Raw genomic sequence first — 72,089 nt, 5'->3', positions numbered from 1 at the left:
TGTGACATTTATATAATTTACAATTATTATTATTATTATTATTTTTTAACTACACTACTCTCGGAAATAGAGAAGTAAAAATATAAATGTTGTGAAATATTACAACTTAAATGGAGCAGCATTTCAACAGAACAGCATTTATTTGAAATATAAATCTTTTGTAGCACTATATATGCCTTTACTTTCACTTTTGTTTGATTTAATGCAACTTTGTGGAGTAAAAGTATTAATAAATAAATATATATGTACACACACACACACACGTCTTGACATTAACGCTTGTCTGGTTTTGTAAAGGGGCAAGTGAAAGAATTTTACTTGCCCGACTGGACAAGTAACCTGATCAAAATTTGAATAACAAACAATAACTAGGGCTGCACCGAAACTTTGGCAAGAATGATTCTGATTTTATTACTTTGTGTAAGCCGTGACTAATAACGGATAACGTATAAACAGTATCAAGGTCACCTCAGTTCAGACTCCGGAGAATTATTAATTTTTGAATGAGTCAATGATTCAGTGAGCCATTTATAAAAACGGTTACTTGCTTCATTTATTGAATGAATCAGCCATTTAAACGATCGGTTGAATCAATGATTCACTCATTAAGACAGTGACTTGCCACCACCTACTGGTAGTTTCATTTCATATTTTAAAGTATCATTGCATTTTTACAACATTTCATATTTGTCTGTCAATAAAGTAAAACATTAATCTAATTACAATATGTGACGAGTGGGGCGGGGCCGAGAGACGTGGGACACCTGCCACACTCACCGGTCTCTCGGCTCCGCCCCACTCGTCACACAATATTTTATGCATTTGGACAGATGGAGTTTGTTGATACTGATTTCATTTGAATAGTAACAACCATACAGTGTCTTCTTATTCTAATATAATATATTGATCACATGTAAGAATTCTATGTAAATAAAGACATGTACATTTAATCAGTTTAGTATTGTCCTTCATAGAGTTAAAAAGTGTAACAGCAATCAATTTAAGGCAAATATCAAAAACTAAAAAAATGATACCTGATAGAGCACTGATGAGACTGCTTCAGAATAAATGATTCTGTTTCTCAATATGTGTAATGTTGTAAAATAAAACGATATAGAATTATATGGCATGTAAATATTGTTTATAATAGTTTGAATTGTTTTAATAGGTTATGATGACATATGTTTGTTATGTTTATGGTTCATTGGCTGCTGCTCATGCTGTGATTATACGTTCAGTTAAGCAAGAATGCAGCACGTCTCAGTACTCATACAGGTGTGTTCGGTGTTCTCACGTCCTTATTGAGTTAGTTTTTCCAAGAAAGCTCCACGAGAACTCAAGTCTGTTCTTTGCATTCTTGGAATTGAAAAACAGTCAATATTTACTATTTAACTTATGTTTAACACACAAGTAGAATTTTGAAGCTTCTGTTTTTCATACATCTGTCATTGTAATCACATCTCTCCGTTTCCTTAAAGGACACCACAAAATCACTATAGATATAGATTATAACAATAAGGCCATTTTATTCTGAGTCATGATTATATTTGTGTAAGGAATAGATCGAAATCTAAGCATTTATTCACATAACTTCATCATAACATCAAAACAGTTGGATGGGGCATGTCAACCCCAGATTGAACCTCACTCAAAGCTGTCATATGGAGTTGAACTGTTGTACATGAGAAATATAATTTTAAATGATTTATCTATTGATGTTTGTCTTTTAGTTATTTGCTGGTTGTTTCAACATAAATGTATCTTTCTTTAACTAGCTCCTCCAGTTCCTGGGCAGCCGTCACGAAATGGTCGGGATGCTCCTCCGCCGCCTCCACCTCCTCACCGGACTCATGGCACTAGCTCGGATGTCCCAAGTCGAGGCAAGCCCCCTCCTCCCCCCTCCCGCACACCAGCCGGACCCCCGCCCCCTCCCCCGCCCATCCGCAATGGACAAACTTCCATTTCCCGTTCCTTTGTAGGTGAGTCCTTCATGCTCACTCTCACCCTGCACCTGTCCTCACATCCTCATTTTATCATCCTCCGTTCATATAGAGAGGAGGATGTTTTCTCCAAATTTAAGCGTTGGCTCTGCATTCATCTCCTAGGGCAAGAGATGGCTTTGTCATGTGAATTACAGAAACACACTCACAGTGGCCCGTCTTTATTCTTGGGCCCTGGTATTGTGCAAAATATATATAAAGTTATAAGTTATAAATCTAGAAATATTCAGATTAATTTTCATATAAAAACAAGTTACTCATAAAATGAGTTGACAGGCATCCGCAGTTGCAGCTGTTACTGAGTCACTGCATATTTAGTGTATGATGATGCTAACAAGATAATTGCTCTAAATAATTTGACTTTTTTAGACAATCTAGTGGCATTATTAGGCATGTGCTCACCCTTTCTAACATCATCAATAATGTAATTATGTGGTGTTGCAAAATGGCATTTTATACATTTTTAAGCATTTAGCAGACATTCTATCCAGAGTATAAACAGTAGTATTGTGAACTTATTTTAATTTAAACCTTGAGTGTCAAATTATCCTTCAGAAATCATTCTAATATGCTGATTTGCTGCTCAAGAAACATTTATTATCAATGTTGAAAACAGTCGTGCTGTTTAATATTTTTTGTGGAAACCCGATAGATTTAGTTCAAAATTCATTTCAAACATCATGATAAATGTCTTTGCTGTCACTTTTGATCAATGTAATGTGTCCTGCTGAATAAAGTATTTTTTTAAAATGCTATACACATAATTTCTTTATTTGTCTCTTCCATCAGATGATTTTGAGTCCAAGTATTCTTTTCATCCTCTGGATGACTTCCCTCCTCCAGAAGAGTATAGACACTTCACTAAGATATACCCAAGCAAAGCTAACAGAGGTAAGTCCCAAGAAATTAACATTTCAATCTAGCAGTTTTGTTCAGAAAAACCACAAGCTTCAACAAATACATGAAATGCATCTGACAGTGAGCACAAAGCCTCCTTTGATCACTTGTATGCTTTCAGGAGCTTGTGTAAAGACAGAACTGCTGCATGCTTTTCATCTTCAGTAGGTTTTAGGGGTGTCAAAATTAATCAGTGCATTGCGATGCATACATGGACGATTCTTCATCAGTGCAGTAATAGACCACAATCAATTATAGCCTATTGACGTAATTCGTATACATGCTTGTCACGCGAGTATTAAATATACACTCCAGTTTTAAATCTGTGCTTGGCATTTTCCCCACATATGGAGACTGTTGCAGTGGCTTCATTGCACAGAATATCCACGGAGTTCCACTCGCTGCATTTTATTTTTTTACTTTAGATACGCTTTCATTTCTGCCTTTTGGAATGCAGTAGGTATTAGATGCTCGACGCTTCGTGTTTGTTTGTCCTGAAGCTTGCGGCTGCATTTAAAAGCACTTGCATCTCTGAATACTTTTATGATTCGAAAATAGTGTGTAAACAGTCAGTTATGTATTCAGAACACGACAAAACAACCGATGTGTGTAAACGGATCTGTGCATTAGTGTGAATGCAGTCTATTAAAACTGCCACTGTTTATGAACATTAATGCTAAGGAAAAAAGAAAAACCCATTACTATGTTTGTCTGTAAATTTTGTATTCTTAAAAGCACTGTTATACTGAAAGTGCTTTTTGTTTATCCCTTGTAATCGTCTTTTCCCACCTTTATTTCTTTATATTTGCTTGTATGTTTCAAAGCTATATTTACTTTGTCTAATTCTTAACAATAATTAATTACTAATATTTAATTTAACGTAATTATTTTTAAAAGTAGCCTGAAAATGCACAAAATAAATTTGATATAACCATGATATTGAATTGAATCATTGACATGATAATTCAATTCAAGTTTATTTGTATAGCGCTTTTTACAATACAAATCGTTACAAAGCAACTTTACACAAAAATATCTTTCTACAATATTTATTAATAGCTTATAAGTGGTGACTGTCAGTCTGTGCACGTATGACAGGATTTGTAGAAAAATGTATACAAGTCGTAGTCAGCCAGATGATGAACATTATTAATCAGTCCCTCTAGAAAAACATGATTATGCGATCGCCTGATTTAATGCATAATCAGCCAAAGGCCCCATATTTATGCGGGGTCGCATTTTTTCAAATACGCCGCTCTTTTGCCGCACAAATTGCCGATTTCAGAAAGCAAAATATGCGGGGCTAGCATGATTTCATAATCCCTGTATTTTTGTCGCAAAAAACTCGCATATATATTAGGAGAAAGTTGAAAAATGTTGCGTTTACTTCACACAAGTAAAGCGCCATTTTCCCCCTATTCCCATTGGGAACCTTATGAAGTGACATAATTACGTGACGTGAACATTATCTGTAAACCCCGCGGTGAAACTTGAAGCGCGCAAATCATTCTTATTTGCCAACAAAAATAAGCACAAAAAAACGCGCAAAGCAGTTTCCCGATTTGTTACATAACAATGGAGCCAAATTATATTGAAACTGTGGTTTGATGAAATAGAGAAAAAAAAGGTGATTTCCCCAACACCACCTTCTCACTAGGCTACTAACACTGTTGTAGTTTCATTCAGAAGTTGATGCAACTTTACACTTGTAAGATTGCACTTTTTTCCTTACAGAACAGTACCAAAAACTTAGTTGTAATTATATTAGTAGTTTGTAAAATAATTTACGTTGCAGTAAGAGATTGCAACTTAAATATTCTGTGATTTAGTATGCTCACTCATCATAGGAAGTAATAAGAAATTACTCTTTACATCAAGGTAGTAGCCTAGTGAGAAAAGGTGTTGGTGGAATCACCTTTCTTTCTCTTTTTCATCAAACCACAGTTTTTGCAAGTTCACGCAATTTCATCTCATAAAATTGCAAAAAATATCCCGCATATTCCAAAATCAAGGATTTTTGCCCGCAACAATCACAAAAAAAAAAATTTGTTAGTTCTGTTGTTGATTCAGGGTTAGCATCATCTGAGGTCCTCTGAGGGTCAGCATCATCTCTTCTCAGGTGTTCTGTAAATCCCGTGGCAAAACATAGAAACAATTAGACACATCATTAGCATAGCTGCTGTTCCAACAAAGTAAAATTAATTAGTTTAACCCAAGCTAAAGAATAAGAATGCACATTTGATCAGATACAAACAATTTAAGATACATTATTCAAATGCTTGACGAAAGAGATGCGTTTTTAATCTAGATTTAAACAGAGAGAGTGTGTCTGAACCCCGAAAATAATCAGGAAGACTATTCCAGAGTTTGGGAGCCAAATGTAAAAAAGCTCTACCTCCTTTAGTCGATTTTGCTATCCTAGGAACTACCAAAAGTCCAGTGTTTTGTGACCTTAGGGTGCGTGATGGGTTGTACAGTATTGTTCAAAATAATAGCAGTACAATGTGACTAACCAGAATAATCAAGGTTTTTCGTATATTTTTTTTATTGCTACGTGGCAAACAAGTTACCAGTAGGTTCAGTAGATTCTCAGAAAACAAATGAGACCCAGCATTCATGATATGCACGCTCTTAAGGCTGTGCAATTGGGCAATTCGTTGAATTAGTTGAAAGGGGTGTGTTCAAAAAAATAGCAGTGTGGCATTCAATCACTGAGGTCATCAATTTTGTGAAGAAACAGGTGTGAATCAGGTGGCCCCTATTTAAGGATGAAGCCAACACTTGTTGAACATGCATTTGAAAGCTGAGGAAAATGGGTCGTTCAAGACATTGTTCAGAAGAACAGCGTACTTTGATTAAAAAGTTGATTAGAGAGGGGAAAACCTATAAAGAGGTGCAAAAAATGATAGGCTGTTCAGCTAAAATGATCTCCAATGCCTTAAAATGGAGAGCAAAACCAGAGAGACGTGGAAGAAAACGGAAGACAACCATCAAAATGGATAGAAGAATAACCAGAATGGCAAAGGCTCAGCCAATGATCACCTCCAGGATGATCAAAGACAGTCTGGAGTTACCTGTAAGTACTGTGACAGTTAGAAGACGTCTGTGTGAAGCTAATCTATTTTCAAGAATCCCCCGCAAAGTCCCTCTGTTAAAAAAAAAGGCATGTGCAGAAGAGGTTACAATTTGCCAAAGAACACATCAACTGGCCTAAAGAGAAATGGAGGAACATTTTGTGGACTGATGAGAGTAAAATTGTTCTTTTTGGGTCCAAGGGCCACAGGCAGTTTGTGAGACGACCCCCAAACTCTGAATTCAAGCCACAGTACACCGTGAAGACAGTGAAGCATGGAGGTGCAAGCATCATGATATGGGCATGTTTCTCCTACTATGGTGTTGGGCCTATTTATCGCATACCAGGAATCATGGATCAGTTTGCATATGTTAAAATACTTGAAGAGGTCATGTTGCCCTATGCTGAAGAGGACATGCCCTTGAAATGGTTGTTTCAACAAGACAATGACCCAAAATACACTAGTAAACGGGCAAAGTCTTGGTTCCAAACCAACAAAATTAATGTTATGGAGTGGCCAGCCCAATCTCCAGACCTTAATCCAATTGAGAATTTGTGGGGTGATATCAAAAATGCTGTTTCTGAAGCAAAACCAAGAAATGTGAATGAATTGTGGAATGTTGTTAAAGAATAATGGAGTGGAATAACAGCTGAGAGGTGCCACAAGTTGGTTGACTCCATGCCACACAGATGTCAAGCAGTTTTAAAAAACTGTGGTCATACAACTAAATATTAGTTTAGTGATTCACAGGATTGCTAAATCCCAGAAAAAAAAATGTTTGTACAAAATAGTTTTGAGTTTGTACAGTCAAAGGTAGACACTGCTATTTTTTTTAACACACCCCTTTCAACTAATTGCCCAATTGCACAGCCTTAAGAGTGTGCATATCATGAATGCTGGGTCTTGTTTGTTTTCTGACAATCTACTGAACCTACTGGTAACTTGTTTGCCACGTAGCAATAAAAAATATACTAAAAACCTTGATTATTCTGGTTAGTCACATTGTACTGCTATTATTTTGAACAATACTGTAGCTTGGTAGAAGGCTAGTTAGGTACGCAGGAGCTAAACCATTTAGGGCCTTATAGTATAGTAATGATAATTTGTAACTGATACAGAACTTAATAGGTAGCCAGTGCAGAGACTGTAAAATTGGGGTCATATTTTCTTGACCTTGTAAGGACTCTATCCGGTGCATTTTGGACTACCTGTACCTTGTTTATTGAAGAAGCAGGACAACCACCTAGAAGTGCATTACAATAGTCCAGTCTAGAGGTCATGAATGCATGAACTAGCTTTTCTGCATCAGAAAAAGGGTAACACATTTCATAGCTTGGTGATGTTTCTAAGATGGAAGAATGCTGTTTGAAGAAGTTGCGGTCTAATATAACACCTAGATTTTTGACTGTAGAGGAAGTAACACTACATCCGTCTAGATGCAGATTGTAATCTACAAGATTTTGTGTAGTGTTTTGGTCCAATAATTAATATCTCTGTCTAATCTGAATTTAATTTGAGAAAATTATTGGTCATCCAATCTTTTACATTTTTAACACACTCTGTTAGCTTAGATAATTTAGAGGTTTCATCTGGTCTCGTTGAGATATATAGTGGAGTATCATCAGCAAAACGGTGGAAGCTAATTCCGTGTTTTCTAATAATATTACCAAGGGGCAACATGTATATTGAAAATAGAAGGAGACCTAGGACGGATCCTTGTGGCACTACATATTTTACTGATGATAAATGAGATGACTCACCATTTAAGTAAACAAAATGGTAGCGATTGGACCGGTAGGATCTAAACCATCTTAGAGCCTGCCCTTGAATACCTGTATAGTTTTGTATTCGATCTATGAGTATGTCATGCCCTATGGTGTCGAACGCTGCACTAAGATCAAGTAAAACTAGAAATGAGATGCAGCCTTGATCTGACGCAAGAAGCAGGTCATTTGTAATTTTAACAAGTGCAGTTTCTGTGCTATGGTGGGGCCTGAAACCTGACTTAAATTCTTCATACAGATCATTTGTGTGCAGGAAGGTGCTCAATTGAGCAGACACAACTTTTTCTAAAATTTTAGACATAAATGGAAGATTTGAAATAGGCCTATAATTTGCCAGCTCACTAGGATCTAGTTTTGGTTTCTTAATAAGAGGCTTAATAACCGCCAGCTTGAATTGTTTTGGGACATTACCTAAAGATAACGACGAGTTAATGATATTGAGAAGCAGTTCTTTGGCTACAGGTAACAACTCTTTCAGAAATTTAGTGGGTACAGGATCTAATAAACATGTTGTTGGTTTAGATACAGTGATAAGTTTATTTAGCTCTTCCTGTCCTATGGTTGTAAAGCACTGCAGTTTATCTTTGGGTGCGATGGATGAAACTGAAGTGTTAGATGCTGTAGAATCTACATTCACTATTGTATTTCTAATGTTATATATTTTATCAGTGAAGAAATTCATAAAGTCATTACTATTTATCGTTGGTGGAATATCTGAATCAGGTGGCGTCTGGTAATTAGTTAATTTAGCCACTCTGCCAAATAAAAACCTTGGATTGTTTTGGTTATTTTCTATGAGTTTGTGGATACGCTCTGCCCTAGCAGTTTTTAAAGCCTGTCCATAGCTGGACATACTGTATTTCCATGCAATTCTAAAAACTTCCAAGTTAGTTTTTCTCCATTTGCTTTCAAGACTACGAGCAACTTTCTTGAGACAGTGAGTATTATCGTTATACCATGGCACAGTACGTTTTTCTCTAACCTTTTTTAAATCTAGTGTATGATTAAAACGATGAGTGGGCCCGGTGACATTTTGCTCGACTCCAAGAGTTTATTAGGTCAGTAAACGCAAGTCCTAATGTATCATTTGTATTATCAACGTGAATATTAAAATCTCCCATGATTAGCGCCTTTTTAACTGTAACCAGAAGGTCTGAGAGGAAATCTCAAATTCTCAAAATCTCAAACCAAATTCTTTTAGGAATTCTGTATACGGCCCTGGTGGTCTATACACAGTAGCCAGAGCAAGAGATACATTAGATTTCTTTTGCATGTCTGACAGTGTAACATTTAGCAAAAGAGTTAAACCTGTATCCTGTTTTCTGGGTAACATTGAGAATATCACTATATATTGTTGCAACACCTCCGCCACGACCAGTCTGACGGGGCTCATGCTTATAACAGTAGTTTGGTGGAGTAGACTCATTTAGACCAAAATAATCCTTTGGTTTTAGCCAGGTTTCAGTCAAGCGGAGTACATCAAAACTATTATCTGTGATCATTTCATTTACAATAACTGCTTTGGGTGTGAGTAGGGCTGGGACAACGCGTCGAGGTCATCAATGACGTTGACGCAAAAAAACAGGTCGACCTGTTTTTATTTCTCTAAAAAACTTTTGTAAAACGTTTACCATATGTGCGCTGAATATACGCGATGGCCGGATCAACATTCTGTCCAACGTTATATAACCAATCCAGGTTTTTTTTGCATTGATCTTTTTTTTGGGCAGCTGTCAAAGCCTTATTTGATCGGTGAGTGATGTAGAATACGATGACTGTCAGGCTCGTACGAGAGACAGCCCCAGCTGCGCGCGCACTAACAGTCTTCAAACAACACGAGCGCTTCTTGCTCTCTCTCTCCCTTGTGCATATTAATCAAAATCATTAAACACTATAGAAAAAGAGCGAAACACCAAAGTTTCACGCGCGCTCGCGCACTCACAGTTTTCAAACTACACGATCGCTGTCTTGCTCTCTCTCCCTCGTGCATATTAACCAAAATCATTAGACACGATAGAAAAAGGGCGGAACGCCAAAGTTTCACGTGGAGCATTCAGATATTTTTTTTTTGTCTCTATGACAGGCTGCTGGCTCCACTGTTAATTTTTTTTTTTTTGGAAAAGCGCTCTCTGTATTAGCTTCAGGCCCTCAAGTTTACATTGGTTACTGTATTCTTTAAATTGCTCTAAACAAGTATTTTGGTTGAGCTTTTTTATTGAATGCTAAACATCAAGTTGTTATTTTCATCTGAAAGAATAACTTTTTTTTAGTAAACTAGGCCCTATGTGTTCAATAAGCTTGTTTCAGTAAGCTGTAATTTCAAGAGAAATAAACATATATTGCAATGTTAAGGAATTCATGTTTTTTTTCATTCAGATATGTAAATCAACATGTATAAATTGTTAGTAGTCAATTAATGGGGAGATAATCGAATTCGAATTGGTCTGGAAAAATTAATCGTTAGATTAATCGATGCATCGAAAAAATAATCGCTAGATTAATCGTTTAAAAAATAATCGTTTATCCCAGCCCTAGGTGTGAGTGATCTAATATTTATGAGCCCAAACTTTAAAAATTGTTTTTGTTCATTTTCTTTACATGTTTCTGGTTTAATCAGGATAAGATTTTTTCTAGATCCTACATTAAATTTATATTTTGACTTCACTATTCGGGGAACAGACACAGTCTTAATAGATTGTACAGCGCAAGTACTTTTATCATTTAAGCGGGTGGAACAAAAATCATCATAATAGTTATCTGAGAATTGTCTTACTAGTCACATGGAGCGAAGTGTCCTGGAGATGTTGTCAGAAAGCAGCTCCGACTCTGCTGGGGTGTAATCCATCAGCACGAAACAGCCTAGGACGCTCCCAGAAAAGATTCCAGTTATTAACAAAAAGCTGTTTCTGTACTATACACCATGACAACAACCATTCATTTCAAGCAACAAGTCTACTGAACTTTTCGTGTCCTCGTCGATAAGTGGACAGTGGTCCTGACACAATAATCGTCGCTGCGGGTGTCGTGCTGCAAACCGTCTCGATCAGGCTGCTGAAGTCCCTCTTCAGCGTCTCCGTCTGCCGCAGCGTGGGGTCGTTAACCCCGGCGTGAAGCATGACCGCTCTGGGGCTCTCGTCGGCCTTCAGGATCGCGGGTATCTGCGCAGAAACATCGAGAACACGAGCACCAGGCAAACAATGAGTGTGCACTTTACCTTCGGCTAATTGTGAAACCAGTGCCGATTCACACCCCTAGTAGCTTGATCACACACCTCTGCTGAATGCTTTTGTCTGATGGCTATGATTTGGTTTTGGTACCATATCAAGAGTGATTTTTGTTCTTGGACTCATACATTTCTTTGTTTGTTTGACAGTAATGAGAGGAGCCCCTCCTTTGCCGCCTGTTGGGAGGTAAACACTGTGACCAGTCGCTTGGATTGCATCGGTTACGAGGGTTCTTCACACAGACCCATACGCTCATAAACAGACAATCTCACATGCACATCTAAAGACACAAAGCCTGCACCTTATTAACAGCCATTCGCCCATCGGATAACATTCCTCTACATTCAAGCAAGCTCCATTGTATCACCTTAGTCTGGTGCAGAAGGTTGTCTTCGCTCAGAAAAGAGTGAGATAAAGGAAAGTATTGCATTCCATCATCAATAACGGTTAACTATATTTAATTATTTTCCCTTGTATCTAGGTAGCACTGCACATTCGGTTGGATGTGCACTGAGAACTAGACATGACTTTCAGAACCTGTATGTAGGTAAAGCTCAGCACTTGAGATGGGAAGCGGAAAGCATGTCCCTGGAAAATGTCTTAACTACTACGTCAGGCAACATGTTCAGTGTTTTGTTGTTTTTCCTCTCATCCGCTACCCCATGTTATGCACTGTGAATAATCACTCAGAGCAGAAAGCATATGAGTGTGAGCCTAACTGTAAAAAAAACTGTTCAATTTAGATGTTTTTGTCTTTTGTCCTGGTTGTGCACCTTTCAGGGAACAGCCATTATCTTTAAGTTCTCTCAGGGGGTTTGTTGGACTTCATTACCCTCCGGTAAGTTTGTGAACGAAAGGTCCAAAAGTGCCAACAGATGCTCTGCCATTAATAAATCAGCTCCTTCAGTCGCAGGGGCGCCCCCAAGGGGTGGCCACGGCTAGGATGATTTGCAGTGGGAACTTAATTTAAATGCAGAATGTAAATTCACAGTGGTTTAATAAGTGAAAAAAATGCAGCACCGGCTGCAGCCACCAAAAAAGATTGTAAATTAGTGCCATCAGAGTAGCTGCCCTTCCCCATCCAAACAAAACACAGTGTGCGCGCTTACATTAGGTGATGGTCTAAACTAGTGACTAGATCGTGTTTTGTTCCTGAATAAATCAACCGTTTAAATGATTCGGTTCAATCGCAATGACTCACTTATTATCAGTGATTTGCTGCCACCTACTGGAGGTTTTAAGTTCTCATTTAAGGTACCTTTTCATTTTTAAAATAATTTCAAACATCAGTTTTCAATGTTTTATGTATAAAATATCAGAACATTATTTATTCATGTGTAACAGCAGGTTAAAGTATTTAATGTCCCACAGAGCTGCATTAAACAGTGTAAAAACATCTAAATGGCACTTAAGATGCAGCCTCTGTTTCCTCTGCATTGCAAAGATCAATTTGGTTGATACTGATTGCATTTGCTTGGTAACAGCCCAAATGCAAGTATCTGACCTAAAAGATGCTGCACACTTTTAGAAAAAAAAATAAGGTAAAACTAAAAAAATTAGGAGTCAGCTGTCAGTAAAATTAGAAATAAGATATCAGCACAATAACACACTCAGCAAAATATTGTCTTAATTATCGTTATCGATAAAATCCCAGAAATCACAGAGAGATATTTTCTTTTTATATATAGCAAACCCTTATTTTTTTCCTTTATTTTGATGTGCCACCCCAAGATTTACTGTGGCCTCCTTTGGCCACCCCTATTAATATTTCCTGGGGGCGCCACTGTTCAGTCTTAACACATCCTCCTTTGGGAAACCAGTAGGTCATTTATTCTATAATAATCACTCGGTCTATAATATAAACGCTGGCTAAATTTGCATGTAAACCACAAAATTGCTTTAATTTTCTTCTGTTTTTAAACAGTGCATCTGCTGTTCAGATGACCAAGGGTTCTGGAACGGTTGTCTTACACTATATAGTATTACTGCATGAATATGGTAACTAGTCATTTCATTATCAGTCATGTTCATCTAGAGATGTTTGCAGTCAGTCTAGCCATATAAGCTGGCACTGATAACAGTTTATCCACATCTTGTTCAGTGTCACATTGTTCAATCTTCCTGTTTCTACATTTGTTTATTTTCCAGAGAATAGACTGCATTTCAGATCTATTCACAAATGGAGTGTATATTAGATGGGCAGGTGTGAATTTTTTTTCTCTCTCTCTTTGTTGTTCTGCCTTACATTTACTGATTAACATGTCGGTACGGGATTTGTAATAAAATAAATAAAATGTTGTATTTACAAGTACATAGATATGGTAGTGATAGTTATTAATCTATTTTTAAGTTGTAAAAAGCTTGTAATATAGTATTTCAGGCAAACATAGGATTCAAATCAAGTCTTTTGACTAATTACTTGATGAAATGTCTTTGCACATGAAAATGGCTGAGGAGGTTTTCTTAGACTAATATTTGTCTTTAATCGCCTTCTGTCTACTACAGCAGGTGTCAGTGAACGTGTCTTTAGAGGAGCATAACTTACTCACATTGAGAGAGAGGACTGTCATTGTCACCATTCCATGCTTAACTAAAGCCTGTCCACACCTGTTGAAATAAAGCTGAGGAAAAAAACAAGGCCTAAGAATGTTTGTGTCATTTTTCAGGAGCAGATTTTGACGTAATAGAAATTTTGCCAATCTAAAAAAAACACTGTTTAACTATGTAAAAGATCCTGGTAATCTCAAACCTGGTTGTGCCTCTGACAGATTCATCATCTGCTGTCAACCTGTATGTTTGGGTGAGAGAAATGAAAAGTTTGGTAAATTATAAAACATTCCTGCTGAAAAAAAAAAAGGTTTTAATGGGAATTGTATTGGATTTAAATTGAAACTGTAATGGTTGTTGCCTTCTATTGGTGACGTTAAAACTAAGTCCTAATGGAATATGGCCCAAAACATTAAAACTGGTAATAATTTTGAATAAGTTAACAGTTGATAGTATGTAATGGTATTTATTTATTTACAGTGGGAACGTGTTCAGTATAGGTGGTATCAGTGAATAAATTAAATTAAAAATTAAATTTATGGATTTAGCAGACGCTTTTATCCAAAGCGACTTACAGTGCATTCAGGCTATCAATTTTTACCTATCATGTGTTCCTGGGGAATCAAACCCCCAACCTTGCGCTTGATAGTCAATGCTCTACCAATTGAGATACAGGAAAACTAGTGAAGAAAAAACCTACAACAATTAATAAATGCGCACCTTATTTTCCTTGAATGTACGTGACTACAGAGTCATCAGCCGCTAAGTAAATAACTAATAATAATAATGCAATAAAAATACAAATAAATGTGGTTGATACATTAAAGCTGCGGTAGGGAACTTTTGACGCTCTAGCGGTTAATAAACAGAACTGCTTGCGTCTTGCGGAAGAACATTGTAGCCGGAACTACTTCTCTCTGTTTATGTCTATGAAGAATCACAAAGGTACTGGGTTACTCCGCCGCGGTACCCCTGAAGCAATGTAAAATAGTCCGAATATAAACACTTATTATAGGTGTACCCTAGTGATTCAGGACAAGCCAAAAACAAGGTTTGGAAAATGGATTCATGGTGTACTCGCTTATTATATACATTTTTCTACATTTTGAACACAAACAAAGTTACGGACCGCAGCTCTGATTGGTTGTTTTTTACCGGGAGCGATGGAGTTTCTGCAAATGGCAATAGGACACTGGGAGGAGCCAGAGGAGCTTGATTTTTTTCACAGATTATCTGTCTCATATTCTACTGTCATGACATAATGACAGGTTTAATAAATATGTAAAAAATATTTTTTTACCAAAGTTCCCTACAGCACCTTTAAAATTTGATATCAAATACAATTTTGCAGTATTAAGCGGCATAACGACATGTTTTGTATATCTAAAATAACTGAAGTGGACGACATCTTACATAGTTGCAATTGGCTGTTCACGCCGTTTGTAACAAATAAGATAGATTTCAACAAATCCAACACATCCCAACACATTAACATAGCACATTCTTGTGGTGTGGATGACATAAAAGAGCATACATGCACAATATATGGTGATATGGAGAGATACAGAGGAGACCGTTTTCTTTTCTTAGAAAAAGTGTTCCCGTCTCTTCATATAACCCAGATGATGGCAGATGGAGTATTGACTTTCATACCTTTTCAGGACCTTGACACTGTTATTTACTTGGCAGTCTATGGGATGGTCTCAAGCCTCCAGGTTTTCATCCAAAATATCTTAAGCTGTGTTCCGAAGATGAACGGAGCTTTTACGGGTTTGGAACAACATGGAGGTAAGTGATTAATTAAAAAATTTTCATTTTGAAAATGGATTATCCCTTTAATGTTTACTGTTCCGATGTAAGCACATTATTGTCAACAACCTTTGTTATTTTCTGCAGACTGCAGGATAAACTGAAATTATTATTATTTTGTTTTAATTTAGATTATACCAAAGATGAAGAATCAAAGTGTAAATTGTTTCATAAATTCACCTATCAATCATCCACTTCAACAGGATTTAAACTTAAATTATTTGATTTGATGATACAGGCATTTACAACATTATTATTATCATCAGGGGTGACATTTGAGTCAGGGGGGCAAGAAAAAAAAAAAGATATAATAATAATAATAAATAAATAAATAAATATAAATATATATATATATATATATATATATATATCCCTTAAAATACGAAATTGTCCCGTATATTTAAAGGTTATTAAAAGAATGCATCCTGTATCAAAGCAATATGTAGCCTATATGTCCCCATATAAAAAAAAAAAAAAGAACAACACATATTTGAATTTTTTTTTTAAAAGTATTTTGCACTGTTTATAATACTCATCGCAATTCTAATGAAATCAGTTTCATAAGAAGTATCAGAGAAGCTAATTTGCGCGTGATTGTATTTTGACGTATTTGTTTCCAATGCGCGGCTGTTAAGGCTCTTTCACGCGAGCGCAGAATGCGGTAAACCTGTGTAGCGCCCCCTACCCTCTTCCTTGATGGGCGGAGCACCGGGTTCTAATAATGCGTCTCACGACTTAACGAATTTACTTCCTTCCAGTTTTCTCCACTGATCACCCTACTTAAATGTAGATGTTAAGTAATTATTTTTCTGCAACACTATTATATGAAATCCAACAAAAAAAGGGTAAGTTCTTGTCAATTAACAAATTATTTTATTTAACAAAGACAGATGAAATAATGAAATATTGTAATAAATTAATAAATGTATTTAAATAGATTTAGTAAATAGAATTAAATAAAAGATAAATAAATAAAAAGAATTAAATGAAATTCTTAAATGCCTGTTGTGTATTTCCTTTCACACAAAATCACCTTTTATCCTCTTAGATCAGAAATTCCAATATAATACTCGAATATCAATATTCAACTTTGTATCTGCAAAAAATCAGTAATATAATCCCCTTTGGATCTATAATACAATCTCAAAATCAAAATGCAAAATACAATCAGAGAAAATCAACGAGCAAATTAAACGAAAAATATGTAATGTGGGCCCACAAATGCACAGAGGATGTTGTTTTATCCACTAACGTTAAATCATTTCCAAACCAGAAACCATGTGTCAACGGTGAGGTGCGGGCCAAATTAAGAGCACGGACTGCTGCCTTCAACTCTGGTGATTTAACTGCCTATAAGAAGTCCAGGTATGACCTTCAAAAATCAATAAAAACAGCCAAAAGGGACTTTAGGGACAGAGTGGAGTCAGAATATCATGGCTCTGACCCCCAACGCATGTGGAGCAGTCTACGCTACATCACAGACTACAAAAGAAGGAAAAGAAGTGGTGTGTCTTTGTCTGCCTCCTTACCAGATGAGCTCAATACATTCTATGCTCGTTTTAAGGCAGACAATACATTTCCTGCTGTGAAAATACCTGCTGACACTAAAACCTGCCTCTTGGTTCTAACCACACACGAAGTGAGTAAGGCCTTCAAGAGAGTCAACGGCCGCAAAGCTCCAGGTCCAGATGGCATACACGGACGTGTCGTGAGGGCCTGTGCTGTCCAGTTAGCAGATGTCTTCACCAACATCTTCAACCTCTCCTTGAGACTTACAGCGATCCCCACATGCTTCAAGCAAACCACCATCATCCCTGTTCCCAAGAAAACAACCGTCTCCTGCCTGAACGACTACCGCCCTGTAGCACTGACATCAGTCATCATGAAGTGCTTTGAACGACTAGTCAAATCCCACATCTGCTCCTCTCTGCCTGACACCTTGGACCCATTACAATTTGCTTACCGCTCAAACAGATCCAGCCATACACTCTGCCCTGGAACACTTGGAGGGAAGAGACACCTATGTGCTACAGCCCGAAGCCATTTGTTTTGAGAATAATGGTTGGCTGATGAAGTTATTGGCTGGCTAGCCGGCTCAGCCAAAAGCTAAATGGCTGCTGCAGCCGCCAAAATTTTCATAGCTGCAAATGGCTGAAGCTGCCACTTCATGTCTACAGATGTCTATGTTATACTGATTAACTAGATCTCAATCTTTCCAAGCAATGCATGGCTTACATTATATTTCTACAAAATGCAATACAATGTAATAAAGAAAACACCAGATTTTACTTTCACAATTTAAGCAACTCGCGTCGCTCGCGTTGCTTGCTCGCGTTCCTCGCGTTGACTATGAAACGGCCCAATGAGAGAAATGACATTTTGAGAAAACGGGCTTTAAAAATTTATCATCAGCCAATAAGATCGCGCATTCAGTCTTTTTACTTTCACGATTGGTTGCTGATAAAAAGGAAATGACCATATTTGGATTGTACAGAAGAGAGAGAGCTTCTTAACGGTGCATGTGATTAGAGGGTGACGGCAGAGATCGCGGAGAAGTATGTTGATTAAGAACGCAAACTTTTGTTGAATTTATGAGAAATCTACAGACTCAAACAGACGAAGTGTAGTAAAATAATGACCTAAATGTGTATTTCGGACTTTTTTCACCACAAGTCTGAAAGAAGACATGTTACTGAAGACAAATATCCAAAAATCTCAAAATTGACCAGAAAAAAAAAAAAAACGATGTTTTTGCCTGCCGTGTCTCGCCTTAATATAAACACACACTGTTATCAGTATTATTTTGGACAAAGTTTTGCACATTTCACTTCAATGTACAGCATGCGTCGTGAATTAGCAATGTGGAAACGGTGGTTTGTTACTGCAGTAATATCACGTTCAGTGCTATAAATCTCTCCGTTCCAAAATATTTGGTCCATAACATCAATCTTTGATTAAGGTGTTTGTGCAATCGTGCCCTGAAGATTTAACAAAAGTCTGGGTAGGCCTAAGTAAAAAAAAAAAAAAGAAAAAAGTAAGTAGGAATTAGGAAAGTATGTGAGAAGTGAGATCAAAATTACCTTGCTTGCTTCTTTCCACCATTTCACCTCAGTGCGAGAAAAAAATGCATCGATTCTTCTGCGAGCAACTTTAATTGGTCGTCAATTCACTGTGAGTCTGTGTATCGTAGCAACGAGCAGAGGCTGTGCTGTTATGAAACCAGTGGGAAAATAGATCTCCTGTATTGTTTATATATTTCGTGTGTTAATGTCTCTATGTGATATAATTATTATTGTTATTGATGCAAATAATTCTAGCCGGATCAGCCAAACTTTATCAGATGGCGGCTCAATTTGGCTTTAGAAATTATTGGCTGGCGGCGGCTGAAATTCTAAACGGCGCAAATGGCGGCGGCTTCGGGGTCTACTATGTGCGGATACTGTTTGTTGATTACAGCTCTGCATTTAACACCATCATCCCTACCAAACTTATAGGCAAACTGAAAAATCTGGGTCTTAACAGTCACTTATGTAACTGGGTCCTGGACTTCCTGACCGGAAGACCCCAGGTGGTCAGAACTGGCAATCACACATCCTCCTCACTTATAATCAGCACTGGTGCCCCACAGCGATGGGTACTCAGTCCTCTCTTGTACTCCCTGTTCACTTATGACTGCTCTGCTAAGCATAGCTCCAACACCATCATCAAATTTGCTGACGATACAACTATCTTAGGACTCATCACTAATAGCGATGAGACATCCTACAGAGATGAGGTTAATGCACTCACAACATGGTGTGCTGATAACAATCTCTCTCTAAACGTCAGCAAGACCAAGGAGATGATTGTGGACTACAGGAAGTCACAGAGAGAGGGTCACGTTCCCATTCACATCAACGGAGAGATAGTAGAGACAGTTAGGAGCTACAAGTTCCTTGGTATTAACACCTCTGAGGATCTTTCCTGGAGCCTTCACTCAGAGACCATAGTGAGAACAGCCCGTCAGCGTCTCTACTTCCTGCGGAGACTGAAGAGGTTTGGCATCTCCTCTAACATCATGTCAAACTTCTACCGCTGCACTATAGAGACCATTCTGACCAACTGCATCACTGTATGGTACGGCAACTGCTCTTCCTTGGACCGCAAAGCTCTTCAGTGAGTGGTGAGAACAGCAGAGCTCATCATTGGACATAAACTCCCAGCCTTACAGGACATCTATCAGACTCGCTGCTTGAGAAATGCTCGCAGCATCATCAAGGACCGCACTCATCCTGCTCATCACCTGTTTGCCACACTGCCATCTGGCAGACGCTTCCGATCCATCCGTTCAAGGACAACCAGACTGAAGAACAGTTTCTATCTTTAAGCCATAAGACTACTTAACAATCAGCTTTCCTCCATCTAAAAACCGGAATACATGCTGCTCTTATGTTTACTTCATTGTACTTGCCTTTTTTTTTTTTTAAATACTCCTTAATGTTTCTCTGTGACACTCTACAATGACTTTTGGACATTGCTCTACTCATGAATACATCTGAATGTGTGCTGCTCTTAAGTTTATTTATTGCATCTGCACTGCCACTTTAATTTTCCTACATCTAGCTCTACGTCACACTACAAAGACATTTTAGACACTGTTCTACTTCAGTAATCATAATACTACCTCAGGACTTCTTATGTACTCTATATATTCTAAACACTGATTACCTTTATTGTACCTGTTACTTCCACTTATTTGTATATACTGCTCTGTCTTTCTGTCTAAGGGCACTGTAGTCACTCAATCTCAGTGCTCTCCATGTACGTCTATGTCTTATTATTGTCACTGTGTGTCTGAGCCTCGTCACAAGCATTTCAATGCCCAGTTTTCCCCAGTGTTAACTATGCAAATGACAAATATATGCCTCTTGACACTCACTCTTAGCTTTAAAAACCCCAACCTGTTGCAGGCCTGTGTCGTTGCTTGAGAACGGTGTGGCCGTGAAAACCAACAAATAGCCTCTTCGCTCCAAAGAGCTGAACAAACAAACAAATGTAACGTTACCTGAGTCTTCGTTTCGACACACGCGCTGTCCACCGATCACGTTAGACACTCCGTGTGCGTCTGCAGTCTCACCAGCTATCCGCTGAATGATTATGAATCCCGCGACGCCAGAGGAATTCTAAACCACGAGGGGATTTAGAACGCTATCTGGTTTCTCGTAATGTACTCGTCTTCCTCAGAACGATTTATAAACTCAGAGGCCGCGAGTAGATTTTACTCGACGTAAAAGAAAAAAAAAAGAATACAGTGCGCACACAGCAGCAGTAATACAAGTCTGTTTAAACTCTTAGTCAAAGTATATCAAACAGATTACAGAAACGTTCTTTAACACTTTCTGTATATTAAATATACTCTTTGACCACTTAGTCAGCAGTTATTTGGGTATATTTTCTCTCAAAATCACCAGAGAAAAAAATGCAACATCTTTTTCCGATCTCCTCTCTCTACCAATCGAAATGATCAATACCCACACATAGGCGGGAGCAAGTAAACTAATGTCCAATCACAAAAAAAAAAATAATACATGCTGATCAAACCCACATGTTGAGACATGTACACCTCACATAAACTTGACCATAATCTATAGTTCAAATTAAATTGTGGCACACATATATAACCACATAACGTTTATGACAGTTTAACCCTTAAAAGTCAGAAACATTTACATATTAGAAATTAAACATTTAGGAGATAATTAAAACCCAAGCTGGGCTACACCTGCATGGATTAAAACAGATCTAGAGCTCACACCTGTCCTTTGCACACAAGACTCTCCAGATGTAGAGCTGAATGGGGAAGTTATCAATGGGTCTGTCCTAATGATGAAGGCACAGACTGTCTGACTTAAAGAGATAGTTCACCCAAAAATGTTATAGTTTACACACTCACAAGTTGTTACAAACATGTAATCAATTATTTCTTCAGTAAACATGGCAGATACTGTGAAGAATGTGGATAACCAAACAGTTTCTGGTCCTTTTTACTGTGGAAGTTGCTAAGGACCAGAAACTGTTTAGTTATCCACATTCTTCAAGATTTCCTCTTTTGTGTTCAGCAGAAGAAAGGGCGGGTTGTGAATGGGTGTCCCTTATTTTGCCTTGTTGAAGGTGTAAATTCTAGTCGTGGGCCCCATGTCTCACCTGGTTGACTGTTTGACACCAACTGAAGCCAAAGTTGCCTGGCAACATTGCCCAAATTAAGCAAAACTGGAAGAACCGCATTGCGAGAGTAGATGCAGGAAAGAAAAGTGACAAGGAGTAATCATTTTAAATCACAATGCCTGTTTCCTCTTAGAACCTTAATTAAATTAAAAGATGTGCAGACATCTCATAGCCTATGTAATGCTGTAAATTTACAGTTACGATATAATGACCTCTATTACTCATACCATGCAGTTTGTTGAGATTGCTTGTTGTGATGTACGTCACTGAATAAATAAAAGGGTCTGCTAAATGCATGAATGCAATTTAGACCAGGGAGCACATCGTCTATAAGACGTGTCCAATCAACACATTTTAATATCCAAAAATATTAAGTAAAATATGCAAAGCGTTATCGGCAGCGCTTCACCTGACAAGTTTATAAAACATACATGCACTATGAGAGGATTGGATTCTCAGGACATGACTCACACAAGACTACTACATTTTGAAGCTCTCGGCTTTTCCGACAGAGGTAAGTCAACATTTTTTTTATTTATTAATTTTTTTTTTTTCAGTTGCAATAGAAAAAACAGAGAGAAAAAAATATAATTTGTTTAATAAACAGATATAGCCTACATGTAACCCTAGTTGTGTTTTTATTCAAAGAGAAAGGAAAAATCTGCTGATATTTGGACATCAGACGAAACATTTGGGTGGGACTAGATATATATCATTTTCAAACTATTCATGTAAATTGACGCCAAATAGGTCTACCCATGCTGTCATTTTAAATTAAAAAAGTATTTTAAATAGCTTGCATCCAGTGTGAAAAAAAAAATCCAATTAAATTTAGGCAAATTGTACTTTACTGATGATACATGGGGCAACTTTTTTTGAACAGTATTGCTTGGGTACTTTCACAAGAGAATGGGTAGGGAGAGCAGGGGCGAAAGTACCATTTTTCAGAAAAACATATTTTGAAAAGAATGTAGACAGAGATATATTTCTGCTGTGGCCAGTAACTTAGAAGTGTGGTCTATCAATACCAGGGTTGTATTTTGTAGAAATGTAGAAAGACTTCATATAAAGTTGCACATTGTTACTTTCGACCCCATCGGTTGGGACAAAATAAGTAACTCAGCAATATAAGCTAGATTTTTTTTCTGTTTCTCTTATTTTTCTTAAGTATACCTGATTGTGACCTTGTTAATATGTAACTGCAAACATATTTTGTCCTTTATCTATGCAAAAAAAAAAATTAAATTACATTTTCATATTTTCATTGTAAATGTAAGTTTCATCAGATGTCTCAAAACCTGACTATTGACTATTGTCAATTTCAATGTATTTTTATAAAACATTTTTCTCAACAGAATGTACAATATACTAATTTAATTACATTAGCATAATAAAAAAACACTTTAAACATAATGTAAGAGTAGGCCTATTTATGTTTCCATCCAGTTGTTTTTATGCATAAAAGGAAAATGTGCATTAAAACATCTGGAAACACTGCAGATTCACAGGTGGAGGTGTAAAGGCTAAGATGGCTAAAACCTAAATATAAATGCGATGTAGCAGCTGCCCAGAGAGTGATGTTCCTCTATGTCCAGAAACACCCTCTCAAAAACATCTGGATAAAACCAGACCTCTGTCTGTCTTTCTGACCCTCACTAAGACATATTCTTTTGGTATAATATGACATAAACATTTGTAAGAAATGGTGCAAGACACAGAAATTCACAATATAGCATGCGATGGAACAATTGTTACTTTCGTCCCGACAGGAACTCCTGACATTTAAACTCAATTTACTTTTATACTGAAAAACTCTGAAAATGCAAACTTTAGGATGTGTTAAAGCACAAAATAACCTCTAGATTGATCATTATTGTGACACATGAAACAAGAAAAACAACACCACTTATTTGAAAAAATTACTGCTTCAATAATTTACATTTTGTACTCGAAAAAAGTTTCACGGACCTAAAGGGGCCGTCACACTAGACTTTAAACGTGCGAAAATATTTCGGACGCCGCAACGAATATGGCCGGGAGCGAGATAAAACGGTCTCTCTTCAATTATCACAACATGGATTAATATGTGCTTGTACTGTGTCTTTTGCGACGGCGTCGAAAGCGTCTTATTATATTGTACTCTCTGTATCTCTCTCTAAGCATTTATTGTATTACACCCTAAGCAATAAAAAATTATACAACGTCCTCATTCACATGTACCATCTGTTCCTGTTTCAACGGACACTGCGAGCCATGCAGTCTTTTTTTTTTTATAATCTTTTAAATATGTATTATATACTACACTACAGCTAAAGTAGACGTCTCATAGCCTATATAATGCCTATATAATGCTGTAAATTTACAGTTACGATATAAAACATATAGGCATGGAAAATAAGATTCAGGCATATAAAGAATATTAATCATATAGGCTACCCTTCATTTAACATAACAATATGCATAGGAAGATCTTGCAAATATTTTGTAAGCTATACAAACATTTATATTTCCTTAGACTTACACTTTAAGGTGACATTTTTCCAGTATATTTATATATTTAAGTACTGCGGGTAATAAGTGCTAATAGGCTTAGGGTTTGGTTTAGGAATAGTTAAGCATAACTTACTGTTATTACAGTAATAACAATATTTAACAAGGACTCTGTAAAAAGAAATGTTATTGAGTATTTTTCAATACAATTCAAGATGAACATTTATATATTTTAAAGCCCATTTTATAATATGTGTGTATCTGTAGCAATAGCCAACAATGCATTGTATGGGTCAAAATTAGAAATGTTTCTTTTATACCAAAAGTCATTAGGATATTAAGTAAATATCAAGTTCCATGAAGATATTCTGTACATTTCCTACCATAAATGTATCAAAACTTAATTTTTGATTAGATTTTCTCAACATTTGGATTTTTTGCACCCTCAACACATTTTCAAATAGTTATATCTCGGCCAAATATTGTCCTATTCTAACAGCACAGAGGAAGAGAAAAAATATGCTATCCCAAAGAAGGGCAAATTTGTTTGTCGGGTAGTAAGTCACTATAGCCGCCCAGACTTTATGCGATCACAATACTATATTAATTATTAATACTAATTATTTATAGTTATATAAATAATTGGTCGTATAGGTTAAGACAGTGTGTTCCAATAGTTTTTACAGACACTTTTTTGTCCAGCTGTTAAGAATTAGGATACATATTTGTGGGTGTTTGTGTGTGTGTGTGTGTGTGTGTTTAATTACTCAAAACATTGGCAAGTAGTCCCTATAAACAACAACAACAAAACACTGTCTTAAAATAGACAATTCTCTTCTTTAAAAAAAATCGCTAGCATCCGTTGTAGATGCCCCGCTAGGTCAAATAATAACGTATAAATTTGATCGCGCGAATCGTCTCATCATGACAAAACATACAGTGTTTGGAAAAGGACGTTATGGTACTCTGCTTTTTTCTGGGGTGCGTTTTATATGGAGCCAAAAGAGTATCAATAAAGATAAATGCACACACTACATTCACATATGCACACATTCATACATACACACACATGATTCATAAATACACACACAGGATACACAAATGCACACAAAATTCACAAATGCACACACAAAATTTAAAAAGCACAGAAGATTCACAAATGCTTACAAAATTCAAAAATGCACACACAATTCAGAAATGCAAACAACATTTACAAATGCACTCAAGATTCACAAATGCACAGGACAAGATTCAGAAATGTATTTCTGATGCACACACACATATATCTTGATTTACAAACTGCTTGCGGTCTGTGAACTTCACTGCATTTCTGTGTGAATTTTGAGACTCTGACTTCGCTTGACACACAAATGCCTTTTTTTTAAACAGGGAATGATCTGCAACCAATCAGATATCTCCCTTGTTTGAGCCAATCACAAGAATGCACCCCACGTGGGGTATTGTTTACTTATAAGCCAATCAGCGAACAACTCACTTTCCTCAGCGAACAACTCACTTTCCTCAATCAGCGAACGACTCCAATTCCTCAGCGAACGATTCACTTTCCTCTCGCAGCGAACGACTCACTTACCTCACGCAGCCGGCGACTCACTTTGCGCAGCCGGACACCCACTTTGCGCAGCAGGAGACTCACTTTCCGCAGCCGGAGAGTCACTTTCCTCTCGCAGCGAACGACTCACTTTCCTCTCGCAGCGAACGACTCACTTTCCTCACGAGTCACGCAGCGAGCGACTCACTTTCCTCAGCAAACGATTCCCTTTCCTCACGCAGCCGGCGACTCAATTTGCTCAGCCGGAGAGTCACTTTCCTCTCTCAGCGGACCACTGATTCTCTCTTCATGTAGGGACCGAATATTATAACTAAAGTGACTTCTATATTGCATCCAAAAGAATATTTTGATATATTTAAAATATTAAAAAAAGTGTACTTTTTTTTTTTTACTTTCATTAAAATATTTCAATAAAATGAAATAATTGCCTATTGCAAATGTATGAATCCATGGTTAACTTTTTTTCTGCAGTCACAGTCTGGGCTTTATGTATTGAGACATTTTTAAATTTATATTTTGTAAAAAAAATAATAAAAGATAAACCTGAATTGTAATCTAAACATCTGTATTTCCATACAATTTCATAAATAAGTAGGCTTTAATATGCCGCACCACAGGCATATCGCGCTGTGTGAAAGCGTTCATGTGATTGGCTTATAAGTAAACAACCACGTGGAGTGCGTTCTTGTGATTGGCTAAAATAAGGGAGACATCTAATTGGTTGCTGATCATTCCATGCATTTGTGTGTGGAGCCAAGTCAGAGGAGTCTCAAAATTCACACACAAATGCAGTGAAGTTCACAGACCGCAAGCAGTTTGTAAATCAAGATATATGTGTGTGTGCATCAGAAATAAATTTCTGAATCTTGTTCTGTGCATTTGTGAATCTTGAGTGCATTTGTAAATGTTGTTTGCATTTCTGAATTGTGTGTGTATTTCTGAATTTTGTGTGCATTTCTGAATTTTGTATGCATTTGTGAATCTTCTGTGCATTTGTAAATTTTGTGCACATTTGTGTATCCTGTGTGTGTATTTATGAATCATGTGTGTGCATGTATGAATCCTGGCAAGGCAGCAAAAGACACTTTCGAAATCTGTTACCCACTTCTACTTCACAAAGAATCGATTTAATGCAACCCAAATTCACTCCGATGATATCTAACCAAATTTATTTAATATCCCAAAAGCATTTCAGTCTTAGGTGAACAACTGCTCACATACAGCAAGTTCACCCAATCTGGCAAGGCCACAAAGACAATAATGAAATCTGTTACCATCTTCTTTTTCACCAAATCACAAGGAAACATTATGTTATCATAATTCGTTGCACCAGTCAACAGCGACCTCTAGGTCTCTGATTTCGACATCTACACACAGTATTTTTTATATAGTCTGTTCTTTAACAGTCCGGCCAGTAGATGGGACTGTCAGTCGACTGATTTCGACAAACTTTCACTGATTCAAAGCGCTGATGAGGTAATAAAGTAAACTGTTCAGTGTTCAGCGAAATCGAGAGCTTGAGTCTAACTGCTATACTTAATTCAATAAATGTCATAATAATGACAATAATTTATTGTCTCAATACACGTGGGAAAAAAAGAGGATGTCTGTTGAGGGCACGTTTAAAATTCTGCTCTGTTGCAATGTCCGACGAGCATGATGACGTCAACATCACACTGACGTCAGTTAATTGATGAATGTTGAAATTATTCATTTTTTACTACTAGAGAAGAGATATCTACCAAATCCTTTAGTTAAAGATGTTTTCTTTGTGTATATTGTGATGTATAATATTCATCCATGCTTTTACACAGCCTCTTCTTTTAAAATGTTTATTAAAAGCGATGCTCACCATGATAGTTTCCTCTAGACAATTATTGATAAAAACATTAAATACACTGTCGACAATATGCTTATACATTGAGTTAACCTATGTTAATGTTATTATAGCCTATTATATTCAAAAACATGCATGTTTGACAAAGCAGTAGTCTGATATAAAATAAAGAGAAATTATTATCTCTAAAAGGACTTACCTAGGACTCCTAAAAGCAGTACCAGGCTACTCAGCAGAAAAGCCATGCGTCTAATCAAATGTATTGAGTGATTGTTAGGATCAAAAATGCTAGACCTTTTTCAAATGTATCTCCGACTTGAAATAAATTGCATCCCAGACCAGGGTTCCCTTTAGGCATCACTGTGGATTTCAACATTCAACCTGCACATTTTTTTATCCTTCTTTCCTGTCATCCTTCCCCTTTTAGAACAGTTTAGCCTCAGATTGTTCTGAATATTTACCTCAACAATAAGCTTTTTTTTAAAAAAAAAACATGTCATATATTAATCCGAAAATAATTTTAACGTTTAATTAGCCTATGTGATGTTTGGTATAAAATATTTGTCCTTTCTAAAACCCAGCAGTATTTCACGAATAAACGAAATGCAGATTATGCACGTAACGAAATTAAAATTTTGATTTGTATTAGATTTATAAGTTAGAACTCAAGCATTCATTTGCAGCTGAGTAATCATTTTTGTTCAGCAGTGTGAACGCCCGTTCCTGAAATCCGTGACTAGATGGCGCTATTGTTTTGTGCCTAAACTATGTCATTCATAAATTTCTACTGGGTCTGAATGGTTTTATACAATTTAATAGGCCTAATTTATTTGTCTTACATTTCTTTGCAGAAGCCGTTGGTTTAAGAAATAGAGATGCAGTTTACTTAAAGTTAGCCTACTTTTCAGGGCTTGATAAAAAAAAATTATATATATATATATATATATATTCATCTGAACTTTAGTTGACATTCGACTCATCCTAATAGGGTGATGTGTACACAGTCCAGTTTTGCAGTTCATACTGACTCATAAGGCCAATTCAGACTGGTACTTCCTTTGGTATGTGGTCACTCGTTTCTTGTTTCTGTAAACTGGTAGCCTACAGACAGACTTTATCAAAAGGACACCTTTCCTCAGTTCAATGCTTGAGGTTTATTCTATGTCTGAACTGTTTTCATCACTTCTTTTGTAATTTGTTTGTCTATGTTCCTCTTCCAGGGAGCAGCCATGAGACGTTTAGTTAGGTTTTAACACTTGTAGCCTATTATGCAATATTTCTCAGTAGTCTTGTTAAATTGGCTTGAAAAATCCCATAGACTTTCACTGAGGGGGTGAAAATTTTATACTATAAGACTTATAATGTATTTAAGCTGTCTTCTGCCATAGCGAAGCTTAAAAACTCCCTACTGAAAATACAGCTAAAACCAGCCTAAGCTGATTGGTTGCGGTGGCTAGTCTCCCTCCATGGTCTTAGCTGGTTTTTAGCTGGGTTTTTTTTTTGTTGTTGTTGTTGTTGTTGTTGTATTTTTGCTGAATCAACTGGTTTAAGCTTGTTTTAGCTGGATTACCATAGAAACATGCTTACAACATGCTAGTTACTTGCTAATCAGACTGGATACAGGCTATTAATATGGTTTTAAAATGGTTTTGGCCACTGTCATGCTAGTCTTAGCTATTTTTTAAACCAAATCAACTGGTTTTAGCTGGTTTTGGATTAGCACAGAAATATGCTAACAACACATGCTAGTAACTTGCTAATCAGGCTAAAAACATGCTTTTAACATGGTTTTAAAGTGGTTTTGGCCCCTGTCACGCTGGTCTTACCTGGTTTTTAGCTGTATTTTTTAACGGAATTAACTGGTTTTAGGTGGATTAGCAAATAAAAATGTCAACAACGTGCGAGCATTTTGCTAAAGAGGCTAGAAACATGCTTTAACATGGTTTGAAATGGTTTTGGCCATTGTCATTGTTACTGGTCTTAGCTGGTTTTTAGCTCTTTCACCTATAGAAAACATTTGGCGCATCGTGAAGAGGAAGATGAGACAAAGAAAGAAGATCTAAGATAGTTGAGCAACTAGACGCCTATAGTAAATTAGACAAGAATGGGACAACATTCCTTTTCCTAAACTTGAGAAACCTGTCTCCTCACCCTTACGAAAATTAACCATGGTTTTACTACAAAAAAAAAAAAAAACATGGTTACTATAGTTTTACTATAATAAAACTATGGTTATTTTTCATAAGGGCAGTCCCCAGACGTTTGCAGACTGTTATAAAAAGAAGAGGGGATGCTACACAGTGGTAAACATAATAATTATAATAATAATAATAATTCATTACATAGATTACATTATATAGGGAGTATAAGGGGCTGGTGCATAGTGAATCGGGCGACAGTCGTGGGCGAGACCCCCGACGACCTGATCTCTGGACACGGAATCTGGCTTTAGGGACGTGGAATGTCACCTCGTTGGCGGGGAAGGAGCCTGAGCTTGTGCGGGAGGTCGAGAGGTACCGACTAGAGATAGTTGGGCTCACCTCAACGCACAGCTTGGGCTCTGGAACCACACTTCTTGAGAGAGGCTGGACTCTCTACCACTCTGGAGTTGCCCATGGTGAGAGGCGGAGGGCTGGAGTGGGTTTGCTAATAGCCCCCCAGCTCAGCCGCCATGTGTTGGAGTTTACCCCGGTGAACGAGAGGGTCGCTTCCCTGCGCCTGCGAGTCGGGGATAGGTCTCTCACTGTCGTTTGTGCCTACGGGCCGAACGGCAGTGTGGACTACCCGGCCTTCTTGGAGTCTCTGGGAGGGGTGCTGGAAAGTGCTCCGACTGGAGACTCCGTCGTTCTACTGGGGGACTTCAACGCTCACGTGGGCAGTGACAGTGACACCTGGAGGGGCGTGATTGGGAGGAACGGCCCCCCTGACCTGAACCCGAGCGGTGTTCTGTTATTGGATTTCTGTGCGAACCACGGTTTGTCCATAACGAACACCATGTTCAAGCATAAGGGTGTCCATCAGTGCACGTGGCACCAGGACACCCTAGGCCGGAGGTCGATGATCGACTTTGTGGTCGTGTCATCAGACCTTCGGCCATATGTCTTGGACACTCGGGTGAAGAGAGGGGCGGAGCTGTCAACTGATCACCACCTGGTGGTGAGTTGGATCCGATGGCGGGGGAGGAAGCTGGACAGACTCGGCAGACCCAAACGTACTGTGAGGGTCTGTTGGGAACGTTTGGCCGAGCCCCCTGTCAGAGAGATCTTCAACTCCCACCTCCGGCAGAGCTTCGACCGGATCCCGAGGGAGTCTGGAGATATTGAGTCCGAGTGGACCATGTTCTCCACCTCCATTGTCACTGCGGCTGCTCGGAGCTGTGGCCGTAAGGTCTCCGGTGCCTGTCGAGGCGGCAATCCCCGAACCCGGTGGTGGACACCGCAAGTAAGGGATGCTGTCAAGCTGAAGAAGGAGTCCTATCGGGCCTGGATGGCTTGTGGGACTCCGGAGGCAGCTGACAGGTACCGACAGGCCAAGCGGACTGCAGCCCGGGTAGTCGTGGAGGCAAAAACTCGGGCCTGGGAGGAGTTCGGTGAGGCCATGGAGAAAGACTATCGGTTGGCCTCGAAGAGATTCTGGCAAACTGTTCGACGCCTCAGGAGGGGGAAGCAGTGCCCTACCAACACTGTTTACAGTAGAGATGGGCACCTGTTGACCTCAACTGGGGATATCGTCGGGCGGTGGAAGGAATACTTCGAGGATCTCCTCAATCCCACCGACTTGTGTTCCGTTGAGGAAGCAGTGGCTGGGGACTCGGGGGGGCACTCGTCCATCACCCGGGCTGAAGTCATCGAGGTAGTTAAAAAGCTCCTCGGTGGCAAGGCACCGGGGGTGGATGAGATCCGCCCCGAGTACCTCAAGTCTCTGGATGTTGTGGGGCTGTCTTGGCTGACACGCCTCTGCAACATCGCATGGCGGTTGGGGACAGTACCTCTGGACTGGCAGACCGGGGTGGTGGTCCCTCTTTTCAAGAAGGGGGACCGGAGAGTGTGTTCCAACTATAGGGGGATCACACTTCTCAGCCTCCCTGGGAAAGTCTATGCCAGGGTACTGGAGAGGAGAATTCGGCCGATAGTGGAACCTCGGATTCAGGAGGAACAGTGTGGTTTTCGTCCCGGTCGTGGAACACTGGACCAGCTCTATACCCTTTCCAGGGTGCTGGAGGGTTCATGGGAGTTTGCCCAACCAGTCCACATGTGTTTTGTGGACTTGGAGAAGGCATTCGACCGTGTTCCTCGCGACATCCTGTGGAGGGTGCTCTGGGAGTATGGGGTCGACGGCTCCCTACTTAGGGCTGTTCGGTCCCTGTACGACCGGAGCAAGAGCTTGGTTCGCATTGCCGGCAGTAAGTCAGACCTGTTCCCGGTGCATGTTGGACTCCGGCAGGGCTGCCCTTTGTCACCGGTTCTGTTCATAATTTTTATGGACAGAATTTCTAGGCGCAGCCAAGGGCCGGAGAGTGTCCGGTTTGGGGACCATACGATTTCATTGCTGCTTTTTGCGGATGATGTTGTCGTGTTGGCATCCTCAGACCAGGACCTTCAGCGTGCACTGGGACGGTTTGCAGCCGAGTGTGAATTGGCTGGGATGAGAATCAGCACCTCCAAGTCCGAGGCCATGGTTCTCAGTCGGAAAAGGGTGGATTGCCCACTTCAGGTTGGTGGAGAGTTCCTGCCTCAAGTGGAGGAGTTCAGGTATCTTGGGGTCTTGTTCACGAGTGAGGGAAGGATGGAACGTGAGATTGACAGACGGATCGGTGCAGCTTCTGCAGTAATGCGGTCGCTGTACCGGTCTGTCGTGGTGAAGAAGGAGCTGAGCTGTAAGGCAAAGCTCTCGATTTACCGGTCAATCTACGTTCCTACTCTCACCTATGGTCATGAGCTGTGGGTCATGACTGAAAGGACAAGATCCCGGATACAGGCGGCTGAAATGAGCTTTCTCCGTCGGGTGGCTGGGCGCTCCCTTAGAGATAGGGTGAGAAGCTCGGTCACTCGGGAGGAGCTCAGAGTAGAGCCGTTGCTCCTCCACATCGAGAGGAGCCAGCTGAGGTGGCTCGGGCATCTATTTCGGATGCCTCCTGGACGCCTTCCCAGGGAGGTGTTCCAGGCACGTCTCACCGGGAGGAGGCCCCGGGGAAGACCTAGGACACGCTGGAGGGACTATGTCTCCAGGCTGGCCTGGGAACGCCTCGGGGTCCCCCCGGAAGAGCTGGAAGAAGTGGCTAGGGAGAGGGAAGTCTGGGCGTCTCTGCTTAGACTGTTGCCCCCGCGACCCGGCCCCGGATAAGCGGAAGATGATGGATGGATGGATGGATGGATTCATTACATTTGTATAGCGCTTTTCTAGACACTCAAAGTGCTTACATAGTAAGGGGGTATCTCCTCATCCACCACCAGTGTGCAGCATCCACCTGGATGATGCGACAGCAGCCATAGTGGTGGAGAGGAGACAGAGTGATGAAGCCAATCAGAAGATATGGGGATTGTTAGGAGGCCATGATGGTCAGAGGCCAATGGGCGAATTTAGCCAGGATGCCGAGGTCACACCTCTACTCTTTTCGAAAGACATCCTGGGATTTTTAATGACCACAGAGAGTCAGGACCTCGGTTTAACGTCTCATCCGAAGGACGGTGCTTGTTGACAGTATAGTGTACCCATCACTACAATGGGGCGCTAGGACCCACACAGACCACAGGGTGAGCACCCCCTGCTGGCCTCACTAGCACCTCTTCCAGCAGCAACCTAGTTTCCCAGGAGGCCTCCCATCCAGGTACTGACCAGGCTCAGCCCTGCTTAGCTTCAGTGGGCAACCGGTCTTGGGCTCCAGGGTGATATGGCTGCCGGCACATGGCCTTGTCACAATTTTTTTGAGATGTGTTGATGCCATGAAATTTAAAATCAACTTATTTTTCCCTTAAAGGGGGGGGGGTGTGTGTGAAATGCTATTTCATGCATACTGAGTTTTTTACACTGTTAAAGAGTTGGATTCCCATGCTAAACATGGACAAAGTTTCAAAAATTAAGTTGTACATTTGAAGTTTGTCACAAGTTTCGGAAAGTTTTTTTCGAGTATGGCTCTGTGTGACGTTAGATGGAGTGGAATTTCCTTATATGGGTCCTAAGGGCACTTCTGCCGGAAGAGCGCGCGTTCCCATGTAGCAGAGCACTGAGAGCACAGACATTCACTGATCAGAGCGAGAGCGAAATGTCACAAAAGAAGTGTGTTTTTGGTTGCCAGGGCAAGACAACCCTGCACAGATTACCAAAAAAAAAAAAAACAGCATTAAGGGACCAGTGGATGGAGTTTATTTTTACAGAGCATCAACGGAGTTGTGCAAGTGTTTTTGTTTGTTCCCTGCATTTCGAAGATGCTTGTTTAACAAACAAGGCCCAGTTTGACGCCGGATTTGCACGTCGTTTATTTCTTAAGGATAATGCAGTCCCAACGAAAAAGGGTCACGATCGTGTGTTGGAACCGCAGGCGGTGAGTAAAACTGCTTCAAATATCTCTGTGTTGTCAACTTAGCTATCGGCGCGTAAGCACATCAAGTAAACAACATGCGATGTTGTCATCAAACTGCACTTTCCACATGTACAGCTTAAAAAAAAAAAAAAAAAAAAAAAAAAAAAAAGACGACATAAAGTGGAACTTAGTCATTTTCCAAAACCCGCTAAGCAAATATATACAGTTTCAATACATACCACATAGAGACGTCGTTGCTGATGCTGCTCTTGTTAAATTTCAGCCACTGGATCTGATTCTGGATCATAAATAAGCGGCTGAATCTGACTGTTAGCCATGGTTTGTTTTGGATAATCTTTTTTTCCTCATGGTAATGTCACAGCTTCCAAACGCTCTCAACGCAAAAGCCTACTCGCGCTCGTGATTCTTTAGCTCCACCCACATAAGATTAACAGGATATTGTGTGAAAACGAGCATTTCACCCCCCCTTTAAAATGATATATTTTCTCAGTTCAAACATTTGATCTGTCATCTATGTTGTATTCTGAATACAATATTGAAATTTTAAACTTCCACATCATTGCATTCTGTTTTTATTCACAATTTGTGCAGTGTCCCAACTTTTTTGGAATTGGGTATAATATAATATAGTATGCAACATCACAGGAGTGATGTTTTCCCGACTTTCAGCTCAATTGTAAATTTGATACTGATTCTATACAGCTTGAGTTAAATAAACAAGTAATATTAACTTAACTTATTAACTTAACTTAAATTTTAGACGCATTACTGATTGTTTTTGCTCCATTTCAAACAAAAATAGTTCTAAGTCACAGCAGTACAGTCCCACATCTGCGAGAAACACACAAATGTCTTTCAAACATTTCATATTTGTATGTCAGAAAAGTAAAACATTAATCTAATAACATTATTTATGCATTTGGACAGATCAAATCTGTTGATACTGACTTCATTTGAACAGTAACAACCATATTGTGTCTTATTATTCTAACTTAATGTATTGATCACATGTAAGAATTTGACATAAATGAAGACTTGTACATTTAATCAGTTTAGGAAAATACTGTCCTTCATAAAGTTAAAAAGTGTAACAGCAATCAATTTAAGGCAAATATCAAAAAGTAAAAAGTAATACCTGATAGAGCACTGATGAAACTTCTTCAGAATAAATTAGATGTGCCCAACATTTGTCCCTAGACAAGTAACTTTTTTTATTTGAACAAGAGAATGATCGATTTACTTTTCCGAAGGACAAGCTCATGTCAAATCTTAATGTCGAGCCCTGATATATATATATATATATATATATAAGTTAAAAAAGACATCTCACTGACCCCAAACTTTTTTAACTTTAGTGTTTTTCTAGATACATTTTTTTAAAGAATAGTTTGCACAAAAACATTTCTCGCTATATGTTATCATTAACCGTCGAAGTTTGATTCCAATTCTCAATAATGCAAGTACAGAGGACGCATGGAAGTGCCCGGATGTGTTCTTGATATCGAGTGCAGACTTGAGAGAATCCAGCTGTTAGAAATCGTTTATTAGTTAGAAATAGTTTACATTCTTCTATCTACAATAGTTTCACATTCTTCCACTTGAGTAAACTTCGAATGAACTATTGCTACTTACCTCAGCCTACTATACATGTTAATCTAAACATTTTATTGGTTTATTAAATATGATACACAAAGCAATTTGCAGGTGGAAGCAAATCACAAATTTGAGAGGAACATAATGTGAAAGTTAGATAGATGAGGTGCCAAAGACAGTTCAATCTTTTCTTTATTCCTGTCCTACAATGCAAATTTTATGCAATTTTTTTCGGGGAACCTCCTTGAAACGCAATTGGGCTAGTTTTGAGAAGCAAGTGGGCAGGATTTGTTTTGAAAATCTGGCAATCCTGATCTGAACGCACGTGCTGGAGATGTACTTCTAATGACAGAACGCCTTTATTGACTAGATGCGCATGAAAATCGCATTCAATTTTTTTTTGCACAGCCCTAATTGGTGACGAGGGTTCTTCACACAGACCCATACGCTCATAAACAGACAATCTCACATGCACATTTACAGACACAAAGGCTGCCCCTTATTAACACTGTGAATAATCACAAAGAGCAGAAAGCGTTTGAATGTGAGCCTAACTGTAAAAAAAGTGTTCGATTTAGATGTTTTTGTCTTTTGTCCTGGTTGTGCCCCTTTCAGGGAACAGCCATTATCTTTAAGTTCTCTCAGGGGGTTTGTTGGACTTCATTACCCTCCGGTAAGTTTGTGAACGAAAGGTCCAAAAGTGCAAACAGATGCTCTGCCATTAATAAATCAGCTCCTTCAGTCCTAACACATCCTCCTTTGGGAAACCGGTAGGTCGATTGCCTTTTATAATTTATTCTAAAGATAAACCATGTTTTTTTTTTTTCAAGTTTGGAGTTGTCGTCCTTCAATATTCCTCGTACTTTGTGGCGCGTTGTTAATGCTGGCTTTTCCCGTTACAGAACGCCACGGCTATGCTGCTTGCATTGTTTGTGATCTGGCTGAATGCAGGCCTTGTCCACATGGCGCCTATGGACTGGTATTGTAGGATAGCGTTGAGTCAAAGACAGCCTTTGTTGGTGCATTCTAACAGTGTATGAACTTAAAATATATTTAAACGCTGGCTAAATTTGCATGTAAACCACAAAATTGCTTTAATTCTTTTCTGTTTTTAAACCGTGCATCTGCTGTTCAGATGACCAAGGGTTCTGGAACGGTTGTCTTATACTATATAGTATTACTGCATGAATATGGTAACTAGTCATTTCATTATCAGTCATGTTCATCTAGTGATGTTTGCAGTCAGTCTAGCCATATTAGCTGGCAACTGATAACAGTTTATCCACATCTTGTTCAGTGTCATATTGTTCAATCTTCCTGTTTGTACGATTGTTTATTTTCCAGAGAATAGACTGCATTTCAGATCTATTCAGAATTATTCACAAATGGAGTGTAGATTAGATGGGCAGGTGTGAACTGTTTTTCCCCCCTCTTTGTTGTTTTGCCTTACATTTACTGATTAACATGTCGGTACGGGATTTGTAAGCAAAAAACAAAACAAAAAATGCTGTATTTACAAGTACATAGATATGGTAGGGATAGTTAATCTATTTTTAAGTTTAAGTTTGTAATATAGTAATTAATTTCAGGCGAACATAGAATTCAAATTTAGTCTTTTGACTAACTGGAGCCCTTCCCTGGACAGCATGCCAAATATGCATTTCCATACCTCAGCTAATCATATGTAAGCGTGAATAAGTGCACACCTTATTTTCCTTGAATGCGCAAGACTACCAAGTCATCAGCCTCTAATAAGTAAATAACTAAGAATTACAGTGCAGTAAACAATAAAAAAAGGGGTTTATGATTTACTGAAAAAAAAAAGATTAATTGAATATACTAAATTGCTTATGGTAAGTTGTTGCAATCAATTTATTTTAGCTACATTTAAATAAACTAATTTTGCTGAAAGTTAATCAACTAAATTCGTTTATTTAAATATAGATCAATTGATTGCAACCACAGTTTTTTGTAAATTCAATGAATAATTTTTTTTTCAGTGTTGATACATTAAAATGATTTGATATCAAATACTAGTTTGCAGTATTAAGCGGCATAACGAAATGTTTTGTATATCTAAAATAAATGAAGTGGACACTTCACGGAGTTGCAATTTGCTGCTCCAGCCATTTGTAACAAATATAGGCTAGGCTGTCAGAGCTTTTGAGAGTTACCTCAGAGCACAGTCGCACGCTCACACACACACACACACACACACACACACAGCGCAAAAGCTCACAGAGTAGATTTCTTACAAAGGAAATATTCAAAAAATGCGGCATTACTAATAGTTTCAAGGGAGCAACAGAATAGAACAAAAGGCACAAACTGCAATAATTACATAACTGACAAGGTTATATTTATGTGAAGTTAAAATTATGCCTATGGTTTTTCATAAGAGGTTTGTGAAACCGACTGTGTTTTTTAATTTATTTGTTTAATCTGTAAAATAATAAGAACAACTGAGGCTACTCTTCTACATTCATTTAGGCTTATTTACTAGACTGATTTTTACCTCACCTATACCATGCAATTTGTTGTCTATACTACTACAGATTGCTTTTGATGTATGTCACTGAATAAATAAAAGGGTCTGCTTAATGCATGAATGCATTTTAGACCGGAAAGCACAGTCTTTAACAAAGACGCAAGTGTCTCGTCAACACATTTTAATATTCAAAAATAGTATGCGAAACCAGCAACGTGTCACCTGCAGCACCTCACCTGACAAGTGCGTCAAACATATAGCATACATGCATTATAATAGGACTGGTTTATCAGGACGTGACTTACACAAGACTACTACATTTTGATGCTCTCGACTTTTCCGATAGAGGTAAGTGAACATATTTGTTTTTTCAGTTTGAAAAGAAAATACACATAAAAAAGATTTTTTTTTAATAAACTGATATAGCCTACATTTTTTATTAAAAGAGAAAGAAAAGCCAGAAAAGAAAGCCCAAAAATGCTATCCTAGTTTACACACAAGTTGTTACAAACCTGTAATAATTTCTTCCTTCACTTAAACATGGAAGATACTTTGAAGAATGTGGGTAACCAAACAGTTTCTGGTCCCCAATGATAATATATTTTTTTCTCTACTGTGAAAGCTGCTAAGGACAAGAAACTGTTTAGTTACCCACGTTCTTCAAGATTTCTTCTTTTGTGTGGTGGGTGTCCCTTATTTTTCCTTGTTCAAGGTGTAAACGGCTGGTCGTGTACCCTGTGTGTCACCGGGTTGCCCGTTGACGCCAAAATTAACCAAAGTTGCCTGGCAACATTGCCCGAAAAGTTGCCACGTGTATCACCAGCATAAGCATATGATTCATTGAATTTACTAAAAAAATTTATGGTAAGCAATTTGTGGTAGCAATCAATTTATTTTATATACATTTAAATACATTTTGCTGAAAGTTAATCAACTAAATTAGTTTAAATATAGCTAAAATAATTTGTTTCAGTATAATAACAATATTTAACAAGGACTCTGTAAAATAAAATGTTATTGAATATTTTCCAATACAACTCAAGATGAACATTAATATATTTTAAAGCCCATGTCATAATATGTTTATATTTGTAGTAATGGCTAAGCCAACAATGCATTGTATGGGTCAAAATTATATAAATATATATATATATATTGTATGCCAAAAATCATAAGGATTTTAAGTAAAGATCATGTTCCATAAAGATATTTTGTACATTTCTAGAGATGTTCCGATACCCTTTTTCTCTTCCCGATACCGATTCCGATACCTGGCGTCAGGGTATCGGCCGATACAGAGTACTGGTCCAATACCTGGGTGTGCATCTGTATATACAGCTGTATATACTACTAGCCCTGTGTAAATTGGAAAGTTCGTACGCACGAGGTGGGAAGTCATGCTTACGACCGCATGTGCGTTCAAGTCACTTTGGTCAGTGCAAGATGGCGGGGTATTTTCTCTTAATTAAAAACACAAAAATACAGCAATGTTCTTAAACTCTTGTTCTAGAAAATGAAGAACAACGAAATGTGCATTAGGTATACTTCATTTTTTAATGTTTTAAATTTATTTATGAAGCCACTGCCAACTTTATTGTTACAAGTTGCATTGTTATATTATAGTGCCATCATATTTTGCGTCGTTGATTAACTTACTGTGCTGTAAATAGAAAAGTCTGACAATATCACAGCTAAATACCTTTAAGTATTGTATATTCCACCATGTTAATCACTGACACGCCCCCAACTCGTACAGATCAGGGCTTAAAGAAAATCCCGAGCTCCCCACTGGTATTTACGATATTGTGGTTGCGTTCATGTGCATTCAACTCATAAAAACGATCCATACGAGTCGACTTGAATTCACCATTAGACTTACAAGGAAGTGACTGAATGCAGCTGAGGGTACCGAATATACTCTGGAGTCTGTAACTTACTACCGGTACTAAAGAGACGCTGTATCATCACACTCTAAAAAGGGGTTGCTTGTGGCAAGACAGCAAAACTTTTTGTGGTTGCAATGCATTCTGAGCAGCGAAGAAGAACCGTGCAGCGGTTAGGCAAAGCTAGCGGTCATAACTAGGTCTTGTTTAAGAAAATGGTATCGGATCGGTATATGGATTCATGTTTTTGTTTTTGTTTTTGTTGTGGTATCGTTGATATTTCCGTTACTAGTATCGGAATCAGAACAACTCAATAAATTTCCTACCCAAAATGTTTCAAAACTTTGATTTTATTTGTAATTTTTTTTTTGGATTAGTAATATACATTGCTAAGACGTCATTTGGACAATTTTAAAGGCGATTTTCTCAATATCTAGATTTTTTGCACCAGTTAATTGCACATTTTCAAATAGTTATATCTCGGCCAGGCGCGCTGGAAGCTGTTTCCTGCGGGGGGGGCTGAGGGCTGGGTTGGAAAATATGTGACGTCATTATGTTGTGACTGACGACATGAAATTTCTCTACTAGTCTTCTCCTCTGGCATGATTGTTACTGTTTTATACACAAAAATTGTACTTGATGTACTTTGATGTTTAATAAAATATATATATATATATATAATAATAATAATAAAAAAAATCTCTGTACTGTTTAGGCTATGTGTTGTAGCCATTAAAGAAAACATATTTGGTTTCATATTTGTTTAAATATTATAGGCTAATGTAATTTTTTTAATTTATTTAATCAATGTTTATTATGAAAGTGAGCATGCAGCATGAGAAAGATATGATAAATCATGCGCAATAGCCTATGAGACATGGAGTGGGTAAGACATGATTTTGACCACTTTATTGAGTTTTGTTTTGTAGAAAGACTCTGTTTAAAAGATTTTCGTTTTGTATAAATTGTATCTTAATTTTGATCAATATTTTATCAACCCATTGCCTGTATTTAATAAACAAGCAAATATATTATATATTATATTATATATAAATATACCACAACCCTAATCATACCCTTACAGTACTGCAAATACAGTAATTATGTGTTATATTCGCGGTTGTAGCTAGCTACAGGAAACCAACAATAAATATAATTTTCTACCAATTAGATTGCGTTTTTATTAAAGTATATCCCTATCCCAACCCTAAAACTACCCTTACAGTAATGCAGATACATTAAATATCGTTGTTTAGCATGAGACAAAGGACGCGATATTGATGTGTGCGTGCGCAGTAAACCCAGGTAGGAAAATCTGACAGGGTAGGATAAAATGTCAGGACACCAGCACATCACTTGTATTGCACGTGAACTGGAGGGCGCAGAAACTCAGCTTGTGCCTCACAGACAGTTTTGAGAAATATAGGCTATCTATTATAGAAAGCTTAAAAATGTCTACTTTTAAACGAAAATATTCAAAACGAAAAGAAATAGGCTACTCTCTGAATATGTAGGCCTAATCTCTCTGGCGTTCATGGCGAGTCCGCATCGTCTTTGCAGTGACACAGGAAACACCATTATATTAATAAACAATTAAATGTCTCCTTGCTATTTTTGACAAATTCATAATCATTTCTTTGTGGCAAAATTATGCATGCGGTCGTGCGCTTGAGAGCGGCTAGTAAACGCCCATTATTCTGATCGGAACAAAGCATGACAAATTCTACATTTATTTCATTTTCTCCATAGAAATGAGAGGCCATGTCACAAGTCAAATAATTTTTTTTAAATTACAATAATAGTGATTGTCGCAAGAGATGGCTCCCCTTGGCTTCAGGGAGAAAATGCCACTGAGAACGGAGATGGTCATTTCTGAAAAAAAAAAAACAATTAAGTATATATGTCATATATATTCACTAAATAATTATTCACTATTATTTAGTGATGTGCTGCCTTATGCTAGCCTAGGCCTCTTCAGCCACAGGACTACGGTGAATAGGCAACATACAGAAATAAATAATGCTAAAATGCTCGGCGGCAGTATAAGGGATTTAAAACCATTTCTTACCTCGATTTAAAGTGCACCAAGCTTGGCCTTGCGTTCAGGTGTGTTGCTGATGAATATATTTTTATTTTTTTCACGTTTTTAAGTACAATATTAGGTTAGTCCACAGCCCCCCACCAGGGGGGGCTGGTGCTATGACGGGGGGGGCTGCAGCCCCCGCAGCACCCCCCTTCCCGCGCCATTGATCTCGGCCAAATATTGTCCTATCCTAACAAACAAATAGAATGTTTTTTTTTTATGACCCTTATGACTGGTTTTGTTGTCCAGAAGTAACATATTTCAAGCCACATATTAATCCATTTTACATCTTTTTCTCTACATTAGTGATGGACAAAACAACTATTTCAAAAACCACTAAGAACATTACAATCGCCATATTTTTGATGGCATTTCTTACAATCTACATGTACCTGTACCACGACTCAACCAAAAACTTTTTCAGCAAATTCACTGGTGCTCATGTCCAGATAAATAACACAGAAAATTGCCTCAGCGTTCTTAAGATGCATAACTACAAGTGCAGCCCAGACATCCCCTTGGACCAAGATCTGATAGCAACATCTAAAGAGAAAGAAGAACCAGACACCATTGTGTTAATCTGGATGTGGCCTTTTGGCGTCAGTTTTGATTTAAGACCCTGCAGTTCGGCTTTCGGTATCCGTGGCTGCCATTTAACGGATGACAGAAGTCTATTTAACCAAGCACATGGGGTAATGATCCATCATAGAGATATTAGTGGGGATTTATCCAACATACCACAACTCCCACGACCAGCTTTACAGAAGTGGGTATGGTGGAATATGGAGTCTCCAACATATACAAATCAAATTCCCTTGCTAAAGGATCTATTTAATCTGACTTCAAGCTACCGCTGGGACTCGGATATTCCAGTACCTTATGGTAGGATCACAGAAAGCACAGAGGAAGAGAAAAAATATACTATCCCAAAGAAGGACAAATTAGTTTGTTGGGTAGTAAGTCATTATAACCCAGACCTTAAGCGATCACATTATTATAATGAGTTAGTGAAATTCATTGACGTGTCAACTTATGGCGGGCACTTCAACAAACCAGTTAATGATGAGGAGTATTCCAGTTTAGTGTCTAGTTGCAAATTCTACTTGTCTTTTGAGAATTCCATTCATAGAGACTATGTGACAGAGAAGCTGTTCAATCCTCTAGAGCTTGGTACCGTTCCTGTTGTTATTGGCCCGCCCAGAGAAAACTATGAGCTATTCATACCAAGTAAAGCCTTCATCCATGTGGATGACTTTCCATCCCCAAAAGAACTGGCCGATCATCTGAAACACCTCGACCAAAACGAGGACCTGTACATGCAGTACTTCACCTGGAGAGAACGTTTTGTTTCAAAGCCAACATACTTTGGTCTTGAACATGCCTGTTGGATTTGTGATCATATTAGAAGGAATAAGCACTACAAAGTGGTCAAAGATCTCAACAGCTGGTTCTGGGCTTGAGGGCAATTTAACAGATGTTGAGTGAACGTTGAGGTAAGTCATGAGCAGGAGTGTAGCAGGCATTTTAAAAGACTGTGTATGTGTGTGTGTGTGTGTGGGGGGGGGGGGGTCAGCTGTCAGGTGATGTGACCCTCAATGGCCAGAGCAAAGTGAAATCACGAGCGCAACTGGAGATTTGAAGCTCATGACAGATGCGCCCAAGAGATTATTCGTCTTGTGATTGGTTAAAATGTTAGTCAACTCAAATCTAAATAAACATACCAGAGGTGGACAAAACACTGGTTGAAATATCGGTGGTGGGTCAAACAAAGCACGGGGGACAGAATCACCTCTTGTTAAAGCACCTGCTACGCCCCTGGTCATGAGTAGAGAGACTTTTCACCTCCTTTGGATTTAAAATGGGCATTAACCAACAACCACAAATAACTTGTAATGTCATAACCTGCAAATAACTACATTAAAGGGATACTCCTTCCCAAAATGAAAATATTGTCATTAATCACTTACCCCCATGTCGTTCCAAACACATTAAAGCTCTGTTTGTCTTCAGAACACAATTTAGGATATTTTGGATGAAAACCTGGAGGCTTGAGACCGTCCCATAGACTGCCAAGTAAATAACAGTGTCAAGGTCCTTAAAAGGTATGAAAGTCGTCCTCAGAATACTCCATCTCCCATCATACATGCAATCTGGGTTATATGAAGCATCGGGGACACTTTTTGTATGTGAAGAAAAAAATCCTTTGTCAACTGTCTCCTCTGTGTCTCTCCATGTATGCTATGTATATAATTTATGCATTAAGCAGACGCTTTTATCCTAAGCAACTCACAGTGCATTCAGACTAACATTTTTTACCTAACATGTGCTCCCTGGGAATTGAACCCACAACCATTTGCGTTGCTAATACAATGCTCTACCACGGAGCCACAGGAACAGTAAAACAGCATATCCTACCAGCATATGGTAACATGTAGAGACACAGAAGTGACTGTTTTCTTTGCTTACAAAAAGTATTCCCGTCTCTTCATATAACCCAGATTGCAGATCTGATGGCAGATGGAGTATTCTGAGGATGACTTTCATACCTTTTCTGGACCTTGACACTGTTACTTACTTGGCAGTCTATGGGACAGTCTCAAGCCTCCAGGTTTTCATCCAAAATATCTTAAACTGTGTTCCGAAGATGAGCAGAGCTTTTATGGGTTTGGAACAACATGGGAGTAGGTGATTAATGACACAATTTTCATTTTGGGATGGAGTATCCCGTTAATGTTTACGATTTCAATGTAAGCACATTATTGTCAACAACCTTTGTTATTTTCTGCAGAATAAACTGAAATTATTATTATTATTATTTTGTTGTAATTAACATTATACCACAGATGAAGAATAAAACACGTTAATAAAGTGTAAATTGTTTTGTAAGTTCACCTGTCAATCATCCTCAACAGGAGATTTAAACTTATCTGATTTGATTTGATGATACAGACACTGATAACATTATTATTATCAGGGACAACATTTGAGTCATGGGGGCAAGAATTAAATTATAGCTATATATATATATATATATATATATATATATATATATACACACACACACACACACACACACACAATAGGTTTTTTTAAAAAACCTTATTGACTATACATGAAAGCTGATGTTTAGAACTACTGTTGGAGTTATTAGATCATTATTGATGTATATGTATATCTTGTTTGTGTATTTTGTTGATGTGGTTGTATGGATCATTTGGGATGATTTATAAATGTGTTTGCTGTATTTTGTTATAGATTTGAAATATATGTGTATTTGTTTAAAGATCTTTGTGATATTGGGGCATTATGGTAATACATGTTTTAATTAGCGCAGGTGTTGCTTTGTAGAACATGGCACTGAGGAAGAGTTAATAACAGAAAAAGTTTTGCATTTGTACCTGTGCACTTCTTTTCACAATTTTTGTGACCTCTAAAGAATAAATGTTATATAGCTTTTTGAGCATTTTGGACGTGTGCAGATCTCTTTCATCTTTGCATCCTTGTATATTTTTAATCTATGAACCAAGCTCTTAACTTGAAAAAAACGTTCTGTTGTACTTTATTTATTTTATTGCGAATTAAATGAAACTTGATTTGGTTTGTGATTTAAACTTGCTGTTCTACAATATATATATATATATATATATATATATATATATATATATATATATATATATATATATATATATATATATATATATATATATATATATAATATAATATCATATTGATGAAATAAAAAAAATTAAATACTCAAAAATCTGCTGAAACTGGTTGCCTTAAAATCAAAAATATGTTTTTTTGCCTACTAGATATTTGGACGAGAGTTTGGCGCTACCACCTTTTTTTTTTTTACACATTTTATTGTATGACATAAAATACATCATTAATACCCCTTGTGATTTTTGACCTTCTTGTCTTCAAATGGCTGTTGCTAACAGGGTGGTTAAATGGGACATTAGAGGTAAACTCATAAGTCCACTTTTATAGCCTCATTTGTAATCACACTTGCAAACTATGTCAACTCAACCTTTCAGGAAATATTTTTTAAACAAAGACTGAAAGAGCTGTCAGAAGTTTAACAGTGGCAGCATTGAAGTCATGACTGTTATGTAGTTCGTTTATAGCGTAGCTACATTTAGTTTTTACTTTTTTATTAAGGCTTTTAAAATTCAGAAAAGATCCATTCATTTGTGAAGATTATCATGATGGACAAAACATTAAGAATCATAAACCTTATTTATAAATCTTATTTTCTACAATAATCCAAACACCAATGGAAACATCTGATTTGTTTTGTGTGGATGGAACTGTAGATATGGATGCCATCTTACCATGATGCAATCTTCTGGGAAGGCCTAGAAAAATACCTTATCACTGCAGCACTCTATTTAGACTGGATCATTTGTTAAACTATTGTCTTCTCTAAGAGGAAATACAGTTCACATAAGTGGTTAAAGCTGCAGTAGGAGATCTTGGAAAATGTTAATTTTAGCCTGATAGTGCTGAAAGTGAACGTCCCACCCTCCCTGCAATCACAGTCCAAAGCAATGCCCCCTGAATGCATATACCCTCTAACTTCTAACAAGCATGGTTATCTGAATCAGGTTTGTTAACTAAGAGAGACATGCAAAATATGCATCATGTGTACATCATGTGGTTTCCCTACAGTGGTTCAGGCTGTAGGATTGCCAAAGGACTAAAGAAACATTATCAGCACGATTGTATGAAGCTGTACATTTCTTGTCTATTACCACCCACTGCCACTTATACCAACAACGGAAATAAGCGCAGTTACAATAGCTAAATATGTGGGAGAGCATTGCTATTAAGTTCCTAAATTGTATTGCAATAGATGGCCCTTTAATATTAACCTTGAATCAAAAGGATTCCTGGCACAATTATTTATTAAGCATTTGCATCTATTTGATTTGATTTAAATAATAGTTTAAAAAAATATGTATTCCGATTACATAAAATTAATATAAATCTGTTAACTGTAAAAACTATTAGATTTAATCAGTTAAACATTATTAATAGGATTTAAATGCAACTGGCTCTGAAACAAGTCAGATCCAATTAGTTAAAGTGTATGAGATTGGTTTATATACAAATGGAATGGTTTACTCCAATCGGTAGGTGACGGTACTGCACTATGAGCTGTAGAAACCCGCTTTGGTAACGAATGAGCAAATTAAAAAAATCAGCGCTAGAAGAACCGTTCTTCTGAATCTCCTTACCATTTTGCATTGGAGCTGCCTGTATCATTATCTATTTGCAAGGTAGATGTGTTATATGTACTCCGTGTAGGCAGTGGTGGAATGTAACGAAGTATTTGTACTTCGTTACTGTACGTTACTTAAGTAAATTTTTACGTATCTATACTTTACTTAAGTAAAAAAAATAATGCATACTTATACTTTTACTCAAGTAGATTTTTCAGCAATTATCTGTACTTTGTACTCCACTACTTTATTAAAATGCGTTTCGTTACATCTTTCCGAATCTTGCATAAAACATTTTTTGGTCGACTGACGTTTTGGCGTTGCTGGCCAATGCACGTTGAAACAGATCGGAGATATGATTGGTCAAAGAACTCACGCGCTCGGCGCGCGTTTTGAAACAACACAAGCGGAACTTATGTAAATCGAAGAAAAGGACACGGTGGACACCAAATATCAAATAGAGCCAACAACGTCGACTGAGCTTGAGCCTGTGCCCTGCAGCTCTGATTCTGAGAGACATCCCTGGCCTTATTTAAGCAAGTTATTTGAAGTTAAAGGTTCAAAGGATGACTCCTGGTGTTTTCAATGTGTCAAGTGCCTAACGTTAACGTTACCTCAACGCAAAGAACTGTTGGCGTTTAAAAACTCCCCTTCAAATTTGAAGAAACATATAGAGGTAAGACATGCAATGCTAGTTATTAATATTTAAGTTACAATCTTGCTATAACATGGTGCTATGACTGTTATAGAAAAACTGATGTCAACATAACAAAAATATCACACCAGTATAATATTTGTTTGACGTAAGTTAGTGGTACCCTAACAGGGCAACTTCTTTAGCGTGTAATGTGTTATACATTATTAGCCTAATGCTTTTGGATTTTCTGTAATCAATGGAGTATAAGCCTCAAATGCAGTTTTAGCTACGTTTTCCCCATGCAGGCCTAGGTAAAGGACTAAAGCAACTGTTGTTGAGCAGAATAAACTGGTCATAGAAATTTGATTAAAGTGTTCAGAATAACACTAACCTGTGTACTTTTGAGTTTTTCTTTACTGCTCTTAATAGTATAGTAAAAATAATTGGCTCAGCCTAATTATTATTTAATGAGTAATAAGTATATAACCAGATTTTTACAGTGTCAGTATTGCACAACAACTCTTTCCAGTACACAATAGATATTGTTTGTGATTGTTACAATTGAACAGCCCAGACATTGAGACAACTGATTGTACTTTTACTTAAAAAAATACTTTAAATTAAATTTAAAAGTATGTACTTATGACTTTTACTTAAGTAAGATGTTGATGTAGTAATTATACTTTTACTTAAGTATATATTTTGCAGGGTAGTTGTACTTTTACTTAAGTACTAAACTTAAGTACTTCCTCCACCACTGCGTGTAGGGCTGCACGATGTGTCATTTAAGCATCGATATAGCGATGTACGAATACACGATAGTAACATCGCAGGATGATAGTAACATCGCAGGTCTTAGTTGATCTGTTATTCATTAACTGTACAGACCAGCTGCTCCCCGGCCCTTCACGAATGTGATTCGCGGATTAATTGCACAGCTTAACCATTTTAAGAGTGAAAGTTTATAATTTGCATGTTTTTAAGTCCTGTCAGTTTAACAGGGCAGAGAGAGAGAGAGCCCACGCGCTTCCTGGGAAGCCAGTATTTCGAGGATGCTACGTCAATGACATCCGTCGAAGGACTGTTCCAATGTCGAGGATCCTCGAATTTCAACCAAGGATTGAGTCCTTCATTCGAAAAATATCCCATACACAGGAAAGGATGCATATGTGTATACTTCGCGCTCTTTGCGCTCTCAAATCACCCGCAATCCTATGTGCGCAGCTTTGCTATATTGTTCAAAAATTAAAAAATTTCGAACATTAGCATTCTGTTTTTATTTACGTTACCAAACATTTGTTATAACTGTAGTAAATGTAAGTAAAGTTTAACGTTTAAATGCCAGTACAAATTACTACCATATTGATATTGTAAATTATACAAATACAAATGGTTAGCTGAACCAGACCTTTCATTTAACAATTGTTATCTTGGTTGCGTCATCGGCATTTCTTTTATAAATACCTAGTTAAGTTGTCCAAAGTAATTTAACGATACCACTTTACTGACCTTTTCACTGACGTAATGACGCAATTACGTGCACTTGCTAGCCTGTTCCATTTACGTGTTCTCCGGATGCTAAAGAGGGTCTCACCTAGCCTCTGAAGGAAGTGACTTGGAAGGACCAGTCCTGCCACGGAAGCATCCTTGACATTGAGAAATGCCTAGAGAGAGCGCGAGAGAGACAGAGGGAGAGAGAGAGAGAGAGAGAGAGATAGCGAGCGAGCACCGTCTTCAAAACAACATGAGTGCTGTCTTGCTCTCGGTCCCTCGCGCATATTAATCAATTGACACAATGGTGTCGATGTTTAAATCGTTTAAAATGAGAATGTAAGTGTGCTTACCCCATTTTTGTTTGTAAGAAAAAATTAGATTAGATTTCATATCGCAATATATATCGCAGAAAATTAAAATATTGCGATGTCATTTTTCCCCAATTTCGTGCAGCCTTAACTCAGTGTATATTATTTCATAGATTTTGTTGTATTGTAAGACTGGAGCTGGACCGTCTGGACTGAGGGATGACTTCTCCCTAAGAAAACAAAAGGACTTTCCTGATAATTAACATTTGAACACTCTCTTGAATACCCTCCATCATAAGTAACGGTGCCTAGTAGTTCACACATCACCATCACACTTAGTTTCACTCAGAATTGCCAAAAGTGATACAGTCATGTTTGATGTCATTTGAATTGTCTCAGGATATAATGCGTTAGATTACTCGTTACTGAAAAAAGTGGTCAGATTAGAATAACCAGGCATCACTGTTGGTAACTGTTTTACAAATTCAGTCAACGTAACGACAGTTTTCTCCCCAACGTGACGTCAACACAGAGTTGCGTAAAAAAACGTTAATACCAAAAACTTAAAAAATAAGTGTTTAAGACCATTTTTTAGACATTTTAAAAATAATATACATATCCTGAGTGATTTATGTACCCATTAATCGAAAGTGGTGGTTAACCTGCAACATGGCCTTTAAGCTTGTAGTTCATCTGAGGAATAATAGCACTTTTGCAGCTGTTAATAATGGTAATGCAGAGTAAAGATAAGTACAAATTATTACAAAGAAAGATTGATTCATAAATTAAAAAAAATGACATGTTGAAGTAAAATACTGAAAAACGTACCCAGTGTTTAATAAAGATATAGCCAAATGCTTTAAGCATTAATACATTGATATAATGTAACAAAGTGGTCTTGCTGTTCTTTTTGTGTTGTAGTTAGATTTTGTTGTAGCACAGTGTGATTGGGTGGGGTAGGATTAAACATATGAAATACTTTGGGTTTATTGATAAAAAATTATGTAAATGTTATGCATTTTAAATACATTAGGTTTATTACTTAATAATAAATAAAGTTTCTTATGCATTTGAAACTAATTGGATTTATTGGTACCATTACATAAATCTTATGACTGACGTGTTTCATTTACATAAGATTGGCAAATTTTATATAAGTTTATTATATAAATTTAAAAGTCTACTCAGAAGGTATGCAAACAAACACATTAACTTTCTTTAAAGAAAAAAAAAGTAGAAGGGAAGTGAAGACGGGTAGGAGAGAAAAAATTATAATCTTCTTTAAGTTACATCTGACAAATCCTGACTGTCAGACAAAACTAGTTCGTTTAGATGTCAAGCCTGAAACTGCATTGTTGAATGAAAGGTCACAGCTTCCTTATGTAACTGGTTCATATAGTAAATTAACGGTTTTATTTTTTTAGAAAATATTTGTTTATGGAGATTACATCCTTGATGAAATAGTATGTAGCCTGAACCAGTACGACAAGATATGTTGACTTACAAAGGGCTAGTTTCTCAAAACAAATTGAATTTTAGTGTTTAATTTAATGTAATACAAGTTTTCTGTCTAAGGGAGTGACCAGGCCTTTTTTAACCAAATTGATCATTCAAATTACACGTTAAAAATGTTTTAAACACTTAAACCCCAATTAAAAATACAAATCTCTTTGTGTTACAATACAAAATTATATTAAAAATATAATTATAAACAAACTAAAAATTAGGTTGCGTTTTGGACATCATCATTATTTTGCAGATTCTTAAGTGTGCTGACAGCTTTGTTAGGGAGTTGAGATGAAAGACAAGTCCTAACATAACTTTACTTTTTAACCATATGAATACCACATGAAATGCTGTAGGTTAATTATACAAGTGGAGAGCACCAACTCCCGGCTGTCCATCTGTGACGGTTTCATGCTTCTAGAGAGTCACTTACCTGCAAAGTTTAGTTCCAACACACCTTGCTGTCATTTTCAAGTCAACTCAAATACATTGATTAGTTAATTCAGGTATAACTAAATAGTGTTGTAGCTAAACTCTGCAGGAGAGTGGCTCTTGGCACAATGTGACAGGATAAAGGCTCTTCCATCTTTGTGTTCCAGAAGTCACAACAGGTTACATTATTAGGACAGTTTTTGAGTCTGTGCTAAACTGCACAACTGAAGCATTTGTCCATTCATTGCCCAGCAGAACAACGCTGTCATTTGCCTACCAAAAAACAAAAAGAAAAAATCATAAAAATAAAATACAGTCTTCAAAGTTCATCATTGTGTTGTTTCTGTTTCTGCTGTCTAAATTAGTATTTTTTTTAAATATATTTTTTACTTATTTACTTATTTTTTTCTCAAAACAGTATTTAGCATTTTGTTAATATAATATTTCTGAAATTTTTAAAAGATTTACTTACAGTGAGGTCTGTTGTTATTTCTGTTGCTTCCTCTATTGTGATTGCATTTGCTGAAATGGTCAGAAAAAAATTATATATTTTAGTTCTTTATTTATTTTTAAAGTATAGACAAAATAATTGTATTTTTTTAAAGTAAATACTGACAAGTGAAGGCTTATTGAACAGTTAAGTGTATGATATAATAACAAGCCTCATACAGCAGGATTATAATAGTAATAATAATAATAATAATAATAATAGAGGTCTTACTATGCCATGACCACAATTTCCAGGAAATCACAGGTAAGATTAATATAAGCAGTGCACCACAAACTAGTGCAATCACCCAAATACGGTCTCTGAAACAAATAAGGAATTTGTTAGACTTGTACTTAAGCAGTATCAAATAGATCCAAACAGATGTTAAATACAGTAGTATTTATGTTTTACAGAAGTATATTTTGACCTTACCTGCTGTCATAAGTGGTTTTGGGTTCACATGTCAGATCTTTAGATGACCGAGTAACTGTAGAGTTATTGTTAACATGAAGAGTTGTTGATCTGCTGGTTAGTGTTGTCCTAACAGTACTACTGCTGTGTGATGGGTCATGTTTTGAGTTCTCCGTTGTGGTTGGATATGATGAGGACTGTGTCGTTGAATGAAACTGCTCCGGTGATGCTGTGGATGACTGGTCAGTTTTTTCTGTCTGAACTGATGTACTTTCAGGTAATTTTGATGGTGTGGGTGCAAGTGTTGCTAGTGAATTATGGTTGTGCACATCAAAAGAGTTAGATGAAGTTAAAGATTGTGCTGTCGTAAACATTGAAGGTTCTGTAAAAAAAAAAAAAAAAGAAAAACAGTCAGATATGACATTTGACACATTGCTGCTTGTTTTTGTGATTTCCTGGAAACTACATGTTATGTCAGAAATGGAATGTGCTGTTTTGCTTTACCAAGAAACTCTGTGAAACTGTGAAATTCATTAATTCATTATGTAATCCTGTCATCTTGGGAAGTGTGTAATTTCTTGAATACCATAAAACTAAGCACTCAGGAGTCCTGAATTTCCTGAGTCCTGAGTCAGGACACAAGAGCCGGCCCCAAAGAAATGACATAGGCTATAAAAAAAAAAATCAGAGTCTAAAAACTATTCTCTCAAAAAATGTATTTGTTTGGTCACCCCTATATAGAAACACTGGCTCAACCAATGGCATGAGTTTGGGGCATGGTTATCAGTTTAGCCATCCGATGACAGATGAGGGAGTTTGAGAAACCGGTTACAAATGTGTTTTAGATATTTTTATGCAATTCTGTTGAACCACAGTCTCAGAAATGACACATGAGCAAAATTCTGTGGGAAAAAGGTCCAATGCCAATAGTGTAAACTCACAACAAAATGGATGAGTACATATTCAAATTAATAAATCGCTGATAAACCATTTTTATATTATTTCAAATGCATAGCCTACTCAGTGACTAGTTCAATCTTTGTCATGGAAATTTTTGTTTTGTTACACAGTCTTCACAGTTTGAGCATCACTGGATGTTATTTTTAAGATCTAAGGTAAATTACCCACTGTAAATATAACTATGGCTATTACAGTCTTGAAGTATGGAAGCCCGTTTCCACCACACACACAAAACAACGACTGACATTTTTTTTGCATCTCACAAATTCTAGCATTTGAGCATTATAAAGTGAGAATTGCATGATATAAAGGCGCATTTGCATGCTGTAAGGTCATAATTGCGAGATATAAACTCATTATTGAAAAATTGTGAGGTAGAAATTCCCAATTATTTTATTATTATTTCAATTATTTTAATTATACAGTGTCGTGTCTGGTAAGGATGTGGTGTTAATCCAATGTACATGTTAATGATATGTGAAATGTGATCATTACTTACTTGTGTTGGCATCTGTAATGGGTTGTCTTGAATCAACATTGATATGAACAGGAACCTGCACATCCCCAGCCATACACCAATACCAGCCTGCATCTTTCTTCTTCAGCCCTGTCAGTGTCACTGTACAAACGCCATCATTTGTATCATTTATCTGTAGAGCTGCACCAAGGGATGGCTCTATATCCTGAGCCGTTTGACAGGAGTGCAGATCTCCACTTCTGCACCATTTTCTCTCAGTATCTTTAAATTTGTCACTGTAGAGACACTGTACAGTAACATTGCCGCCCTCTTCACCTGACACCATGTTGCTGGCTGCTGACAGATCTGGAGTACCTGAAAATAATCAAGCAACAAAATCAATAAGTGACTTAACTGATGAACTCTCAAATGCTTTGTAGTGGTGCTAAAGTATCTCAAAATCATTTACCCTCAGTGACGGTAAGTTCTAGAGATATTCTGAGATAGGAACCTCGTGTTTTGACTGCACACCAGTAGCGGTTCGAATCACTGCTGCGCAGGTTTGTCATGGTCAAGGTTGTGACCAGTTCATCTGGGTTGTTGTAAAAGCTGATGCCTGTTCGCTTCTCTTGGTTGGTAGGTCGCAGTTTCAAGGAGGTAAACCAGTTCTTGCCTATGAACCAGGACTTTTCCAAGTTCTTATGAAGACTATGGTAGTGACAGGGAATGGTGACAGATCCTCCACTCTTAGCAGTTATCTTGCTTACTGTCCATAGAGAGTTGCTTCCTGTGGGTCACAAAATTTTAATATTCTCTAGAAAGATTTTCTTTGGAAATCTCACCCAGCATTATGATTTAAAAGAAATGGTTGCTCTGTCTACTTCACACCAAATGGCTTTACCGTTACCCAAATATACACTGGTGAGTCTAGTCTTCTCTGTTTTATACAAAAAAAAAACAAAAAAACTTTTTCCTTCAGTGTGAACAGCTGAAGAAATAGGGTCACCAAGAAAGACAAGGCAGCACAAGACACTTTCGAAATCTGTTACCCACTTCTACTTCACAAAGAATCACTTTAATGCGACCCAAATTCACTCCGATGATATCCAACCAAATTTATTTAATATCCCAAAAGCATTTCAGTCTTAGGTGAACAACTGCTCACATACAGCAGGGGTCACCAAATCTGGCAAGGCCACAAAGACAATAATGAAATCTGTTACCATCTTCTTTTTCACTCTGGCAATACATTAATTTATTTTATATCCTAGAAACGTATTTCTCTGATGAGAACACGCTCTTAAAACAATAAAGGTGCTTAAACGGTTCTTCACAGCGATGCCAAAGATTAAGAACCATTCAGTCTACTCTTCAAAGAACCATGTCTTTCTTACCTTTTTATAATCTGAAGAACATTCTTTCGCCACAAAGAACCCTTTGTTAAACAGAAAGGTTCTTTATGGAACCATTTAGACAAAAAGGTTCTATGGCATCGTGAAGCACCTTTATTTTTAAGAGTGCAGCTGCAGATACACAATAAAATCACCAAATCACAAGGAAACATTATGTTATCGTAATTCGTTGCACACGTCCTGATTTTGCGGAGTTAGATGTGTTCCGAGGTCAACATATTTTGTTGACCCTGGAACAACATTTTACTCCAAAAATATATTATTGACCATTTCCCTACACCTAAACCTAACCTTAACCATGAGTAATCCCTATCAGAGGAAATGATAGATGAATGACACTGATGTACAAGCAACAAACTGTTATTTTAAGCGTAAACTTCACAAAATCTATAAACTGGTTCTTCAAATCTGATTGGTTAATCACAATGTTGTTCCAGGGACAACAAAGTTGTTGTCCAAGAAACGTGTCTCACTTGGTAAAATCAGGTTCTGCAATTCGTTGCACCAGTCAACAGCGACCTCTAGGTCTCTGATTTCGACATCGACACACAGTATTTTTTATATAGTCTGTTCTTTAACAGTCCGGCCAGTAGATGGGACTGTCAGTCGACTGATTTCGACAAACTTTCACTGATTCAAAGCGCTGATGAGGTAATAAAGTAAACTGTTCAGTGTTCAGCCAAATCTAGAGCCTGAGTCTAACTGCTATACTTAATTCAATAAATGTCATATTGTCTCAATACACATGGGGAAAAAAGAGGATGTCTGTTGAGGGCACGTTTAAAATTCTGCACTGTTGCAATGTCCGACGAGCATGATGACGTCAAAATCACATTGACGTCAGTTAATTGATGGATGTTGAAATATTTTTTTGTACTACTAGAGAAGAAATATCTATAACCTACCACAAACAACAAATCCTTTAGTTGAAGATGTTTTCTTTATGTATATTGTGACGTATAATGATTTATGATGTTATTCTGACCATGCTTTTACACAGCCTCTTCTTTTAAAATGTTTATTAAAAGCGATGCCCCCCATAATAGAACTTTCTCTAGACAATTATTGATAAAAACATTGTCAACGATATTGTTATACCTTCAGATAACCTATGTTAAAGTTATTATAGCCTATTATATTAAAAAACATAAATGTTTGACAAAGCAGTAGCCTGATATAAAATAAAGACAATTAAATTATCTCTAAAAGGACTTACCTAGGACTCCTAAAAGCAGTACCAGGCTACTCAGCAGAAAAGCCATGTGTCTAATCAAATGTATTGGGTGACTGTTAGGATCAGAAATGCTAGACCTTTTTCAAATGTATCTCCAACATGAAATAAATTGCATCCCAGACCAGGGTTCCTTTTATGCATCACTGTGGATTTCAACATTTCCTGCACAATTTTTTTATCCTTCTTTCCTGTCATCCTTCCCCTTTTAGAACAGTTTGGCCTCAGACTGTTCTGAATATTTACCTCAACAATAAGCTTTTGAAAAAACAATGTCATATATTAATCAGAAAAGACTTGCTTTAAGGTTAAATTAGCCTATGTGATGTTTGGTATAAAATACATATTTTTGGCGCTGTTGACAAGTTTTGTGCCTAAACTATGTCATTCATAAATTTCAACTGGGCCTAAATGGTTTTACACAATTTAATAGGCCTAATTCATTTTTTTCTACATTTCTTTGCAGAAGCCATCGGATTATGAAATACAAATGCAGTTTACTTAAAGTTAGCCTACTTTTCAGGGCTTGAAAGAAAAAAAAGGATATTTATGTGAACTTTAGTTGACATTCGACTCATCCTAATAGGGTGATGTGTACACAGTCCAGTTTTGCAGTTCATACTGACTCATATGGCCAGTTCAGACTGGTACTTTCTTTGGTATGCGGTCACTCGTTTCTTGTTTCTGTGAACTGGTAGCCTACAGACAGACTATTCTATAGCTTTTCAATAGGACACCTTTCCTCAGCTCAATGCTTTTGTAATTTGTTTGTCTATTTTCCTCCTCCAGGGAGTAGACATGAGACGTTTAGTTAGGTTTCAACACTATTAGATTATTATGCAAGTTTTCTCAGTAGTGTTGTTTACTGTCCTCTTTAACGTCTCAAATGTCACTTCATTCTATACAGTGATTGACTTCTTTGCATTAAAGTGTTTTTCCTTTCTCCAATAATACCTAGACCTGTTTTCATATAGCTAGCCCATCATTTTTCTTTAAAGCGCTGTGATTTACCCCTGTAATCTTTGTGATTAATGATTAAATATTTTTTCTTTATTATAAGTAAATAAAGGCTGATTATTTTATTTTGGACGTCTTCTCACCTTGTATAGGACTTAATCTATCTGTGATGACAAAACTAATAGCTCCTATAATATGTATAGAGCATGTGTGAAATCATTTGGATAATAGTCACACTTATTTTAAATGATACATGATAGAATTGAACAAAACTCTAACCAAGTAACATTCATTTAGAAGAAAGTTAGCAAAATTATATATTTTTTTTAAATTAGACATTTAGCAATTTTTCTTTAGAATTAAAATTATATATATATATATATATATATATATATATATATATATGTATGTATATATATATATATATATATATATATATATATATATATATATATATATATATATATATATACTTTTGTGATAACATTCAAAGAAGTGCCCAAAAGTGTTTAAATGCCACAGTATATTTGGTGCCACTGTATGTAATAAACCTGTTTATGCCTTTTTTTTTAAATAAAATAAAACCATCATATGCATCAGCTTCACTGATGCTTTTAAATGATATTTATAATATTATTTATAACTGCTCTACAGCAAGGACACTACTCTTGTTTACCTTTGACATTCATTTAATTTTTCATTCACATGCATCTGAAGTCATCTCATCATGGGATGTCAAATAAGCTCTCCATTAATAACACAGACCTACTCTAATAATAATTTAACCTCTTACCTACTTACCATATAATGCATATTGCACATTTCTAAGATGCATCACTGCATTTTATTTAATTTTTAAATAGTGAATTTGGCATACTTTTTCACAGGAATTGTTTTTTTCTTTCTTTCTTTCCTTTTCTTTCTTTATTCTTTTATTTACGTGCTTTATGCATTGCCACTGTTCCAAAACACATTCCTGTGCTCGGGTCCAACTGGGTGATGGGTAACGCTTGACCTCATAATATCGAGCTGTATCATCTTTCTATGGGGCATTTTGTTGTGAAGCTATCGCATGATTTTCCATGTTATAGTACACACATCACGTAAATGCAAGCATGTTGATCGCGTTCCTGAGAGTTCACGTGTACCAGTTTCCTCTCTCCTATTGGTCACCATCGATATCGACGTAGTGCTGTGGGCGTGTCACTGTGCAAGAACACAAACTTTAAAAGAGTTGTCAACAACAACAGGGGTCTCAAGACAAGACAACCCCAGACTGAATAGAGAACTGCACGCGAAACTCGAGGATATACTGCAAACTTCTACACTGAAAAGCGACGACTTTGTTTAGATCTCTGACAACATAGCCTACAACGTTTTTGTTTTGAGTTCGGATATTTAGATCATCCAAGATGAAGTTTGTAAGATATATAATGAGGAATGCTGCAATGCTAAATGCACCAAAGCATATCGATTACTACGCGAAATTTTCTCCATCACCGCTGTCAATGAAGCAGTTTCTGGATTTCGGTAAGTAAAAAAAAAAAAAAAAATTATATATATATATATATATATATATATATATATATATATATATATATATATATATATATATGCAAAATATTTTTGCATGCAATGTTTAAATTCCAGTGATAATGGTGTACACTTAGCATGCGTATTGCACAAAACATTCAATAATTTGCTAGAGTATTATGTTTGTTTTTGAAACATTGAAACATTATTGGAGTTTTGTTCAACTGCATTGCGTACAGGTTTTCAGACTGTCGCGTTGTCTTTTCAGGATCCACAAACGCGTGCGAGAAAACATCTTTCGCTTTCCTCAGACATGAGCTCCCCGTCAGACTAAGCAACAGTTTGAAGGAGATCAACCTTTTACCAGAAAAACTGATAATGACTCAATCCGTTCAGCTAGTTCACAGCTGGTAAGTGCATGCCCTGGGTTTTCAGACAAAATTTTTTATTAAATATCTTTTGAAAAGTCCCATCTGTCTTGTAGTTTGAGTAAGACCGTAAGATAAATCATGTTTGTGCATTGTTTAATACATTGCTGCAAATATCAATCATCATTAAAACTGTTTATTTTACACGCGTGTGTTATGTAATGTGTCCCACGCCTCTTAACTGAACGATGAACTTTAGCCCAGTTCCTGGTGTTTTCCAAACAGAGGCCAGTACTTCTACTGTACATTACACACTCAGCATTTTAAAGTTCACAATCAAGCTTCATCCGGTTTCCATTAGGCTACAACTTGGATTTTAAGATCAGTAGCCTATATCTTATAGGAATCATCACATTACTTCTTACTATAGCACTTCTCCTCCTTATTAATTTTCTACGCTAGTTTATAGTTTGGGGTTCTTGACCCTGTGAAATGAAGTTGTGGTGTAAAATGCTTAGCCTAAAACATTTTATTTAAAAAAACGTGTGTGTAAATGCTTGCTTACAAGCCTATTGGATGTAGTTTGGTGTTAAAAAATACCGTTGCAGATCCTCACTTGTTTACTAGACTGCGGGAACGATTATGTAACGGATACTGCTGCTCACTTCAGAAAGTGAAATATGAGAAGGTGCGCGCGTGCAGACTTGTTTCCGAGAACTGACTTGGAACAACAGTACAGTAGGTTCTAGTGTAGGTACTCGAGAATAACAACCAGGAGAGAAACTCATGCAAAGAAGCAGTTAACATAAAAAATAAATAAAATCTACAGTTTTTATTAATAGCTAATATATTTAAAATAATTATCTTAATTATAGTGTAAAATATTGTTTTATTATATTTTTATTAGCTTTATAATTTGTATATTAAGTTCTAATTTTCAGTTTAGTAATTGTTGTGCTTTCTGAACACTTTATAAATTAAAATGTATATAATTTTAGTACTTAAAATTATTTAAACTTAACTTAGTTTTAAATACGTTTAAGCTTTATTTTAACACCGAAAACTATTTTTTACAGTATTAGATAATTTAGTCTTTTTTTCAGATATAGATTTTTTATTTCCTTAATTTTAAATTATTGTATTTTTTATCAAATCATATTTTTCAAAACCCAAAAATATGTTTTTTAACAAAACTGATAAATGCTTAAATTAAATAAATTGCAAATCGTTCCTGCTAGCATGAAAACATTATTTAAGTAAAGGGTGTTTTTGAAGATGAAAAAGTCTTGTAACTTTGCAGTGGCATTAATAAAAAAAAAAACACTTGATTTTATAGTAGTGTACAATCTTTCATTCCCTTTGTCTTCTTGCTTGCTTTCTCAGGTTTATCCAAAGCCTGATGGATATCCTAGAATTCCAAGACAAGAGTCCAGATGACCCTAAAGTTCTTGCTGAGTAGGTTCCTCAATCTACATACATCATCAGAAGAAGTATTATTAAAAAGTATAAAACAACAGGATTCATAAAGTTGTTTTTCTGTTTGTCTCCAAAGATTTGTGGACACTCTGGTGACCATCAGGAACAGGCACAATGATGTGGTACCCACCATGGCTGAAGGTGTCATCGAGTATAGGGATACGTTTGGGGCAGATCCTGTGACATGTCAAAACATTCAGTACTTTCTGGACCGCTTTTACATGAGCCGCATCTCCATTCGCATGCTCATCAACCAGCACAGTAAGTCAGTCTTGTGCTTAATCTAAATCTGTGCTAGTCCTAATACCTGGACTTGGCTTCAGTAATCGCTTTCTCAGCACTTACAGCTCATTAGATCTTGAAAAATCCAGTCTGCTCTAGTTTGAGTTAATTATTCACTGGATATGAGAGAATGATTAGCTTGCAGTACACCTCTAACCCTCTGTTCCCTTTTATTTCCTGTGATATCTTTAGCTCTGATCTTTGATGGCTCCACGAATCCAGGATTTCCCAGCAGCATCGGGTGCATTGACTCCTGCTGCGATGTCACAAATGTAATCAGAGGTGAGTGCTCGAATGCATACTGTTATCAACTCAGGATGCAAATATGACCTTAGCGACAAGTGCAAATTTATTACTAACCTCCTGTGTTCTGCTTTAGATGCATATGAGTGTGCCAAAATGCTCTGTGAGCAGTATTACCTCGGTTCACCTGAGCTGGAGCTTAGAGAGATAAACGGTGAGGAATCAAATACATTCAACAGATGGTTTGGAGCTGCTTTAAATCATTTTCATTTTGTAGCTAAACCACAGTATATTTTATAATGTTTGTTCTCCATTGCAGCAAAGAACAAGTCACAGCCAATCGAGATATCCTACATTCCTTCTCATCTCTACCACATGGTTTTTGAGCTCTTCAAGGTGGGCATGGTGCTTTATTTCTGGATAATACAGATGCATGTGGAATGATAATCAGATTTAGATTATAAATGATTTATTCTTACATCTCTTTCACTCTAGAACGCAATGAGGGCTACTATTGAGACTCATGAAACTAGCAGCACCTTGCCACCGATCAAAGTCATGGTTGCTCTAGGTGGAGAGGACCTGTCAATCAAGGTAAATGAAAGTTCAAATATGAGAATTTTTATGAGATCTTTGGCAGCGAGATTACTACAGTATCTCTAACCTATAAAATATGACCTTAATTAGAATATTGAATCATTCTTCTCAATCAACGGTTCCTTCCTCACACTGTAACATCGCCCTAAATTCACTGATAACTGATAATGATGTTATATAATCTGTCCTAAAGATTAATATTCTAACCACCCTTGATCGAGATCATTTGTTGCCATGAACAGAAACCAGCTCTGACTAGTATTAACGATACTGTTAACCTTTGCCCTGTTGGTGGCTGAAGCATGCAACAAAGCAGACGTTGAGTTGCAATGCTACTGTATATCCATGTTTGCAAAATTATATTTATCTTCTTACACATACACAATGGTAAATCCCCCAGTTTTAGTCATGTAACCCACTCATATTAATCATCTGATGTAATGCAGCTCACAAAACACGTCATTGTTCTCTAAACATTCACGTTTCGTGTTCCAGATCAGTGACCGGGGCGGTGGCGTTCCTTTCAGGAAGATTGATAGACTTTTTAGCTACATGTATTCAACAGCGCCCAGACCAACTATTGGTGACCGTCACCGGACCCCAATGGTAAGAGCATAGGACACTACATAATAGCAGGTGCATATGTTTTTTCATATAAAACTGAAAGTCAAACCTGTCTGTTGTTTCCTCAGGCTGGCTTTGGTTACGGCCTTCCCATCTCCCGCCTGTACGCACGCTACTTCCAAGGTGATCTCCAGCTTTATCCAATGGAGGGCTATGGTACAGATGCTGCAATTCAGCTGAAGGTAAAAACATCCTCAAAAGTGTTAGCTTGCATAAAAATGGAAATTCTGAAACTAATCCTCATGTTGTTCCAAACCTATATGAGGTATTAGCTTTGTTATCATTAAATGGGCTGCGTCAACATTATGATAAACTTCTCCTTTTTTGTTCCTCAAAAGAAAGTCAGTCATCCATATTGGTTGGGATCAACGAGTAATGCACGACTTTGCATTTTTAGGCAAAATTTTAAACAAACAGCAAGATGGCAAATCATAATGAGAGTTTTGCTTACACTAGCCTTATCTGTTGAGTTTGTTGACATTCTTTAAACTTTGGACATTACATCTGTCAGCCTTCAAATCATTAATCCACAGTCATCTTCCCGCAGGCCCTGTCTACAGATTCAGTAGAGAAGCTTCCAGTGTTCAATCAAACCGCCTTGCGCCATTACAAATTCAACCAGGAAGCTGATGACTGGTGTGTCCCGAGCAAAGAGCCGCTGAACTTAGCTGCGTACAAGGCTGCAAAGTGAAACACCGAAGCTGGTTTCCTTAAAGTCATGACAAATGCCTTCAAGAGATTGGCAAGAAAGGGTGCCATTGAGAATGCATTCGGGGACCAGTGACAGCATTTCCTTTTCCAGTTTTCTTTGAGTACTGTTGTCTGGGAACAGTTAAACTGCATGTTGAAGAATTTAAGATTCCAAACAGTAGATTCCTTAGTACAAAACAAGTTATTACTGTGGTGCGGCTGAAGTTGGTATTTTTCAGCTAAAGCTCAGGGATGCAGAGTCCTGTGCCAGTGTGAAAGCCTGGGAGTAGCGAGAGTTGATCAAATGCATGTGAACCTGATTAAAGCAGGTGGAAAGAGCTTAAAACAGACAGACAGAAATGTTTGTATTACAAAGAAATAAATACTGAAGGCAGAAGAAATGCAGTTGGGATGAGAAGATGAGAGGTCAGAAAAAGTGTATGAATTGTGAGAAGTGTCAAAATAAGGAAGATGTGGCCCAAGGCGTATTTTTCCTCTGTAAAGAGGCTGGACAGTTTGAAATCATGCTTGATGTGTGAAGTGTGATCTACACTATTCAAGAAAAATATTCATGTAAGCATTTATTAATAGCACTGTGCGGTTGTGTTTCTTTGCATAATGAATGACCATAAGATGTGTATACTTATTGTTCACAATATTTATCATTTTTAAAAGGACCCTTGTTGTTTGAGTTTTTAATATGAATGAAATAAATCAAATATTTTCTCATCAACACAGATAACCTGTTGTTATTATAAACGGAGTATTCCAGTGAAATACCGTACATACAGTAATACACATGTAATTATGTAACTGAGAACATGATGTACCCATGAATGTGAACTCTGCAAGAAAACAATATAAAACAAGCTGCATCAGTGCAACATTAGTGTTTCCCAGCCTTGTGCTTCAAATCAACCACACCTTCAACCAGGGTTCCTACATATTTTCCATTTCAAAATGGAATACTTTTCCAGGCTCAAATTTCCAAACCTCTTAGTAGATATTTGTAGAGCCGACCGATATATAATTTTGCAGATATTACCGGCCGATATGAGCCTGATGCAGATATATCGCATGAGTGGCTGCTGATAATCTTTTTTTTTTTTTTTTTTACACAACATATGTAAACTCCAGCAAACATGCACTTATTCACATCATTCTCTTCACTCTCTGAGGCAGAAGTCTCCAAACTCATCCTTTCTAATCATAAGCCTCTTTGTCCGCTTGATCCTATTCCATCTCATCTCCTTCAAGCCATTTCTCCTGCAGTTGTACCTGCACTCACACACTTCAAAATATCCCTCCACACTGGTGTTTTTCCTTCAACATTTAGACAGGCTCGTATAACTCAACCAGTTAAGAAACCCACCCTCAACCCATCTCTTTCAGAAAACCTGTTTCCCTTCTTCCTTTCATTGCAAAAACACTTGAATGAGCTGTGTTCAACCAAGTCTCTGCCTTGATTACACAGAACAACCTCTTTGACAGCAACCAATCTGGTTTCAAAAGTGGACATTCAACTGAGACTGCCTTGCTCTTAGTTGTTGAAGCCCTAAGACTGGCAAGAGCAGAATCCAAATCTTCAATACTTATCTTGTTTGATCTGTCCGCTGCTTTGGACATGGTTAACCACCAGATCCTCCTGTTAACCCTACTGACAAAGAGTATCTCAGGAAGCACACTTCAATGGTTTGAGTCTTACCTATCAGATAGGTTCTTTAAAGTACCTTGGAGAGGTGAGGTGTCCAAGTCACAACATCTAACTACTGGGGTGCCTCAGGGCTCAGTTCTTGGACCACTTCTCTTCTCTGTCTACATGACATCATTAGGTTCTGTCATTGAGAAACATGGCTTTTCGTACCATTGCTATGCTGATGACACTCAACTCTACCTCTCATTCCATCCTGATGATCTGACGGTAGCTGCTAGCATCTCAGCTTGTCTAACAGACATTACTTGCTGGATGAAGGACCATCACCTTCAACTCAACCTTGCCAAGACAGAACTGCTTGTGGTTCCAGCAAACCCATTGTTTTATCACAATTTATCCATCAAGTTAGGCACATCAACCATAACTCCTTCAAAAACAGCCAGAAACCTTGAGTTATAATTGATGATCAGCTGACTTTCTCAGACCGCATTGCTAAAACGGTCCGGTCCTGCAAATTTGCTTTATTCGACATCAAAAAGATCAGGCCCTTTCTTTCAGAACATGCTGCACAACTCCTTGTTCAAGCTCCTGTTCTGTCCAGGCTGGACTATTGCAATGCTCTCTTGGCAGGTCTTCCAGGCAGTTCTATCAAACCTTTACAATTAATCCAGAACTTTTTTAATGAGCCAAAAAGAATACACGTGTAATCTACTTATTCATCAACATTAGTCGGGCTCTAGATTTTTGGCCCATATTTAATAAAAATGGTTCTTACAGAACTATTTTCAGCTTTATATTTGGAAAATATTACAGGCATTTATAAATAATTTTATTTTTCAGGGTTTTCATTGATATTCTTGAAGTGATAGAAACATAGTGAACATAACATACAGAGACTTTAAAAATAAAAAAAATTAAAAAGACTTTTGCATGCACACAAGAACCTTTTTTGTGCCCTCGAGAAACTACTCACATGTGCATGTGAATTTTTTTCTAGTTTTATATAACCCTTCGTGCATCACTGCCATCTTGCTATTAAAAAAAACAAAAGCAAGGATGCACATGAATTAATAGAGTTTTACTTGCTCAAAATTTGGCTTTCCTTATAGTAGTACAGTATATTTAGGTTCTGGGAATCTGGGTTCTGAAATACAGTGTATTTAGCCTGTGCGGTGGCAGAAAAGCCTTGACACAAAATGGGCTGATTGCATAATATGGCTGTGTACATTGTCCTATTTATCAAGTTCAAGGGCCGATTAAAAAAAAAAAGAAACACTGGTTTTGTAAAAAGAAAAAAAAAGTGTTGAAAATGTGGCTTAGGGCAGTATGTCATATAGCGTGAAATGGGTTGATGGCACAATAGGTGGCTCAGTGTGCATTGTCCTATATGCTAAGTGTAATGGTTTCTTGTGCACACAAAGACAGTTTTTTTTTAAAGGTCTTTGAGGCTATGTAATATGGTGATAAGCATATCATGATAGGAAACCAAAAATGCAAAATGAAAAAGTGCACCTTGCACTAAGTGCACTACTCCTGTTTGACAATCACTAAAGAATCACTAAACAGCTGCCACTACTTGTATGATAAACTTATTTTCATTAAATTCTTAAATTTTTATTATAAAAATAAAGAAAAAAAGAAAACAACACATGGGGGCAAATGTCTGGAAGTGCAAATATTTTCCTATATGCTTTCTATTACTTTTCTATACTTTTACAGACCTGAAAATTTCATACTACTCCAAACTCTGTAGGAACCCTGTTCCACTAAATTATCTCATTAGCTAAGAAATGGATGGGTCAGAAAAACACTAGTCCAAAAAAGGAACTGTTTATGGAACAAAGTGGGGAAATGCTGTGTGCTAGTCAGCATTCTCTTGTGTTAATGTGAGCACAACTTCCGGTGCCCCTTTCAGTTATTTGTTTCCGTTTCTGCTGTTGCAAACTAATGTTTGAAATCATTTAAATTTATTACCGTCATAATAATACACTTTTTGTAGCACAAACCGTCTTACCGTTTACTTCATAATTCTTGTAGATTCATTTATTGGCAGCTAATGAACCGGAAGCCCTGCACATTCACAGGAAATTAAGACTTTGACTGCAGAATACAGTTCTGCCAATTTTTGGCATTAATCTTATTATCTCCATCTAATAGGTTACTAGTATTCTTAGTGTGAAGAGTTATAGCCCTGCTTGTTCTGGTGCGATGAGCATAATTAATCTTATAGCAGAATTTAAAAGTCATGGCTATCATGGTGTTAAAGTGACTTTAACAACACCATTTCTGTTCCACAAGCCTGTTCAGAGTTGATAATGGTGTTTTGCCGTAACAGGTCTTATTGAGCTCAGAACACGATGCAGTCTACGTGCTGTTTTCCTTCAGTCTACGTGACCTGTTTACGGACTGTGATTAAGATTAAGCTGATGTACGTAAAATATAGTACATTGATTAAGCAGCTGGCCTTAACTGTGGCAATCAGTCATGGCACTGTCATAAAAAACACTCGGCTGGGACGTGAAAGGACACGATCCAAAATCCATCCATGCGTGCACCTTACGCAAGCGCTTAAATCCAGCAGCCTACAGATCTTGACAGAGCAAGGGCCTATTCTGTATGCCAAAACAGATAGACAAGGAAGATAAAAAGATTGTCTTTGTATTGCATTCCAAAAACGTTCACTTTAGAGTTTGGCTGGTCACATTTCTGAACTAGTGTGGTTTAATTGGTCTAAATTAATTAATCTTGTTTGGATATGCTCTTAAAGGGATAGTTCACCCAAAAACAAAAATATTATGTTTATCTGCTCACATACTTTTAACCTTAACTAACGTGATACACATTGCCTAGAAAAACAACAACAAAGTCACGGCTTTTAGGGATTATTGTGATTATTTTTAAAACATTCATAACATGACAGAGAAACGGTTGTCGATATTAATGCAGGAAAACTTGCAAATTAAATATGACGGAGAAAGAAAATATTGGGTATATGGACAGATCCATTCGTAGCGCATCATGTGATTACGGTCAAAACCTTGACTGAATGCTGCACCCTACTGAGTGCAAGTGGAACTGCCAACCAAAGTTATAAGAAAACAGGGCATTTTATAAAATGACTTATATTTTTTTGTTATGGAATATGACCCCCCCCCCCCAACTAAAAAGCAAATACAACATATTATAAAAGTTACTATAGAATTCAAGCAGTTAATGAATTCACTAAATCATCCAGTGTTAAAAAGCACAGCTAAATATAGATTAATGCATAGAATACACAGTTAAAATAAACTGTTAATTGCTTTTTTGACCCATGACTAAAACACTAACTGAAAACCCCAAGACATTCTAAATGCAATGGAAATTGCATTACAGATTGTATTACTAACAATCAGTGAATGTCTGTTGATGTTGGTGGTGGGAGAGAAGATCATGAGGACACCGGTTTCTCACAGATCCAGGGCAAGGACATGTGGCAGGGTGCGTCATACCAGCTCTTGATAGCCACACGGCTTAACACATCTGTTTTTATCATGTAGCCACAGTCTTCATTCATATGGTTGTTTGGCTCGCCATCTTCCCAGAAACTATGGAGGAAAAAGAGAAGTCAGACAGCCTGGTTTCCTTGGGATATATGGTTTTAACCAGTGGAAGTAGCAACATTTTTAAAATAACAGTGGCAAAATAAAGTGAAGTTAAAATATGTTTAATATACTAAAGTTAATGACATGCGTCTTATTTTATGATATTGTTTTTCTTAAGTTTTTATAAGGGAAATTGCATTTGGGAATGTTTTTTATTCACTGTATAAGTCCACTTAACGGTTCTTGCACTCAAAACAGTTGTTGTTTTATTTTCATATAACCATTTTTTACCCTGATTGATTGGATAATAAATTAATCAGGCTGTAAACCACATGTCTGCTTTGCATAAAATAATAAAATAAGCACAAAATAAAAGAAAAATAAAAGTTTTATGTAATATTTTATGTAAAGGGGTAAAATATCAATTTCTGCTTCCCAAGTAGTCACTAACATATGAATTTTATATGAGCATTAAACACAGAGAATATATAAACGATTTTGAGGATATATGTATTGATGATAAGAAAATGATTTCATGCAATATTACTTTATTGCTTTTCTTTATTATTATTTTTTAACAAAGAGGAAGAAGAAAAAGGAAGGATGAGATGATTCAGTATATCACCACAAGACCTCAATCGAAACGAGAAATTAAAAAATATAATTCAGCAGTTTTAACTCCATGTGAGATGCGTCAGAACACTGAAGTGTTTACAAGACTCCATATGGATCTGACTTCCAGCACAAGAGTTTTATCTTCTAAAGATTTACATCTAATATTCTTACCCTCCAACTAGTTTAGTTCCGTCCACCCAGTACCAGTCATCTTCTACTCTTGCATCACTTATGCCAAACCAGAAAGCGTTCCAGTATCCACGGGGCAGCAGGTTCCATATGAACGTCTTCAGTTCAAAAGGTCAAAATAGAATTTAAATCAGTAAAAAAATAATTAGAATCCTTTGTAATAGCTCATAATTCAACTAAGATCCCTTCCCTCTTTTCTATTTTGTTGGCCATTGGTTGCTGTTCTTTTTACACCAATATAGATGTCTAAGGTCAGTGTTACTTGAGGTCATTAGATGTACAGCAAATATATCTGCATATACACACACACACACATTCTATAACAAAACAAATGAAAGAGCAGTCTATACCTGTTCCTCAGCTGTGAGGATGATGGCCAGATGTCCTCCTTGCCGCTTGCAGTTCGTCTGACTGTCCGACCAGCTCCTTCCGTATTCTGAGACGTAGTAACAGCTGCCATTAAAGTGCTTCCAGTCTTCAGGACAGGGACTTTTCGTTGGCAATGGAGTGGTTTGTGGTGCAGGGGTTGCCTCTAAAAAGACCCAACATTTTAACGTTATGAAATGCAACAGATATTGTTTGCTGATTGCACAGATGCATGCACTTGCACCTCACTAACCAAGCACAGCGATTCTGTTTTTCAACTGCGTCCGTTCTTTCTCCAGTTCACTCTTTTCTTTCTTCACGGCCTGCAGCTCTTCAGTCAGAGCCGATACGTTAGCGCAGCCCTTCTGCATGTGCGATGCAGCAGTGCTGGACGGAGAATCCTGATCAGATCGTGCCTTGCCTAAACCACAAGAAAAGAAATGAAAGCAGAAGTGTTTTAATGAAAGGAGGTTTCAAGAGATAAAAATAGTAAGATTATGATTATAACTTGAGTTTAAATGAATATTAAAACTCACTTTCTAAGAATTTTACATATTCACTAAAAAGAAAAATAGTGTAGAAATAATTTGCACTCAGAAAATGCTGGTAAACTTAATTAATTAGAAATAAACTGAAAGTAATGCATCAAATTAAACTTTACATTTAAAGTAAAGACTAAATAGTGTGTTATAGTAAAGGTTTGTCTATTTTTACTGTGATAATTACTGTAATACTGTAAAGTTTTTTAATTTTTAAATGAACATTTCCATAATGCATCGAGATATTTCCTTGCAAAATAGAAAATCAGAAATAGCTGTGGAAAAAAAAATTGTTTCACATATATATATATATATATATATATACACACACACACACACACACACACATATATATATATATATATATATATATATATATATATATATACACACACATATATATATATATATATATATATATATATATATACACACATATATATATATATATATGACAAATGGGCATCATGATTGAATGCAAATTGGAATTCTTGCAAATCAGAATTGATTCAAATCTAATTGAATCTGGAAATGTTTTTTAATGGCCAGACCTGTTAATAAACACACTCACACTAAAGTCATGTAAGTGAGAAGAGAGAAGTACCGCTGTGAACACTTGTGACCACCAGGATCATGAGTAAGATGAGGCAGAAGGCCGTCAGACATGCGGTTGCCACCTTGAAGGGATCTTGGCAAAATTGCTTTCTGCTTTTATCTGGGTTCTGAAATACTAGAAAGAAGTGAAACAACTGGATTTACAATATAATAACTGTATAAAAACTTGCACTTCTAAATGCACAATTTTACAGTACAAAATAAATGAATGAGGCATGTTCACATGACATTTTTTGATAAAAAAAATATACAAGAAATTTAAACTTTTGAATTCTTTCTGGAATACATGTGGTACAGTTTAGTGAATCATTAACAGACGTTTTATTTATTTATTTTTTTGCCAGGTTATCTCAAACCCTGAGAGTATTGATCAGTATGCTGTCCAATAATGGTGGATGGTGGTCAAGCTGGAGTTTCTGCAGTCAGGTTTTTAAGGATTAAGTAAAAACAAAAACGAACAAATACAGCTAACACAATAAAAACATGATAACATAATAAAAACCAGATTTTTTAAAAATATTTTTTGTTTGTTTTTGCTTAATATATATATATATATATATATATATATATATATATAGCTAAAATAAAATATATTTAGCTAAAATAAATTGATTGCAACCACTTACCTTAAAATCATTTTGTAAATACAATGAATAATTTTTTTTCAATGTAATGGGTCTCATTACACATGATGTGCCTGTAAACATTGTAACATTAAGACAGCAAATGCTGTGATTGTCATACCTGAATATCGCACCTCTGGACTGCTGCAGTCATCGTCAGGTCCGTCGATGAGATTGGTGTGCATCCCCTCTTTGTTTGCAGACATTGCTCACGTTTGCTCACTTTCATAAAAATTAGAAACACACTGAAGTCTGTCCGCTGCGGTGCTTGGTCAGCAGCAGGGGGGTTTAATGCTCCTGTGCTGAATGATGTTGATTGGTTAACATGAATTGGTTTGCTCAGTCAGCAAACGTCACAAGTAATTCCTCAAAAGTGTTTTTAAGATTTTTCTGAAAGTTAAACCTGCTGTTTATGACTCACACGAGCTCATTGCACAATTACATTTAAAAAAAATAAGTGATTAGCCAATTGTTGCTTCATATTTGTTCAGCTTTTTTTTTTTTTTTTAGATTCTGAAAGTTCAGTAAATATGTGGGGGAAGATGAG

The 72,089-nt window shown here is 37.1% G+C and overlaps 5 protein-coding genes and 1 long non-coding RNA gene across 9 annotated transcripts in view; 3 read left to right on the top strand and 3 right to left on the bottom strand.

Annotated features, from left to right (window-relative positions):
• Positions 1 to 13,618, top strand: part of LOC113119876 (WAS/WASL-interacting protein family member 2-like) — a 19,656-nt gene extending 6,038 nt beyond the window's left edge. Inside the window, exons 6-9 of one of the 4 annotated variants that reach the window (XR_003294531.1) lie at positions 1,776 to 1,979; positions 2,790 to 2,891; positions 11,129 to 11,385; positions 11,461 to 13,618. Coding sequence is in view for 1 of the 4 variants with exons in the window: in XM_026289588.1 (XP_026145373.1) it covers positions 1,776 to 1,979; positions 2,790 to 2,891; positions 11,129 to 11,169 (347 nt within the window). In the remaining 3 variants the exon portion in view is untranslated. Of the gene's footprint in view, positions 1 to 1,775; positions 1,980 to 2,789; positions 2,892 to 11,128 lie in introns of all 4 variants that reach the window. The other 3 variants (XR_003294530.1, XR_003294529.1, XM_026289588.1) reach the window with 3 other exon arrangements.
• On the bottom strand, positions 13,529 to 20,748 carry LOC113119892 (uncharacterized). The gene is made up of 3 exons (XR_003294532.1): positions 20,380 to 20,748; positions 13,729 to 13,767; positions 13,529 to 13,600 (listed from the first exon to the last, which is right to left on the bottom strand). It is a non-coding gene; the product is annotated as an uncharacterized LOC113119892 (long non-coding RNA).
• A 21,657-nt stretch (positions 20,749 to 42,405) lies between these two features.
• LOC113120219 (alpha-(1,3)-fucosyltransferase 9-like) lies at positions 42,406 to 43,484 on the top strand. Its single transcript, XM_026290153.1, has one exon. The coding sequence runs from the start codon at positions 42,411 to 42,413 to the stop codon at positions 43,482 to 43,484; it is 1,074 nt and encodes a 357-aa protein (XP_026145938.1). The 5' UTR covers positions 42,406 to 42,410.
• Positions 43,485 to 51,386: 7,902 nt separating this feature from the next.
• LOC113119878 (polymeric immunoglobulin receptor-like) lies at positions 51,387 to 56,705 on the bottom strand. Its single transcript, XM_026289591.1, has 7 exons — positions 56,573 to 56,705; positions 54,414 to 54,731; positions 53,987 to 54,319; positions 52,549 to 52,909; positions 52,348 to 52,436; positions 52,099 to 52,148; positions 51,387 to 51,899 (listed from the first exon to the last, which is right to left on the bottom strand). The coding sequence occupies exons 1-7, from the start codon at positions 56,616 to 56,618 to the stop codon at positions 51,807 to 51,809; spliced, it is 1,290 nt and encodes a 429-aa protein (XP_026145376.1). The 5' UTR covers positions 56,619 to 56,705; the 3' UTR covers positions 51,387 to 51,806.
• Positions 56,706 to 58,799: 2,094 nt separating this feature from the next.
• LOC113119880 (pyruvate dehydrogenase (acetyl-transferring) kinase isozyme 2, mitochondrial-like) lies at positions 58,800 to 63,914 on the top strand. Its single transcript, XM_026289593.1, has 11 exons — positions 58,800 to 59,074; positions 59,346 to 59,487; positions 60,829 to 60,900; positions 60,998 to 61,182; positions 61,396 to 61,485; positions 61,583 to 61,660; positions 61,766 to 61,842; positions 61,942 to 62,040; positions 62,539 to 62,649; positions 62,736 to 62,849; positions 63,215 to 63,914. The coding sequence occupies exons 1-11, from the start codon at positions 58,957 to 58,959 to the stop codon at positions 63,356 to 63,358; spliced, it is 1,230 nt and encodes a 409-aa protein (XP_026145378.1). The 5' UTR covers positions 58,800 to 58,956; the 3' UTR covers positions 63,359 to 63,914.
• Positions 63,915 to 67,577: 3,663 nt separating this feature from the next.
• On the bottom strand, positions 67,578 to 71,829 carry LOC113119885 (CD209 antigen-like protein C). Its single transcript, XM_026289598.1, has 6 exons — positions 71,664 to 71,829; positions 70,909 to 71,026; positions 70,019 to 70,186; positions 69,750 to 69,931; positions 69,382 to 69,497; positions 67,578 to 68,598 (listed from the first exon to the last, which is right to left on the bottom strand). Exons 1-6 carry the CDS (start codon positions 71,769 to 71,771, stop codon positions 68,442 to 68,444), a joined length of 849 nt encoding a protein of 282 aa, XP_026145383.1. The 5' UTR covers positions 71,772 to 71,829; the 3' UTR covers positions 67,578 to 68,441.
• Between the last annotated feature and the right edge of the window lie 260 nt (positions 71,830 to 72,089).

The sequence above is a fragment of the Carassius auratus genome, chromosome 19 (genome assembly GCF_003368295.1).
Source record: "Carassius auratus strain Wakin chromosome 19, ASM336829v1, whole genome shotgun sequence".
Taxonomy (NCBI): Eukaryota; Metazoa; Chordata; class Actinopteri; order Cypriniformes; family Cyprinidae; genus Carassius; species Carassius auratus.
The sequence above is the reverse complement of the archived record's forward strand: the minus strand, read 5'-3'. Positions and strand labels throughout refer to the sequence as shown.

Coding starts and splice junctions, on each gene's coding strand:
- LOC113119885 (XM_026289598.1), bottom strand. CDS start 71,771: ATGAAAGTGAGCAAACGTGAGCAATGTCTGCAAACAAAGAGGGGATGC. Junction 71,027..71,663: donor TCCAGAGGTGCGATATTCAG/GTATGACAATCA, acceptor CTAGTATTTCAG/AACCCAGATAAAAGCAGAAA. Junction 70,187..70,908: donor GGTCACAAGTGTTCACAGCG/GTACTTCTCTCT, acceptor CTTGTGGTTTAG/GCAAGGCACGATCTGATCAG.
- LOC113119878 (XM_026289591.1), bottom strand. CDS start 56,618: ATGGCTTTTCTGCTGAGTAGCCTGGTACTGCTTTTAGGAGTCCTAG. Junction 52,149..52,347: donor GAAATTGTGGTCATGGCATA/GTAAGACCTCTA, acceptor TGACCATTTCAG/CAAATGCAATCACAATAGAG. Junction 51,900..52,098: donor AAATAACAACAGACCTCACT/GTAAGTAAATCT, acceptor GTTTTTTGGTAG/GCAAATGACAGCGTTGTTCT.
- LOC113120219 (XM_026290153.1), top strand. CDS start 42,411: ATGTACCTGTACCACGACTCAACCAAAAACTTTTTCAGCAAATTCACT.
- LOC113119880 (XM_026289593.1), top strand. CDS start 58,957: ATGAAGTTTGTAAGATATATAATGAGGAATGCTGCAATGCTAAATGCA. Junction 60,901..60,997: donor GACCCTAAAGTTCTTGCTGA/GTAGGTTCCTCA, acceptor TTGTCTCCAAAG/ATTTGTGGACACTCTGGTGA. Junction 62,650..62,735: donor ACCGTCACCGGACCCCAATG/GTAAGAGCATAG, acceptor TTGTTTCCTCAG/GCTGGCTTTGGTTACGGCCT.